Source organism: Empidonax traillii, unplaced genomic scaffold (assembly GCF_003031625.1).
Source record: "Empidonax traillii isolate 1590-97213 ecotype Southwest subspecies unplaced genomic scaffold, ASM303162v1 scaffold451:size1465578, whole genome shotgun sequence".
NCBI classification, from domain to species: Eukaryota; Metazoa; Chordata; class Aves; order Passeriformes; family Tyrannidae; genus Empidonax; species Empidonax traillii.
This window is the reverse complement of record NW_020955644.1, coordinates 962,793-1,032,889: the sequence shown is the minus strand read 5'-3', so window position 1 is coordinate 1,032,889 and position 70,097 is coordinate 962,793. Positions and strand designations below refer to the sequence as shown.

Genomic DNA, 70,097 nt, shown 5'->3' with positions numbered 1-70,097 from the left:
GCGCCCCAAAACGGGCACCAAGAAAGTCCACGAGGCCAGAGACTACGCCCAGTCTGGGTTTGACATCAACACAGCTGTTTGGGTCTGAGTTTGTCCGTGTCCTCTGCCCTGCCCAGCGTTTGTTCCACGCCGGAGAGGAGCTGGAGGCCACACTTGTCTTTTCAGGGGACCCCTGAGCTCACCACGTGGACTGAGGTGAGAGGAGTCCTCTGCAAAACATGCTGTGGGTTCCACTCGCTTGCAGGTGGAATTTGCTGGAAAACTGCATCTTCAGGGGCGGCCTGAGCAGCAGCTGACACAGAGTTTTGGGGACTGGTATTTGCAAAGAGAATCCGAATCTTTAGCAGCTTTAGGGTGAGTGGTGCCATGGATGACCAACTCCTGGGGCCAGGCTGGTGACAGCCGCTCCAGGCCCATTCCATCATCTCCAGCTAAATGCAGCACAAAATCCACTGTGTGCATGTGTGTGTGTGTGTGTGTGTGTGTATGAGTGTGCAAATATATATATAGTTTTTTAAAACAAACAAACAAAAAAAAAATCTATTCCTGCTTGCGTGCACTTGAAACTGGGTTCTAAACCAGGCAGCCCAAGCCTTGTACCCGAAGCACTTGTTATTTAAATGGAAAGGAATAAGTTTGAATTTGTAAGACTTGAACAGTTGCTGAATAGGAGGTGAAACCCCAACTTGGGGGAGTTTTCCCCTTAAACCAGTATGCTCCCAGCACCTCTCCTTCCCCTGCCAGTTAAACCAGCGGGGCACAAAGCTCCTTGCAGGGGAGTTTGTGACCCTGGGGGTGTTGGTGGGGTTTGCCCCTCTCCCCTCCCCTTGTCCCCACAGGTTGCACCGGATACAAAATTGCAAGAGTTAATTGTGGAGTTTTCACATGCAAAGTTAAAAGCTTCGTTTATTGTTGTGTTTCCTGTTGCTGTTGTTGTACAAACCTTGTCTTGACAGAACCAAGTTCTTCAGTGTCCGACTCTCCAAGAGTTTCCAATAAAGTGGAATCAGTTTTGTCTCCAGTGTGGGACACCCTGGGTCCTGCTCCTCTCCTTTTGGGGTGGAATCACACGTGGATCATCTCGGGGGGGGGTTGGCACTGGGAGCCTGTGGTCCGTGTCAGGCTGTTCCCAGCTGGGCTCAGGGAGTCTGGGGAGCAGCCAGCAGAGTTTCCATTCAAGGAGAGGTTGTTAATCACTGCAGGGAGAAGGGCTGCAGGCAGAGAGGTCCCTGCCAGGGTGCCAGCGCTGCTCCAGAGGCACCTCCCACCCCAGCCCAGGCACAACCCTGAGAGCCTTCAGGTGACACTTCAACATCCACCCTTCTCCCCCAGCACTAGGAAAGGCAGAGGGAGAAGAGTTTGGGGGGAGAAACTGCTGCCAAGGAAAGAGCCTCAGAGCCACACAGCCCCCGATTTGTGGAGGGGGACAGGACCTTGGGGGTCCTGCCACAGCCTCCTGACCCTCCCCAGTGTCCAGAAACTAAACCTGAGGTGAATCCCTGAGCCACGAGAGTGTGCAGACAGCACAGAGCCTGCACTGCAGCCCCCCCCCTCCATCAGCCATGAGCCTCAGCAGATGCTTCGTGTGTGCCACAGTGTTATGTTCCAAAAACCTGTTCCACTCACTCCAAGTTTAGGAAGGGCTTTATGTGCGAGCTGTGGCGTTATTTATTTATTTAATTTTTTTTTTAAACGTGCAATTCTATTCCTGTTGTAACTTCCGCAGGCAGAGAGAGGCCAGTGGAGCAAGAGGCACGGAGAGAGAATTTTTTTTTCACCCTTGCAAATTAAATATAGGCACAAGGCAGGCCCTGTTTGTGCCCATACAAGGAGAGGAGCAGGGCAGCATCCGAAGGCCATGCTCAGCACTTTTTCAGGAACCTGAGTTGCAGGCAAGCTTTTTGTTTTTCCTCCTCACAGGCTCTAAGGGCTGTTTTTTTTTTTTCCCCCTTTTCCTAATTTCTCTGAACGCTGAAGGGCTGTTTCTAAAGCGTTTTGTTTTCCTCCCCTTTTATCAGCAGTTCATCCTGTTTGTGACCAACGCGCCCTCCCTGCCCCTTTCCAGAGGGTCAGCGAACAGGAGATCCCAGAAGGAGTTTTCTGGAGGGAGCAGGAGCTTTTCCTGCACCAGCCTCAGTCCCGGGAAGTTTGGCATCACCCCTGGGCATCCCTTCAGCCCGGGCATGACCTGGGGGACCCAGCCCTGGGCACCCCCTGTCCCCAGGAGAACACTCCTGGCTGGCACCCAAGGCTGAGCCCCACAGAGAGGGTGTGAAGGGGGAGATCCTCAGGGAAACATCCCCACCAGGGGCTTTTTTAGCATTGCCCTCAGCTGGGATGGGTGGGGTGGGCACCAGGGGAGGACCAGGCTGAGCAGGGTGGGACAGGGACACACTTGGGGCGAGAGGTGCTGGGGACAACCCTGCAGGTGGCTGCCTCTGCAAGGCTTTTGTGTTACTCAGGGGACAGGATGTGTTTGTGCAGCACACAAGGGACACCTGGAGCTCAAAATGCACGTGGGGAACCTGTTCTCAGGGATCGCCCCCCACCCCTGGGTGCCATCCCACCTCCAGCGCCCTGCAGAGCCTGTACAGTCCCCCCAGGGGCTTCAGAGACTCACAGCCCCTTTCCCAGCACGAATGGCACCTCATGAACGCTGATCCCACACCCCAGCAGCTGCTGTGGGGCCTCTCCCTTATCCACAGGGTCTGGTGAGGAACCAACAGGAGGTTTCTCCAGGGAAAAAAGCCCTCCTGGTCGCCCCCCGTGCTCCCGACAGCTGCCCCACGGAGCGGTGCTGGGTGCTCCTGCTGCTCAGGGATCAGCTGCCAGACCCAGCCCTGCTCTGAGGAGACACTATTGTTTGTAGTCTCACGTGGAAAGGGCAGTTCTCGGCCCCAGCTGCCACCCACGTGTTCCTTTCCCACCCAAAATAGTCGCTCCTGCTGCACTGCCCAGTCCGTGCCTGCTGCCACCCACATCCCTGGGACAGCGACAGAGCCCACCAGCACCCACTGCTGCTCCCTTCAGCTCCAGGGAAAAGGAGGGACACCTGAGGACAGTGGTTTCCTTAATTTCTTCCTTTTCCAAAGGATCAGACCCTATTTGGACAAAACACCCAATATAGTTCCAAATATTTCTGTCCTCTCTGCCTGTTAAGTGTTTCTTCAAAGGATGTTTTGCATCAAAATAGGATTTTCCAGGGGGCGAATTCAGTGGGGTATTGGCTTCACACAGGCACCTGGAAATGGTGAGTAAATGTAGCTGCGTTTCAAAGTTCTTCAGAGAAAAAATATTTAATAAATATTCTTTATAGACATTCAAATAAGAGAGAATAGCAGCCAAGCCAGACATCCTCCCTAATTTAGTCTCCAGAGCTAATAGATCAGAGTTGGATTTGTGAATTACCATTTCACTTCTCCAGGGACTTTTCCTGAAATTATAATGGCTTTTACCTCTCTTTTTTTTTTAATTTTTTTTTTTTCATGTAACTGCCACGAAATTATTAAGTATGAAACCTACCTAATTAGCACAATGGCGGTCTCTAACGAGGCCCTGGCTGTGTTGTGCATCAGTGACAGAAGTGCTTAATCCCAAACACGGGACAATAATTACAGAAACAGGTTCCCCGTGAACTTGTCCCGGGAAATGCAGCTCAGAAATCTCTATCCAATCTCACCCAGGGGCTGGATGAGCAGCACACCCAAAGCCCAGCACGGGTCTGGCACCACTGGAATGGAGAGGAGCTGGATCAGGCCCACATGGCTTAATGCAGGGAGAGGATTTAGCTCTTAACGTTAATCGAGTGCTTTTCCAGGAGCCGCTCCCTGCTCGGCCCTCCCTGGGCTTTCCCTTCCCGGTGTGCCCAGGCTGACACCCTGCTCTCCCAGCCAGATGGCCTCCAGAAGGCTCACAAATGGGCTTGTAATTAAAAAGCCTTAATTTTCAAAACCATTTCGCAGCTTGCTCTCCCGACAGGGAGATGGGGGCTCCTCGGGCACTGCTGGGCGAGAGGGAAGGACATTATGGGATCATCTTTAGGGTCCCTTCCCACCCAAACCATTCTGGGATTTTCCTGCTGAAACTGGGGGGGGTCTCCTGTGCCCTGCAAACCTGCACTGCTGCTGACACCTCCCAGTGCTTCTGTTCCCAAACGATGCTCAGCTCTGGCCCCTTTAATCATCTGTGCTGATGTGCCCAACTGACCTGAAAGGCTTTCTGACCGTGGACTCAGCAAACACAACGATTCCCCCTCCATTCCCCTCGTGCTGGATCCAGCAGGGAAGAAACCAATCGCCACATCCTGGCCGAACTGAGATCCACTCTAATTGAAGTCCAGCACTGGTTTGTTCATTCCCTCCAGGACATTCCCCATCACCTTCCTGGTATTATTAAAGAGCAGCAGAAGCTCTTCCACTTCTTTAAGCAGCGTTTGTGCAGCACATCCCCGCAGAGGAGGCTATGTTTTATTTCTCTTCCCTTTTGTTCAAGTTCATTTGTATCCACGTGGCATTGCTAATCAGGGAATGGTACCCCTTCCAGCTGGCAGGCAATCTCCTGTGCTGGTGTTGGAGCATAAATAAAAACGAGTTGACTGCAACAATTTGCCTCAGCGAGGCTGAGCTGTGGCAGCTTTTGGGGGAGCCCCATCACCCCCTGGCTCAGCAGTGAATGGCTGGACAGGGCTGATGTCCCCAACCTCCTCACTGGCCCTTCTGCAAATGGAGGGGTTGTTTCTGGCCGGGACCAGCGACTCCTCCTCATTTTGGGAGCATGTCCTGCAGGAACAGTACCGAGCAAAGCCTCTGAGCTGGCTCAGATTTCCTGTCTTTGGCTGAACAGGAAAGTGAAAGGGGGGAAAATCAATATCCCAGAAAGAAGAAACGCCTGATCCTGTGTCAATCCTCACCTTGGGCAGGCTGGAGGTTAATTCGGAAATCGCTTCCCAACATGCTATAAATGTTAAACCCCTGGAGCTGGAGGGGCACGAGCTCCAGGATCTGGAGAGGAGGCTGTGGGATCCCAGCTCACGGTCACTCCCTCCTTAGCACCTGGGGAAGGGGCTGGATGTGACCCCAGCCTCGGTGGAGTGGAGGGAGAGTGGGTTTGTGCTGCCCCTGCTCCTCCCCACGTGGGGTCCCCAGGCAGGCAGAGGAGCATCCCTGGCACAGAGGAGGAGCAGAGAGCTGGTGGCACAGAGGAGGAGCAGAGAGCTGGTGGCACAGAGATGCCTCCCTCAGCTTTCCCACATGGACTCTGTGCTGCTCCAGCACCTCCATGGGGCCTCCACTGCCCAGGAAACGAGGGGGGCAGATCCTTTCCCTCATTAACAGCCCACGCAGCAATCCAGGCTGGACCTTCCCAGAGGGCTCCAGAGCATTCCTGGCAGTGGCTGGAGTTGGAGATGTGACATTTCAGGCCCGGAGATAATGAACGTGACGTCCTGTCAGGGTTAATTAGTCCCTTTGCTCTGGCTCCGCAGCCACAAGCCTGTCCAGGGCTGGCAGGGACAGGGCACTGTCACCTCCAAAGGCTCCACGGGCAGAGGAGGAGGCTCTGGGACTGAGATGAGCAGTTGCCTGATGGAGCAGTTGATTTACTCTTAAATGGATGCGCTGAGAGCAACCAGCAACCTCCCTTTGCCTGGTTGGGATAACTGGAGGGTCACTCCAGGCCCCCACATTTTATTTTCTGGACTCTCTTTATTCTCTCTGTCTTCTGGGGCTGAAAGAGTCCCCTCAGAGGACTGGCTGGGTGTTTCCAGAGAGCAGGAATTTGGCCCAGAATATTGTTCAACTCTGGCCCAGACCGAGGGCATTGCAGCACCAGTTCCCTCCAAAGGGCAGCATGAAATGGGGTCCCAGTTTAACTGGGTGGCAGAGGCTGTGACAGGCTATGGGGTAGCACGAGGAACAAACTCTCCAAGCACACCCATGTGTCCAGTGTCTCTGCTCCCAGACGGTGCAGATGGCCACAGCAGCAGGATAAGTGTCCTGGGGACTTGAGGGGCTGGTCTCTGCCTCTCTCCTGCTCAGCCAAGAGAGCTGCAGCTCTCTAGAACTACCTGCTCAGACTTTTTTTCCCCTCCTCCTCCTCCTCCTCTGTTCTTCCTGTTCCAGACCAATTACTGGGAGTTTTGCACCCAAAGGCAGCCAGCCAGGCGTTTATGCTGCAGCTGCCTGATCTGCATGCGCTCATGCTAATGGTGTGGAAACCCATTCAGGGGAGGCTTTGTGCTGAGTTTCCTGTGCCCTGAATTGAGCTCTGCTTGGGGGGAAAAAATAAAAAAAAAAAAAAAAAAAAAGGAGAGACCAGATCCTCTGGATTTGAAATAATTCAAGAAGGGGGGACTTGCTGTTTTCACCCAGTTTTCAAATGTGCCGCTGATGACGGTGATGCTGCCAGCAAGAGGAACTGAGCTTTTCACAGGATTTATGTGTTATTTGCCTTTTTAAGGTAAAGAATTATATATTCCTTAGAAGAATTAGTATTTTTCTCCCAAGAGAAACATTCTATTTGCAGCTACAAGCAGAGCATTGGGCAATTCACTGGAGATAAGATGCACTGCCAGGAAAAGTCGAGCAAAAGTCCTCCTTCCTCAGAGGTTTTATGGCACCTCTAAATCACTCGGAGATGGACAGGATAAGACACCCTGCCCATAAAACAGCAAACCCTGTGGTTTCTTCCCGACACCCAGAGGGCAATTCCTCCTCCTCCTCCCTCCCTCCTCTTCCTCTGCTTAGGAACAGGGGTGCAGCCCTGCCTGCTTCGTTCCAGCACTGGATCATCTCCAGGAGCCCAACCCCGGGGGCAGCACAGCAGGGTGACAGCCTGGCAGCATCCCACCAGAGCCATCCCACCTGGGAGGAGCTCCAGGCTCCGTGTGGGTGTGCTCCTGCCTTTTTTCTTTTTTTGTGGGGGGGTTTAAATCCCTTCTAGAACAGCCTGTCACTCCTGCAGCACTCAAAGGTGGGGTTCCCCCCTATCCCTGCCCGAGGGGATTATGTTCCCCAGCAGGGGCTCGGGTCTTTTGCCATAATATGATTTCACGTGACAAGTGTAATTAGATGTGGCACATCCCTGCAACAATTCGCTGCCTTGGGAAGATCACAACCAAGCTTGAAATCCAGCAGCATGCAGGGACTCACATCTCTCTGTGCGTCGCAGCTGGAAAAAAATAAGCCCCAAGTTAAGGGACCTCTCAGGGCTTCCTTTGGGAGACAGCAAAGTCCTGGACACGATGCTATAAATTAATTATTTAAATTCCAGCCCTGCAATGAGAGCCATCTGGCCAGATGCCTTTACCCTTACCAGAGCCCCCTCGGAGCTGACAGCTCGAGATACCCGCGTGTGTCTCAGCGGAACTTGAGGCTTCTCCCTGCCCTGCAACCAGCAGGAATGGAACAGAAATGACTCTTAGCACTTGGCTACCTCAGCCAGTTAGTTTCCTCGGGAATTAAGGCAACACATCAAACCTTTGTGCCTTAGTGAACACACCCGTGTGTTCATGGAGAGCTGGGGTTTGGCTGCCCCAGCCTGAGCTCCTGCTGCTGCTCATCCCTCCCAGCCCCACAGCCTGGTTCAGGCCATGGAAAAACACCCAGACTGGGACTCTGCCCCCGGGACAGGGACCTGGGGGTGGAAGGCTCAGACAATTCATTCTGCACATCAAGATAATTCCCATTTCCACTCCGTGGGGCCTCGGTTTCCAGCTGGGTTGCAGGAGCTGCGCGAGCCATGTCTGCCTCTGCCACAGAGCGGGTTTAAAGGCAGTTCTGTTTTCTCAGAGCTTCAGATGTTTGTAGCCCTCAGGTTACAGCGCAACATAGGGCTGGAATCTGGGGGATGGAAGGAAAATCCTGGTCTGAAGGAAGCAGCTCTGGGAGGAGTGGAGGGCACAGAGGGGCACGACCCCAAGGAGCCCTCCCTGCCCTTCCCGGGCAAGACACAAGAGGGAAAGAGTTAAAAGCTGTCTCCAGGCAGGAGAACAAAAACGCTATTGCACTCATCTCTGCTCGCTGTGCTCATCTAATTACGTTATTTAACAGGATACCCTCTCATTGATTTTAATTACTCACATAATTTGGGAGGTAATTCACAGCACATCCCTGCAGGGTGCGGGAGTCTGAGCCGGGAACAATGTGCTCGAGTCTTGCCGGCTCCATGAAAGGAGGGGATGGGGAGGATGAGCCCAGACAGGGGGCCGGGGCTGTGGGGTTGTGCCCCCTGGGGAAGGTTTCTCCCCCAGCACCGGAGCCACCAGAGAGCCGGGATCATGCTCAGTAAAATGATGCCACTCGTGGGGTTGGCCCCACATCCCTTCCCACCCCTTCAGTCCCGCTTGTCCAGTGGGGTTTTCCAGGACTCCTCCCTTGCCCGGTGGGATTTCCAGGATTCCTCGTGGCCCTGGCTCCCAGCTGCCGACTCGAGAAGGTCCTTGTCTCCCGCCATCCCCTTCCCTCTGAGCGGAGCAGCTGCGGATTAATTGGCCCTTTGATATCAGTGTGTCCCTGCCAGGGACGATTCGCTCCTGTCACACTGATGGGGGGGGACACTCATCCCTTCCAGTGCCCCCAAAACCCCCCTCGTTGCCCCTCCCAGAGCACTCCTGACCCCCTAGAACCACTAATCAAACACTCCCCAGCGTTGGTGACTATTAAAAGTGATGTTAAACCACAGCCCTGAAATTTTAATTTTGTTTTGGTTTTTTTTTTTAAACCCCAGTCGCACACAGTTTAGCAAAATCGAGTTGTGCACCCCCTGCACACACTTGTTTGGTTTCCTCGCTGCCTTTTGTAAGTTCCCCACTTAATTAGGATGCAAACAATCCCAGAGGAATGTTTAATTAATATTATAAAGCAACAATGGGATGATTAAGCAAGTCTGGGCAGCTGCTATTTATACACAGGACATGTGGCACTTGTTGGGGGCGAGCGTGTCAGGGGAAGAAAAAAAAAATCATTCCACGAACCTCTCTGTGCAATTTTATTGCTTGTTTTAATTGTCTGGTTCAGGCCTTTTCTCCTCTTTGTGTTCGCTCAGGCAGAGCGAGGGAACCAGAGATTTCACTGAGTCTCTTGTTCAGCTTAATTACAGAGTGAAGGCTTTCACTGAGGAGCCTCCCCTGCCACCCTTTCTCCTCTGCCCCGGCCACGAGCTCTCCAGAAACAGACTAGTGGAAGCTTCAGGCAGTGGATGCCCTAAAACTGGGCCAGGAATAGCATCTGGGAGGCCCCTTCAAGCAGAAAAACCTCCCAGAGGACAGAGGCAGGCTGGCAGAGCTGGAGGGGCTTTGCCAGGAGCAGCAGCACCAGCTCAGCTGCCCCGAGCAAGGGGATGGGTTGGATGGGGTCATCGTGGCCAGGGGGATGTGAGGCAGCAGTGGAGTGTCCAGAGCAGGCAGTGGGACCATCTCCCACCCCTTGGAATCACAGAATAGTTTGGGTTAGGAAGGGGCTTTCAAGATCATCTCGTTCCACCCTTCCACTAGGATTGAACGTGGTCCTCAAATGGCTTCATGATGTCCTGATTGCCCAGTGGCTTCGTGGCATTGGGTTTTAGGGCATTTCCCGTTCGGAAAATATTCCTCCTTTGCTTCTCAGAAGCCTGTGCACAACCTGGAGTAATTGTATTTGCCTTGGGTTGAACTCTTTTGGCAGCGTCTAAAAATAAACATTTGATTTCTTCTCCTTCCCATAGAGCTGCCTCTGTTGAGAGCAGCAACCAAACTGATAAAAAATTAAAGCAAGTGGGAAATCCAACAGAAGGGAAGTGAGATGGCAACAGCACAGCCCCGAGCCTGTCAGGACTGTACAACTCACATCAGACAGCGGCAAATAAATTCACATCTTCCAGGGGAAGACACACAGGGATGTGTTTTCTTCCAGGGGTGGGAACAAGACTGGTCCTGAGCTCCAGCTCCACGTGCTGGATGTTGTCCCTCCCTCACTGCACCTTGTCCTGGCCCTGGCACCCCAAACCTCAGCGTGGGTGAGGGAGAAGAGGCAGAATCCCAACACAGGAGCCCAGCCCTGTGGCCAAGCACCCTGAGCTGCAGGACACCAGCACAGCCCTCAGGGAACTCCCTCCCTGGCCTTTCCCCCCAAAAAATCTACTTCTAGCAGCTCGAGCAGCTCTGTCCCACCAGGGGCAGGCGGCAGAGGAGACACCAAGGAGCCTTTTCCCTCCTTCCCAAGGGCAACTTTGGCTCTGACTCATCCCTACGTGTCTCATTCACCACCTCACACTTATTCAATTATTACTTCAGTCCTGGCCCCGCTCTGGGAAGCTTATCTCACACCAAATCCTTCTCAGTCAAGCCCTAAACACTGATTGTTTCAGAAGGAAAGGGCCAAAAGCTGCCTGTTGGCTGCTAATCAGCCCCTGCATCGTGGGTTGAATGGACGGGAACACCCTGAGCTCAGCAGGGCAGCAAATCCAGGCCCTGTTCCTGCAGGAGCCGGTGGGAAATGTGCACCCAGCTGTGACACAGTTAGAAAGCCATTTTTAACACAGCAAAATAGCAGCCTGGCTCGGGCACACAGAGCAAATACCAAGGAGGAGAGACATTTCCTCACTTCCTCCTTCAGCCTGAGCCCATCTGGCCTGAAATCTTGGGCAGGGAGGCAGAAGAGCTCTGAGGTTTCACTGGCAACCAGGAAACCCTTGAAACAACTCCTAACAAACAGCACATTGAGAGTCTCTTGGAGAAAAACTTCCTTTGGGGTAGTTTTCATGTGAGAGAGAGGGCACTGAGTTAACTCCTAAAGTCCCAAATTATACCAAGATTACACTTTCACCACGGTTTCTCTTAAAGCTGAGGTCCCTCTTTCTGTGCATTTATCCTCCCTGTGCACCAGGGATTTTCATGTCAGAACTAAATCAATACATTCAGATGAGAAAACTTCCCTCCAAGGCCAGCAAAAGGTGTGTTACCCTTGGCTCAAACAGAGCCTGACAGGACAAATAAGTGTCTCCCTGTGCTGGAGCCCTGCAGAAAACGGATTCTTTCCTTGTTTCCATTGAAACCCACGTACATTTCCAACGGGATTTCAGAAAACAAGAGGCTTTTGTTTGCATTTGAGGTTTCTGCTGCCAGATTTCTGCTGCTTCTGCACTGAACAACATCGAGAGTGGACCGAGGTGCAGGTTACAGGAGAGGAACGCTCAGGTAGGGAAGTGTCAGCTTCGTCACAGAATCACTGAGGTTGGAAAAGAGCTGCAAGACCACCAAGTCCAACCGTTCCCCCAGCACTGCCAGGCCCACCACTGACCCCTGTCCCCACGTGCCACACCCACGTGGCTTTTGGAGCCCTTCCAGGGACGTGCAACAGGAAGATGAAGCATCCAGAAAGATGCTGTGCCTTTGCTGGGACACACTGATGGTACTGCAGGTTGAGCTGCTGGTTTGTCCACATCCAACCCCTGCCCTTTGCTCCGCTGTGCCTTTCCTTGTTCCTGCAGATTAGCTGTGACTGGAGCCTGAGCCGGCCGGGATTGGGTCTCCCTCATTTCAAACATCATTTATCATAAAGGATTATCCCCCGGGGGCTCCCGTGCAGTCATATTTAATAACGTGAGCGGCTCCAAATCAAATGAGTTCTCCTGTGAATTTAAGCCAAACTGACACAGCAGCTTGACACTGCTTATTTCCAAAGCCAAATGAAAAATGGGAGTAGGATGCTGGATGGCTGAGGGCCTCAAAATGTTGTACCCACGGTTTGACCACAGGGAGGGTGAGTGGAGGTGGAAGGGAGCTGAAGTCAGTTTATCCAGTGATTTGCAACCACCTGGGTAGGAAAAGGACAGCAGAGCTCCAACACTGCTTCCTTTCACTCAGCTCCACCATCCCTCACTCCAAATGGGCGCAAGAAGTTTGATTTATACGTAAAACACCTGCAGGGGGAGAAAAGGCAGGATTATGGTAAACTTCCACGTTGTAGAGGAGCTGGGCTGGCGGTGCCTGCTGCTCTCCACTGGGGTTGCTCTGAAGGAGAGCCAGGGGTTTCTCAGGTTTCTTGGCTGGAAAACAGCCCTCCATGGAAATGAATCCCGGGAGCCTCCGGCAGCATCCTGTGAGCAAAGGTGGTCCCGTGTAGGACACAGGGGTGGTCACCCACTGTGGGGGGGTGAGAGGTTGCCCAGCCCTCGCCCTGCCAGCTCCACAAAGCTCCAAGTGTGCTCAGCCCCACGGGGAGCCACTCCCAGCCCCGTGAATTTGTCCCTTGTTCCCGGATTTTTGGGCTGTGGAAGGAGGAGCAGCTGCCACCACTGCACACCCTGCGCTGCCACCCCCACCCACGTGGGCATGGGGGCACTCCAGCATCGTCCCTCAGCATCCTCCCCGGTGGCACAACGGGCTCCTTGTGCACCCCCAGCCCTGCCAGGAAGGGGAGGGGGTGGCTCCTGGGCTGGCTCTTGGCCTGGAACGGCGGTGCCACCCAAGGAAAATGCTGGGGATGTTTGAACTCCGGGGCCAGCCTGGGGGAAAACGGGCTCGTCTGAGCAATCCCTGTGTCCCCAAAGGCCCTGAGGCAAAAGGGCATCTCCAGCTCCAGCAGGGGCTGCACTTTCAGCTCCACCACGGACTTGTCCAAAATCTCTGCCAAATGATTTCATCTTCCTCTGGTGCTGCTCCCTCTGAAGTGCATCCCGCTGGAGATGAGGGACAGAGGATCCAGCACAGCATGGATAACAGGGAGCCACTCGCTGCTCTGGCCCCTGACACGAGCAATCAGTTTACTTCTGTGCAACTTCCCCCTGCAAAGTGAGGGAGAAAAGGCTTGTTTCGGTCCCAGGGATAATACAGACACTGTTTCCCAACCCTGGGATTAGTAACTGAGCTAAAGAGCCCGGCCCCTGCCAAGGAGCAGCTCTGTGCCAGGGCTGCCCTGAGCTCGCAGCAGGGCTGATTAGCCCTGCCTTGGGGCTACTGAGCTTTGAGCCCCCCCACTCCACGGGCACTCGCTGCCCATCCACAGCTCCCACCACAGGCAGGACTTTCCTGCGTGGCCCAGGAGGAGCAGGAACCCCCCCAAGGCACAGGCAGGAGCAGCCCCTGCTCACAGCAGCCACCCTCCTGCAAGGGAAACTGGTTTTCCAGGTGAGGGGTGGGTGGAACCAGCACAAAACCCCGCACAATACCTTGGCTGCTGGAGGCCTTCACTGGAAACAAACCAAGTTAAAGACCCAGGAGAGGCCCCAGGCACTGTTTTCACTGCTGGGCATGTTCTTTTTTTTGTTCCTGAGGCTGCTGGGGATCCTCCAGGGCAGCTCCTCTCCCTCTTCCCGCGCAGGGTTTGTCTCCCAAATTCGGGGCTTTTCTTTCCAAGGGGAAAGACGAGGCTGTGGCTGAAAGCCAGAGCACTGACCAGCTGCTGCAGGGAAACCAGTGCCAGATCCCAGCTCCAAGCCAGGAGGATGGGAAGGACATTTAGCCCCAGCCAGGGCGGCCAGCACGTGCCAGCAATTCACCAAACGGCACCTGGGCCTCTGGAAAATCCGATTTTGCTTCCTCAGTGCCTAGGCCTGGCAAAATAAATGAAACATTCATTAGTTTGGGTGATCTTGCAAAAGGTTAATGCTGAATTTAACGTGAATTAAGTTTCTCATTAAGTGTCTGCTGGATGTGAGACCTCCCACATCAGCCCCCTGGATTTGAACAACCTGGGAAAGGTGTCCCTGCCCATGGCAGGGGTTGGAATGAGAGGAGCTTTAAGGTCCTTTCCAACCCAAAATACTCCACGATCCTCTGAAACCACAGGAGCACCAGCATCTCCACACTCTCTAAAAACGACATACTTCCCTTCTTTTGCTCGTGCATTTGGGTCAAAACCCAAATTACATCTTCCCAGCGAGGCAGAGCGTGTGGCACTGGGCTGTCACCACCTGATCCAACCCACACTGAGTGGGAAAACTTGACTGAAAACGACCTTTAAAGTAACACACACACAAAAAAAAATAAATGCAGGCTGAGAAGTTTGAGAACAGCGTTATTTGTACAGAGGGCAGGGAATCACTTGGGTGGAATCCGTGCACACTCCAGTGGCTCTCAGAGAGGGGCTGGATGGCTCTGGGGCTTCAGAGGAATCTTAAATGTGCTCCTTTGCTCGCAGCAAAGCCTTGCTTTGCTCGGCTGGACGGTCAAAGGCAGCAGCGTGTGACTCCTCCCGGGAGGTTTTCCTTTTACCCTTTCTTTAGGACGTTCTTCAGTGAAGTCATTCCTAACCCGGTGAAACATTAACCACCCACTGCTCCGGGACATTTCTGTTTGACACGAAACTCCGCAGCGGCTCCAGCGTGTCCAGGGGCAGAATTGGGGGGCTATTGTGCTAAAATCCATTAGAGATTATTATTTTTTTTTTTTTTTAAATCCAGTGAGAAAACGCGTTGTGGGAGGCAGAGGGGAGCGCACCGAGGGTCCCGGGGCTAGGGGAGTGATGGAAATAACCTGAAACTCCCGTGTAATGCCAGTCGGAGCCTCCACCAGCCCTGAGCTTCTCCGACACCACCATCTAGTGGCAAAGCCAAGAGGCTCGGGAAGCGTTCCCACCTCTTCCTCCATCCCTTACACCCCATTTACTACTCATTTCGCACCCCAGGGAGGCAAAGCCTGCCATTCCTGCCTCTCTCCTGGGAAGCCACCACGGACTGCAAACCCCTCCAGGTTTCGCAGGTGATGGAGCAGAAACGTCTCCCCATCACGGGGACCCTCGGACACCCACACCGGGATCGGGGCCTGAGCGCTCCAGGAAGATCCCAGGGCAGGGAAAAAAAAATTAAAGTTAAATTTCTGGGGTTTTTTATAGAAGAGACACGTCTAGAAATCGGCACGTTCGTTAAAATTACTTTATTACTAAAATATTTTTACATTTAGTAAAGGTAACCAACCTGCAGACACCATGCTTCTGCTCCTCCTGAAAAAGGAAGCGCAGAGGAAGGTTGAAGACAACCAGCTAAAGTAACTACGTTTGTCCTAGTAGCTTGTGAGTAGGCAGATGTTTTCACATTATCCAGATGTTCTCATCCAGTCTTGTTTGGGCTGCTTTTAGAAACTGTGGGATCTCCGTATGACTCAACAGCTGCATCAGGAGCACAGTTTTAGAAAAAAAACTATTTATAGAAATTTCTCCCCCCACCTCGGTTTCCAATAAAACTCTACAGCGGGTCCAGGAACAACTGTTACACTTTGATTTCCTGTTTAAACCACGAGGACAAGGCCTGTCCCGAGTTTTCTCCACTGGGAAGATACATTCCTCTTCTCACTTAGAAGCGAAGCAGGAGCAAGTCCTCCAGCCCTGTGGGAATTCCGGCAGGGTGGGATTTGGGTCCCACAGGCGGCTCTTTGACTTGCACACAGACAGGAGGATGGAGCACCCACTGCTCTCTTCATACCCTGCTCTTTGAAGCTTTATGAAACCAACAGGTATTAAAAAAAAAAAAAAATACAAGAAACAAACTCAAAATGAAATAAAAAAACCCCCCCTTCCTTTTAACTGATCAGGGACCGTCAGCCAAAAGAGGGACAAAGATCGTGGTCAAAGTGAGGCCTTGGTACAGCATGGAATTTGTACATATCAAAATAACTGTACAGAGGAAATATCTCCAGCAGAAATACAATCTTTAAACAAGCCAAGAGAACACACAGAGTTAATTCCAAGTTGCCTGCTGTACTTTTTGTACACGTCCAACCCGGAGGGCGCGTGGAGACGTCGTAAGGACACGGTCCTTGGTCTACCAGGATGGGACAGGAACTCACAAAACACGGATTTAAAAAAAAAAAAAAACCAACCCCAAAAGTCTGGAAACCGTAACAAAAACACAGAAACAAAAATGAAAATGTACTAAAATTTAATCATTCATAAAAGCTGTAATTTAATCTGTGACAGGAAAACACAAGAAGCAATATTAGAGTTGGTTTAGTATATTATATATTTTTGCTTTTAAAGCCATAGAAATCAGTTATCCCAGGTTTTGTTTTTTTTTTTTTTCCTATAAAAGACCCATTTTTTTTCCAAAGCATTATGCACAAACATTTTTAATTAGAATATAATGGCAGAATGAAAATAATGATATTCCGTAACCTTTAAATATAAAATGAAGTCAATGACTCAAAAAGTTATTTGTTGTGGTGAGTTCAAAGGGAGACTTCGCATAATATATATATCTATAGTTATAGATATAAAATATAACAGTGGAACATTTTTAGTGCTTGATGGGGAGAAATGATGATAAAATGGTCAATATGAAATTTTAATTATAGTAGCAATCTCTAACATTTGAAATGCATCCATGCTCCTTGGGATAATCATACACTAGAGTCAATTATATTTATTCTCACATCTGATAATTGCTATTGCAAAGGAGGAGGAATATTGGCTTAAATTTCCAAGAGATATACACAGAGCAACTGCCTTTTTTTTTGTTTGTTTTGTTGTGTGTTTTTTTTTTCCAGGGACTGTGTGTGCAAACCATTTTTAAGATCTAAATTCTTCTCATAGTATATAAAAAAAAAAAACCAGGAGAAGCTTCTTCCGATATGTCATTAATTTCCATAAGGTTTTGAAGTCGGGAATGCTGGCACTTTCCATTTAGGCAACAGTTCTTCATTCCTGCAATCTGGAGAAAGAAATTAAAAATAAAAAAACCACAATTAAAAAATATAAAAGATGGCAGAGGGATATTTTTTATTTTATTTTACTGATGAGGTGAATGATCTCAAAGGCCTGGAAGTTTCCTGCACCCAGGCTGGTCAAACACACAAGAACTTCAGCAGAAGAGCTTGTTTTTCCCAGAACTGGGGTTTGTTCCTGGGTAGAGACAGCAAAGAGACTTTGGGAAGTGCCACTCTAAGAAAGATATTCTTGTTTTATCAGGGCCACAAAGCAGCGACAGGCAACTGCCACCCGTCTGTCACTGCTGTGATACCGATGGCTTCTAAAAAGAAGGAAAAGGGACTTTTTATATGGGGACAGGAGGAAGAAGAATGGGTTCAAAACCAGTGAAGTCCATCAGCAGCCAGGTTAACTGCACAGCTCCACTTCTGCTACCCAGGCTGCCCAAAATAACCATCTATACCAGGGATTTCAGAGGAATTCACCCCTGAGATCCTTCTAAGACCACAAGTTTGTCTTAAATGCTGTAGGACAAGGGCAGTCAAGCTGCTTTGCCAGCTCACTGTGCCTTCTGTTCAACTACAGGACAGAGCACAGAGGTTCTGGTGGGTCACAGAACCCTCCTGAGGCGACAGCCTGTGCAGCCCGTGGTGACAAGGACACGTGGCAGAGATGGGCCATCCCCCAGCTCCCTGCTCTGCCTCCAAACAGGGATATTTCTGTCCAAAACCTGGAGCTACAGAGCTGCTGTTTCCTTTCAGGAGCACGACAGAACAGCTGTAAGCACACAGAGTCCCCTGCCAAGATACACAGGAAGATTATTTATAGCTCTGTCCAACCTTGGGGTGTTTTTTTGGGTGGGTTTTTTTTGTGTGTGTTTGGTGTGGGTTTTTTTGTTTTGTTTTGGTTTTTTTTTTTTTGGTGGGCAGCTTTTTATTTCTGTGCCACTGAAACCCATGTCCCACCCAACCCAATTTTAATTGTCCCCAAAGCACCCAGGACTAAGGCAGTAACACAGATGCTACCAAATGCCATCAGAGGATGAAAAGGAAGTAAAACTGAGCCATGGGGGCTCAGAGCTCGGTGTCACAGCCCAGAGGGAGAAGCTGCAGGAGTCAAAAGAAAGCTCCTGCTCTGTCACACTCATCAACCCAAGCCAAAAGGGAAAGGGAGAGAAGCAGTTATTTCCCTGCAGGTCAGTCAGTACAACTGATTTTTTTAATTCCCCATGTGGGAGCAGACAGAAGGAAGGGGGGCAGAGGGAAGGGGAGAGAATCCTTTCTGGTAGGAGCAGCTCACAAATCACCAGAGCCACGGGTAGAAGAATTCAGAGCCCTCTTACCTGGCTCAGAGCTGCTGCATGCTGGGAGTCTAAAGCAGCAGACATGATTTCTTTTTAGGTTTCTTCTTTTCCACTGGTGTTTTTCTATTTATTTGTCTGACCAGGTCATAAAAGATCTGAAAAACGAAAAAAAACACAAGCTGAAAAACCCAAGTGATGAAACACAGAGTGTCACAACTGAGGCAGGCTGGGGAGCTGACACTCTTTCCTGGTGGCTGCAGTTGCATAAATTCAAGTGCTTGAATTTACTAAGACATGTTTCTGCTTTATGGAAGAAGAGACACAGAGCTCACACCACTGTGCAGAACATAAAGGAGCTGTAAACTCAGTTTATCATGAGCAAAGCCTTCAGAAGAGCGTGGCAATGAAATGGCAACAACTGCCCTGCTTTGGGAAAGTGGGAGAAAACTGGGGAGTAACAAAAGGGGTTTTTAAGACTGGCATAAAATCCTTTAAGGATCACCTTCTCACTGGCTCCCTCGGGCTGGGGGGGTGTCTGCAGGGCACTGCTCCACCAGCAGCAGTGTATTCCCACTGCAGGGAAAGGGCAGGCAGCCCTTTTCCTTGGCTTTCCCCCTCAAAACATCTGCCCTGAACTCCGACATTTCCAGAAGGGGAAGATTACAGGGCCCTCTTTCAGCTGCAGAGACGAGTTTCTTGTGAAGGCTGTTGCTGTGAGTTGTTTTCCCAGCAATACTCAACCCATTTATAGCAAAATGAGCTTTGCAAAAATGCTTGGAGCTGGGTCACAGCACTGAGGAGAAATATTTCAACCTTCAGAAGGCTCCACCCTTGTCCTTGTTTACTTTTTTCCCTTCCTGGAGTGGCTGAAAGCTCACAAATTCTTGTTGATTCCAAGGAAATTCAGAAGACAAAGCAACAGTTTACAGCATAATGTAACAACTGCAAATTTAGGATTTTCCTCTGTAATAAATTAGATTATCTAAGTGCTAGTACTGACTGTGAGTACAGGAGTCTGCAACAAGGTTTCAGGAATGCCACCATCCCTAAAAAAGTCAGTGTGGTGCAAGAACATCTCAAGAGGTCACCAGAAGGACACTTGATGTGCTGCTACTGAGACTCTCTCTGGATTAAAAACTTATTGTCTGGATGAAAGGTTTGATTCACATTCAGCAAACGCACATAGAAATTTAGCACCCTTTACCCAGATTTTAACGGAGTCAGAAAGTCCAAAAGTAGCAAGAAAGCAAAAACAAACCCCCAAATAATGCCAACACTCCCTGAGCCCACAAGCCAGCAGGGCAAACAACCAGAGCACCGAGTTGCTTCATTCACACTGTTTACCCTCTTTTGATTTCCTCAGCTTTTACACCTTTCACCACCAGACAATATAAGCTGGCAGCGATCCAGAAAAATTAAGATCACAACGAAACCAGAAACTGATCTTCCAGACAATCGTTTTCTTCTCTGTGATCCGACCTCGCTGGAGGCTGGAGGGGAACAGGGAGACAGAGCCGGGATTCCCACGTTAAGGGATGTAAAGCTGGGACAGCTCAGGGCTCTGCCCACCACAGAACCCCCTTTCCCACACGGGGCTGAAGCACCTTTGGCTAAAAGAGAGGTCGGTCTTACACCACCAGCTGCAGAAATACAAAGCACCCAGAAGGAGCCACGCTCCCTGGGGGTGTCTGAGGGCCGAGCCGCTCAGTCCTTCCTGAACAGCTCAGCTAAATAAACCCCTCCTGGCAGCAGTGTGGCTCAGCCCCGCTTCCTGGGCTGGATCAGTGCTCTCCAGCCAGGCTAATCCCAACCACAGAAGCTGCAATTCACGCAGCCTGGAGCTCCCTTCCCTCCAAACCGGCTTGATGCAGAGCGGGGCTCGTCCCTCTCCGGCTGCCAAACCAGCCCTGGTCCCAAGCCAAGATCCTGCTGCTCCTGCTTATCTCCCGGCCTCCCAAACGGTCCCAGTTATCTGCTGGCACCAAGCCAGCCTCGCTGCACGAGGTCACCTTAGCTTTTGTGCCTGCAAACCTGGCCTCTGTCACAGGCAGATAATTCTGAATAAAAAAAAAAAAACCCGGGGCCCGGCGAGGAGCGGAGGGAGCTCCCTCAGCACAACCCCACGGCCCCAGGCAGCGGGAAAAGGCTCTCCAGGGCAAAAGCCAAGCTCATTTAAGCTCATTTGAAGTCGGGGAACTGCTTAGATCTGTGTTTGGGCACAGTATTAGCAAGTTGGTGGCTTAAGAGAGATGGGGAGTCTCCTCGAGCAGGAATGCGAAATGCAAATAACCCCAAAACCAGCTAGCACCACACAACTGACACAATGGGGCATAACCCACGTTCAGAATAGCACCAGTTATCTTGAAAAAACACACTTTGCAGATAAAGTTTAGCTGAGCTAAGGGTCATCCAGCTCCCTGGGCTTGCTCGGGACCCTCTGCCATTCCCAGGAAGAAAGGTCTTACCTGGAAAGTCCCCCACCCTCGACAGAGAAAAAGGAGCAGATCTCCTTCAAACAAACAGAAAGTAGCTAAATACACTGCATGGCAAACATCTCTCGGGCTGAGAATTCAGAATCACCCTGAATCTTCCCAATTAAGAGACACATGTGCTGGTTTAACGTCACATTCAAGTCGGGAAGGCAAGAGAGCAGGTGGCAGTTACCTCATTTACGTTGATTTTAGACTTTGCAGATGATTCTAGAAAGGCACAGTTACACCACTGTCTTGCTAAGTTCTGGCCCTGCTCTTTGCCAACGACTCGCTCTTCCTCCAGGTCACATTTATTGCCAACCAGAATCATGGGAACCTGCAGAGGGAGAAAGCAAGAAGGAGAGACCCGTCAAGTTCGTGCACAGCGTGGGGCTGCACAACTGGCTCACAGCCTGAGGAAACAAAGCATGAAAAATAAACCATCAAGTATGAAAAACACTGACAATCAGGAGTTCTGCAGAGCTGAGGGACCAGGCTGGAATTCAGGTGCCTGCTGGGACAGGGTTGAACAAAGTCCACACCACAGACACCCCGGTGCTGTAAATTAAACGCACGTAAAACCGAACCATAACGTTTCAGCGCAGTTTTAAGCCAGTAAAGTTTGATTTTCTGCGACACCTTTCTAGTGCAAAACTTAATTTACTCCTGAAACGCATCTCAGAGCTTCCCCGTGGCAGCAGGATGAACTGCTGCCAACAGCAGACAACTTCTGTCCGTGCAACATACGTGTTTCCAGACATATATTCTCTGTTTCAGCCCCTTTGACCTGCCTTGTCAAATCACACAATAATAAATGGAAACACCTTTAAAAAAAACCACTGCCCTGGACGTGGAATAAAAAGGAATAGTCCTATGCAGCCAAGTATTCCCACAGCCCTGAGCACAAGCCCACCTGCCTTTCCCATCCCAATACAATCTCACCCTCCTGACATGTTTTGCACACACACAGAGGATGTTCACTACAAAAGGCACAAACACTGCTTGATATGCATTAGCTTTGAATAATTAAAATGTCCAGCTAGTGACCCCCCACCCGCTCAGTTCCTGAAAGCACATCACTTCCCAAAAATAACCTCGTGCACTATCAAAACAAACACTTTGATATAAGTTCAAAAGACTCATCATGCAAATACAGGCAAATCATTTGTTCAAGCCAATGGTGAAACGGCATCTGCCCCTCTCCTTAAGCCACTGGCTTTCTAAAGCGTCTGGGTGAGTCACCCTCTCGCTCCTTGGTGAGGAAAAAAAGTGCCTTGGGGAAACCATATTCCTGGTGACACATCCTAGAGGAAACCAGATTATTTCATGTCCCTCCAAAGCAGGACCCTGCCCTGAGGGGGTCCCAGCCCCACTCCCCACCTGAGGGGCAGCTCCCCAGAGTTCACCTGAGAACTGTGGCCTCAAATGTAATGCTGAGTTTGCTTTTACAACATCCTGCCCCTCACAGGGGATGAGGCAGCCCCAGCTGAGGTGGGTTTGAAGGCGAGGCCACAGCAGGACGTGCCCTCAGCAGCAGCAGCAGCATCAGCATCCTGTTTCCCTTACACTGGGGTAGGAGCAGACACAAAAAAAAAAAAAAAAAAAAAACCCTAAAGAACTGCTGATAAGGGTGTGCACCCGCTCCATTTCCTCAGACATTTCATTCTTTGAACAGAAAATGAGGACTTTCCAGCTGGAAAATAAATCATTATCCGCTTCCTTTGGTAATTTGCAACACACTGTGTGTGTTTTTAATCGACTTCAGTGTTAGTGTTTGTAGTCTCTTCCCAACACAACTATGCTCAGCATTAATTTTTGTATTTAAAACTCACACCCATTAGAAAATGATCATATTTTTATTTTTGAGAACTAAGTTTTACATACTACAGCAGGAACCTGGAGTCACAGTACAGATGAAAAAATTCAATAAAGCTCATTTCAAATCAGAGATCTACAGGATATTTACATCTATATCTGCTTAATCCCCTCCCTTGCTGTTTTCTATATAATGAAGAGAAATTTTCTCATCCCAAAACATGAAAATGTGTTTGTTCAGCAAAAAAAATAAAGTATATGAAGGCGTGAAATCGTAGGGCAAAAAGTGATGGGTAAGTAGTGTAGCTTTGAAAGACATGAAACTCTGTATAAGGGTATTTCAAAAGGTATTAACTCTTTATCACAGAGCCAAAAATGGACTTTGATTACCAACTGCCTTCTGATCATTTACTATTTCATGTAGAAGATTGGAATTTAAACTTTGCCAGACATAGATAATTTAATAGTTTATGCATCGGGACTTTAAAAAAGACACATTCTGAAACTACTTACAGGAAGGAGTGCAGGCAGTAACTCAGCAGAATGTGGCTTAAACACTCAAAAGGCTCTCAAGCTTGGATTCGACAAGGAACAAGAATTAAATCACTGAAGTAAAAAGGAAAGCCACAGAGTCCACTGTGGGATGAACCTGCCCAGCTTACGGTGCAAATTCCCTCCAGAGAGTGAGGCCAATCCAGGACTCCTGTTACCAGGGATTTACCCCAGAATAATCCCTGCCTAAATGAAAAGCAGTTCTGCATAAATAGAAGTTCAGCTTGTTAAACCAAGGCGGGAACCAAAGCCCTTCAAAGCCAGGTAATCAGGGTACGGGACGATGATGGGGATCCAAGGGGAGCAGCTGCCCTGGGAGCTCGCCCTGGGCCCCCAGAGTTCTGCTCGTGGCTCCAACTGCCTTCTCCTGGATGGAGATTTGAACACAGCACACATGGGTTAGCCAGGATTGGGCCTAAAGAGGTGTCCTTCCCCTGTGGGCAAGAATTCTGGGAGCCCAGCACAGCCAAAACCACCCTGGAGGGATGCACAGCAAAGGCAGGGGACACTTTGAGCTGCTGGTGGAAAAACATGGACCATCTTTATCACATTCCTCGGGGGAAACACTTGGTTACATTATCAGCCTCTCTTGGAGGATGCCCACACAGAGGGAGAGTTCCCACACAGCCTCCACGGCAAAAGCCACCTGGAACCTCACCTACATCCCACCTTTAGGAACTCAAGGCCCACCAAGGAGTTCCAGGAGTTGGGGCCTGAACTGGAAATATGGCACATGGTTTTCTTCTGTCCTACAGCACTGAATGCAAGCTATCTACATGTAATGTTTCCTTATTTTAAAAAGGGCTTAAAGCAACTAAAATTACAACCTTGCATCAGTGGCTAAGACTCTGGGAGAGTTAATTATTTAATTCATGCAGCTCTGTGGCCTCCTTTGAAGAGAACTGTTGAGAGCTGAAAAGCCCCGGGGCTGTGAGGGTGCTCACAGTGCCACTGCCATTGCCAGGGACAGGCACATCTGCAGCGCAGAGCTGGACCATCCCTGCTCACACACAAAGCCCTGAACATTCTCCTGTCCCTCAGGAAGGGACAAGGACATTTTCATACAATAAGTCCCACAAAAGCAGAGCCCGCGCACCAGGAGGACTGCACAGCTGCAGGGAGGGTGGTGAACGTGGTGCTGGTGGTGGTGCTTTGGGTTGACTGGACTTGAGGATCTCAGAGGACTTTTCCACCCTTACCAATTCCAGGATTCTAAGGGAATTTCTGCTTCATGCCACAAGACCCAGGGCCACTTCATCTGCAGAGCTGAGCGCTGGACAGGCTCCCACCCCAGCCCCCTCTGACACTGCCCCTCACGCAGGGACACGAAACCAAAGGAGCCCTCAGTGATTTCCAAAAAAAGGCTATTAATCCTAATGACACTTAAATGACACAGCACGGTCTGGTCACTGAGTTGACCACGCCCTTTCTATTTGCAGTTCATCAGCTCGGCTCATGACACAGGGAACAGCACTGCCCTGCTCCAGGGAATTCCCAGCTGACCTTTGGGAAGTGTCACAGCTTTGCACTTCAATTTTTCCCCCAGACATTTGGGAATAGCAAGGTTAGTCTCCACAGCTGCAGATCTACCAGCAACATCGGCAGCAGAGAGTTCAGCTATTATTTTTCCTTAACTTTGCTAAAGCACAGAGAAGAAAGAAAATGCAACTACTGGAAAGGAGTTAAAAGGAGAAATAAAAGAAATAACGTCGTTTTCAATCAACTCCCACCGATTCCAAAGGCTGTCAGACTTCCAGGACACGGGAAAATCTGTTTTCATTATGCCCCTTAGCAGGTGTGAGGCCTCAGACAACAACACTGAGGGAACTTATTCAGCACACACCAAGAATATTCTCTGAAAGAAACTTTGCTCTCAGATTCCTGTATGTTTACCACAAACACTTTTTAACCATTTGCAAGAGGTACCAAAACATTCCACTTACATCTTCAGTGTCCTTAACCCGTAAAATCTGTTCCCGCAGGTCCTGTAGGTCATTAAACGTGGACTGTGCTGTTATAGAATATACTAGTGCAAACCCTTGCCCATTCTTCATGTAGAGATCCCTCATGGCTGTAAATTGCTCCTGTAATCAAATATTTTTTAAAGTAATTAGCCAGTGAATGCAGCTAATGAACAGTTACAAAGGAATACTTCTATTATACTTGAGGCGAGAACGTAGTGCCACACAACGTGTGGATTTACATATTTTCCCCTCTCAGAAATCCACTGAAGCATGGAAATTTAATAAAAGCATTAACACATCTCTTTCCCTTTGTTTTTTTTTTTTTTTTCCCTAATAGACAAAAGGCCTTCTTGAAAAAAATGGGAAAAGAAGGAGAGTAGCAACAAACATCTCTGCAGATGGACTGTTGTACGTCCCAACCACAAAGTATTTAGATTTGGGTGATATATTTTGCAGTGATCTCTCATTTATTTGCTGATAAGGTGTTAACGAGACGACAGTGGATGGCAGAGAAAAGGTGAGTGGCACAGGAGGCACCAACCTTTGTGTCCCAGCACCGGGGTACCAGCTGGGGAAGGGGCTCACAGTGCCTTTGGAGGGGCTCATTCACCACACTGGGCGTGGGTTATTTAACAAAATCCTTCCACTTAAATTACTGCAGCTGATTAGTTGGTTTTGCTTGGGCAGGATTATCATTCTTAACAAAGAAACTCCACAGCCATCAGAAAAAGAAACCAGACTTACTGTCCCTGCTGTGTCGAGGATCTCAAGCATACACTGTTGACAGTCTACTTCCACTTGCTGGGGAAAAAAAGAGAAGAGACAAACACTTAAAACTAAAATATCCGAAATGGGGCAGGCAGGAGGAACCTCAGCTTCATTTTCACTCCTGCCACAAAGACCTCCCTAAGCAAGCCAGGCACCTGCACTTCCCCAAGGCTGAGCAGCACTGCTATGAGAGGATTAATTACGCCCCAAGCCAGGCATTTGGGTCAGCTCACATGCTCCAGGACTCCCTTCATTACAAAGGCTTAAATGAGCAGCTCACTGTAAACATCTCAACTTAAGTGAGATTGTAAATATCCTGACTTAATCCACTCTTCCAAATCAAGGGACGTCAAAACTTGGGAGTTTTCTTTGCTGCTGGGGGAGAAGGGAGTAAAGGAAGAAAAGAAAAAGCAAAATATTTCAGGGCCCTCACAGTCAGGCTTTGCAAATCTGAGAAGTTTCTCAGATCCAACAACGGTAATTCCAGGAGAGTCAAGAAAATTTAACAGCAGAACTGATCCCACAATTTACACTCGACTGTCACGGGGCACAAACGTTACAAGTTTTTGTTTTATATGTTTTGGTGCCTTTAATGATGGTGACATTTATGCTAATCCCCAAAACAATGGGTCACTTGACATCAGCGCAGGGAAGAAAGCAGCTCTGTGGATGGAATTACGTAAAGACCACAGCTCAGGGGTCCTGACAAGGACTTTTGCTCAGCAATTCCAACCCTGCATCCAGAACAGCCCCAAAGAATTCCACCTCCTTCAAACCACGTTTGAGTTAAGTGGCAAAACAGCAGTTCCTAAAAGGGAACACAGGGCAGGTGCTGTGCTCCAACAACACAACCTGATCCATCAGGGGGATATATCCTGTGTAACAACATCCACAGAGCACACACGGAGCAAGTATTGACATATTTATGTCTTGAAGGAGTAACTATAAATCAAATTACAGCAAACAGAGCTGAGCAACAGCCCGACCCTGCTTTGGCTGAGCTGTTCCTGTTCCCAGGCATCAAGCAGAAGGCTTGGCAGGAGGATGGGCAGTGCCACCAGCACAGCTCATAGCCCAGGGCAGGTGGAAATCAGGGATGGTTCAGGAAAATAACACCAAATTTCTCTCTGGGCAGGTGTAGTAACCTCTAAGGAAGAAAGGGGTAATGGAGGGTTAATCCTCCTTTTAAACAGAACTAACTTAAGAAACAGCCCAATTCACAGCATCATCATTCCCTGATAATTCAGCTTTCCTGTAGCTGACACAATTTGTCTGATTGCATTCAGAGGCCCTAAGCCAAAGGAAACCACCTGCATGAAACCATTTCCAAGACTGATGTTCTTCCATGTATCCCTTTCCTTCTGCTGTTCTAAGCACACACAACATTTCCTTGGGAAAGACCCTTCTCATTCTAAAAGCTTCTGTTGCATTATTAAAAAGAAAGTTCTGTGAGACTAGAAAGAAATAAAAATGATGGTATTTTACCTTTCTGTATGAATCTTCTATTGTTGGGTCATATTTTTCGACAAAAATTCCCTGAACGAACTGTACAGTCTGGGGAGAAGAGGAGAGAAGGGAAAAAAATGAAGTGAACTGAACACAACCAGAAACATTTACCAAGAAGTAACAAAATCTAAATCTAATCTAAATTTACCCTACTTCAGCTTGAAGCCATTCCCTCTTGCCCTATCACACATCTTGCTGCAAACTGAGCAGCTCCTCATGATTTGCTTTCTTTTAACATCAGAAGAAATGACTTCTAGTACTATCTACCCCATTTAAAAATCATTCTATATGACTAAATAAACATATTTTACACCCTAATGATCAAAGCCTCAGCTCCTCCAGTGTTTTCTTGTCACACTGAACAGCTGTCCCCGTCTGCCTGAGATAAGAGATCTCAGCAAAATCATTCCAGTAAGAAACCACTGAACGTGGATGACAGCGTTACATCAACAACAAAACCCAACAGCAGGAATTGTAGGTTACAGATTGTATTTTAGGATTGCTACTGGGTATTTTAGGGTATTTGGGTTAGCCCAGCTGCTGACCAGGAGGCTTTGCCAGGAGGCTCACACATGAGCACTGAAGTTGGTCACATCTGCACCACTTTATTTCGGGAGCTCTGTGAGTGTGAGAATCTGACAAACCACTCACAATACTGAGCCTTTCTTCTACAACACTGACAAGATTTCTTTTATATCTGCAATTACAGCACTACTCTGAAGGAAAATTAACTGAACCCATGTATTCTCTTCTCAAAATATTGCAAATAAATCACAGTCCTAACTTTTGTTCTCTCAACTGTGTTCACACAGACACCAATTACAATCCCAATTATGACTATATTCACCTTAATCCATAACCTATTTTGCTATGTAAGATTCTTAATCTCTGATGAACTCTATTTCTATTGATTATAGCTGAAAAGAGAGGTTCAAGGGAGAAGACACAAATTCTGGGGTGGTTTTAGGTTATGTGTAGCTCCAAGAATTACATAAATTTCCCTTAGTTTGGGGTTCTGCATCCAAACTTTAGTTTCCAGTTCTGTGTAAGACTCTGGACGCTCTTTATGAAAATACTGTCACCCACTGCCACTCCAGAGCATTTTTAGCCTCAGAAATGGGGAGAAAACTGCTGAACAGGAAACCAAAGCTGCAAAATAACTGTGCCTGTGAAGGCTTTCTGCTATTCCAAAAGCACAATCAGCATCGTACTGGCACAGAAGAGTTAAAACAACAAGGAGGATCTGCAGTAAAACAACATCATATTGTCAGCCCCACTCTAATGAAAACACAGAGCTGAAAATCAACACCAACCTCTTTGTTGGACAGTTCAGTTTGTACATTTGGAAGAACGAAATTTAAAGCGACCTCCGTATTATTTTAAATCCCACCTTGTCACTTCTCCTTGTAAATAAGTACACAGTTAACTTGAAAGCTAAATATTATCCACTCTCAGCTGCTAACTGGCACTTATTGTGTGCTGTTAGAAACATAATGGATCTTATGTGGCACATGAGTTACAAAATATGCTGACTTAGCACTCAGACTGTCAAAAAGAATTCGACTTTTGTTTACCAGACCGAGTATTTGCATTTCAGCTGTTAAAAAAGGTAGTGGTGGTGCTGACTCAGACTTCAAGTGGCAAATAAGGAAATTCAGGTATGTCAGATGCTGAGTAATTCTTATGTACAGCATACTAATAAGTGCCCTGTTTTACCTAGTGAGTCTATCATAACAAAAGTAAGATAATCGAGGAGGTGCTGGTGGAAAAAAGTAACATGGATTGCTTAAGTTGCTGTGGAAGAAGAGAGCTTATAAAAAAATTGCGCCTGCACCTTGAGGGACCTCTGAGACACTACCACAAATTTGATACACCACTGAATAACCTTTCCTCCTGCTCATCTGGATTCTGCAGGTGATTTACCAGGATTATTACCTGGTTATATCAGCAGAACAAACAAGGGTGCACGACATGGAAGGCTGCTCAGCCATTATCACCCCCTGTGACAAGGAACACAAGGGCAGTTCCTTGTTGTAGATAACTTTACACTTGACCAGTTCTTTGCCTTTCTTTTTGCAGGGAGCTGTGGGGCTGATTGGTGATAAATGGGTGACAGGAATTCCTCTTGCAATGCTTGACTATCGACTCTGCTATGTAAACCTCTTCTTAGAAACAACACAAGCACTTAAGGAGGGCAAAGTGTCATCACTCTGCTTCTCCCTCTGCGCTGCACACACACTGGAGGTGAATTCTCATTCCACCCTGTGTTTTCAGCCCAGGCTGCTCATTCAGGATGGAAAACACGCAGCCTTCAAGGTGTGCAGGGCTGAAACCACCCCTAATTCCATTATTCTAATTCACTGCACAGCCAGATTCCACTTGTTGTTCCAGTGTAGGTTGGGTTTTTAATATTTAGACACAGATATTCAGTCTTTTACAACACAACACCCATGCAGGAAGCACACATGAAATACCATTGCAACAGCGATTAATCACCTCCCCAAAATCATGACACACCTCCACAGCTCCCTCAGCTGTGCAACAGTGAAGCCATGGCACGTACTTAAAGTCACACAAATATCCCAATGCATTAAGAACGTGGCCTGCAACGAGACAGTTGGAAGTTGGTGTCTCAGTTTCAGAACTTTTGCTCCCCAGAACTCACCAAAGCGGACTTGCCCACACCTCCTGAACCAAGGACCACCAGCTTGTACTCACGCATGGTGTGGCCTGTTCAGACAGCAACAATCTGTAAAGTAGGATTAAAAAAAAAAAAAAAAAACAGTTAAAAACACAGGCAGGCTCATGGCCCTGTGTCTTGAAAGCAGCAACACGCTCCCTTCACCAAGCAGTCCTGAGAGCAAGGATGTCTTTATGAACAGTTACGGTTTTTAATTTTCCACCTGGACACTCAGGTGGCCACCTCTGGCAGCCCAGTTTACATGAGATGCCCAAAGCTGGACCCTCAGCCTGATGGTGCTCAGAGAGGAAGAGGATGGACACACATGGTACAAACAGGGCACAGCCACACGTGCCCACTGCAGCTCCCGCTGCGTGTCCTCTGCTGCCTCAGCATTTCACAGCACAATCCACTGAGCGCTGCACGGGAAAATTAGATCAGAAGGATGCAACTGAGAGGTTTCTTCTCTCCTCCACCCCCAGCAGGGAAGGATTTAGGTCAGTGTTTTCTCTCTGGAAAAGGTCAGGCCCAACACAGGGCTGCCAAGGCAGAACCTCTCTGCTCGCCCAAGCACCGACTCTGCCTTTTTATGGAAATCTTGCGACTCCCTCGACTCCCCGCGCGCGCAGCACCAGAAAACTCCTCGTTCTCCTCCAGAGCCCCCGACAAATAAGGCAAATGACAAAGCTGGTGATAAACACTTTACACTATGTTTACATTAGAAGCCAGGCTGGGCTGTCCCGAGCCACGGAGCTCGAGCAAACAATGACCTCAGCGGCGAATTCCCCCTTCCCAGCGAGACAGAGCTTCCTTCCCAAGTAAGGCTTCAGAGCCACGAGTGCAGTGAGCCTGGGCAAGCTCCACTCCTCAAAGGCATTTCAAACTAGCAGGATTGATGGGATCACTGGCTACAGCCTTTGAAAAAGAAAAACATGTTCCGAGGAGTTTGATAATGTATCACCTTGTCGACTGCCGTTAGGGAGGCTGCGAAGAGCAGGGATTGTATTTTTAGCTTTGCAGAGTGGAGAACTCCCTGACAATCTGTGTCTCAGGTTTATATAATCATTAAATCGGGACAGGTTCTATCAGTTCAATTCCCAAGGGAAGCTGGAAAACAGAGGGTGAAGAGGAAAACCCAACGAGCTGCTGCTCACCCATCTCCAGTCCCTGCCCGAGCTGCATCAGGACCAGCTGCTGAACAGGGCACTGGAGACCTTCCCTAAACATCCCAATTTATCCCTCACCCCTCAACCACAGCCTGTTTTATGGTTTAAATGTGACACAAGTACAGGTTGAAACAAAAGTAAAAAATCCCACGTGCAGCTGGGGAGAGACACACAAATTCTGTGTTCGGTTTTGCTCAACTTTAAGCTCATTTTTTAAGTCAGAATAACAGAAATAAAGGACTTGCCCGTGCTGAGTCACGTAGCCAAGCTGCCCTTCACTCACCTAAGCCTCAGAGAGGGAACAAAGCTGAAGTTATCAGCGCAGCCCATCATTTTAAGCACCTTGAGGACGTTTTTCCTCAACTCTTGAAGCCCACGTGAGCTGCAGTTGCTTAACTTCGTGAAAGTTGTGAAATCAAGTCAAACTGAAAGGGGTTTTCCAGAAACTGCCTGAAAGCAGAGCCAGCGAGGTCTATGCACTCTAGGACATTTACAGTGGGTTTGGCTAAAATTCCGGGAACTGAGAGCTCTTCTGCTTCAGCATTTCCCTGAGAAGTAACACTCGCTTCCTTTCTTTCAAAAATCACGATTTCGGATGGGGAGGAGAGGGAAACTCCAATTAGCATTTATCTTCCCCTTGATAATCCCTAGGAATTAAAAGGCAATGCATTTTTTATAAAGCACCAGTGCATCTTATTGATCCAGTTTATCTTCCTCCTCCTACAGCTCCACAGTCAGTCCCAGCAAGGAAAACCCAGAAAGCAACCAAGCTAAGGGTTAAATTTAGCTGTGAACTCTTTCACTTCTTATTTATAGTAAAAAATACTTGTGGGAAAGTTTCAGCTGGGAGCAGTACAAGACTAACTTCTCATTTCTTGTCTACAGTATTTGCTGACTTTTTTTTTTTTTTCTTTTTTCAGGTGCAACAGGAAACCAAGATCCTGAACCACACGAGCCTCATTACTGTAAACCCCACACATCTTAATTATCTTGTAGCTCTTTCACAAGTATGTTAATGTTATCTGTTTATACAACATGAATAGAGTGCTCAAGAAATTACTATGCTGCATCCCAGCCAACTTTTCACTTGGCAACTGCTGAAGCCCACCTAAATACAGTCACACACAGCAGCATTCATTTCCCTCCAGAGCTCCCTGGAGTGGAGTCACATGCCGTGAAGCAACGGCCCCATTTCAAAATGGAATTAAATTATGGGTGCTAAGCCTTTCTTTGGAGTCAAAAAACAACAACAAAAAAAGAGAGCACGATCGCTGAGGAGCGTGGAAAAAAATAAACTGTAAATGTTGTGAAACTGCTCTCATTAGTTTGGAAAAAGCAAGAGCTGAGCGTGTCTCCTTGCTCCTTTTCCCTTTTCCCTTTTCCCAGGCACACAGAGCCACCAAGATAAAGCAGGACAACCACGGGGCACAGAGCTCGTGTCACACAACCCACCACTGCCCTGAGCAGCAGCAGCTCCCTCCTGCCTTCTCTGACCCTCCAGAACACCCAGCACCTGCATCACCTGCAGGGTAATAAATTACTAAGGTTCTTTTCAACTCTAATCGTGAAAAAACTTTGCTTCTACACTGGGGAACAGCTGATACATCAGAAGTAATCTCTTTTCTTTGTTCTTTAACAGGAGCATCTCTTCTCTGCTGCTGTCACCAACCCTGCCAAGGGAGCAACAGAAATGGATGTTTATCTATTCACAGCATCAGCCCCAAGATGCCCAGCTCCTTCCTGAGGGAAAAGTGATATTCTGGATAAAGAAAAGGTGCAGGATATTTGGTTTAATATGCAAAACTGAAAGGCAGAGGGTCTCTGGGAAGGACCAGAGGATGGAAACAAACACAAACGGGGCTGTAACCTGAAATGGGGCTCTGAGCACCCACACACCTGCATCTTCACTCAGCCAAAGCTTTGTGCACCCTCCTAAATGCACAAATCATCCTTCACCCTCCTGCAACCCAGGGGCTGAATCAGGGTAGGGAGAAGCAAAACTTTCAGGGTATTTCCCAAGCAGCGGAAGGAGCTGGGGGAGGGTGGTGGGGCCCTTCAGGACACAAACCTGATGCAAAAACTTGCTGCTTCTCTTACAAAAGTTTCAGCAGCTCATCCAGAAGTTTACAATTTGGGTGGTGAGGAGAGGGAAGCATAAACAAAGATAAGTGAACACAGCACTGAAAGAGAGTGGGTGCAGCAACTTTACTTATCAGCTGTCAACTCCAAAGTTCACAGAAATTTCATTTAAAATATTTTGTGAACACTAAAAAACTCCTACCTTGGCATAAAAGATCTCTCATCAGTGTTAGCAGCTCTACTGAAGGTCCTCCAGGCTCCCCACAAGGGACTGAAAAAAACCCAGAAAACATCAAAATAATTAATAATCTTTCAAAGACAGAGTTTGCAGTTCATCATTGAAGGGCTTAAGTCAACCTACCATGTTCCTGTGGACTTTTCCTTCCTAATATACTCTATGGAAGACTTCACTTAAAAAAGACAGGCTGAGGTCAAACCAACCCTGTCTGAGGTTCTATCAAGTGTGCAGTGTGTTTACAGAAAGTGCTATCAGAAACAAAGGAAAAAGATGTTTAAAGCAGCCCAACAACCTGAGTGATGCTAAAGGGGGAAAAACCATCACTTATCCGCTCCTGACTGACACTGCTGGGGGAAAATCCAATACAACACCTAAAAAATAGTGCAATTGCAGGGATCCACCAGGTTTGTTTCTTGTAAGGCGCACACAAAGCCCGTGTGTCTCCCCTGCAGCCGGGGAGCTGCACCACACGCCAGTGCCAGGCACAGGAAGCACAAGGCATCAGGTTCTGATGGTATCAGGGCCCCTCTGAAACGGCCAAACATCCTGTCCCACATCCCCCAGCCCTGCTGTGCCCTCGATGTCCCCCCCTCAGCCACCTGGCAGTGGCAGGATGGAGGGGACAGGCAGGTGTCACAGCGGGGACAGGACTCAAAGAGAAGCCACAAGCGGTGGGAAAAGCTGAGGGCAGAGGGGAGGGCACAGAGGGGAACCCAGACTCGACAACAGAAGCATCTTGGCAGGATTTAAACTGCCAGAGGGCAGGGGAAGATTAGAGACTGGGAAGAAATTCTTTACTATAAAGGCTGGGCAGGCCCTGGCACAGGTTGTTCGGAGAAGCTGTGGCTGCCCCATCCATCCCTGGGAGTCTCCAAGGCCAGGCTGGACAGAGCTTGGAGCAATCTGGGATAGAGGAAGGTGTCCCTGTCCATGGCAGCGGGTGGAACTGGATGATCTTTAAGGTCCTTCCCAACCCAAACCACTCTGGGATTCTGTGACAGTCCTTGAGAGCAGGACAACTCTCAGCACCACCATCCTCCTCCCCCAGGAACCCTCTGGCTCCTGCCCAATTTTTAGGAGGCTGTGACACCTGCAGCATCCCAGTCCTTTGTTCAGTAACACTGACACTGAACTGCTGCACCACTGGTACTTCAGTCATCACAGCACTGCCTCCAACAGGTCCTCTGTCTTTTTATAGGTTCAGCACTTCATCCTTTCTTTTCAAGGGATAAAAGAATCAGTTGTTCCTCTGGAATCATAGGAAGTTTAAATGAAAAGCTGCTAAGTTGCTTTTTTGAAAATATTTCCTTTTAACAGCTCTGTATCCAGCAATCCAGAGCCACCTTGGAGCCACAGGAATCAAAACTGTTTATAAACTGATAATGAATGTCATAAGCCTTGTCAAGCATTTTTCCAAATATAATAAGAAGTGAGTCTCCAGCAAAGCAGAGTTCATTCAGTCAGCTCTTGCTGTAGGTATTTGCTTGGATCCAATTTGGACACACCTGAAAACAGGGATTTCTCCTACAGAGACAGGCTCAGAGAGCTGGGGGTGTTCAGCCTGGAGGAGAGAAGACTCCAGAGAGATTTTAGAGCCCCTTTCAGTGACTAAAGGGGCTCCAAGAGAGTGGAAAGGGACTTGGGACAAGGGCCAGGAGGGACAGAAAAGGGTCAGGAGAGACAGGACAAGGGGGAATGGCTTCCCACTGCCAGAGGGCAGGGTTAGATGGGATACTGGGAAGAAATCCTTCCCTGTGAGGGTGGTGAAGCCCTGGCACAGGTTGCCCAGAGAAGCTGTGGCTGCCCCATCCCTGGAAGTGTCCAAGGCCAGGTTGGATGGGGCTTGGAGCAACCTGGGCTGGTGGAAGGTGTCCCTGCCCATGGCAAAGGGGTGGGATGAGATGGACTTTAAGGTTCCTTCCAACCCAAACCAGTCTGGGACTCCCTGATTTTGAGTGAAAGCACTGCCAGTCCCAGCTACAGGACTGGGGATGGACAAGGGCACTGACTGCCCTCAAAAAGCACAAGGCACAGCCTGAGTTTAAAAAAGGGTGAGAGAAAAGGAACAGAAAGGAGTGAGGCACAGAACGAAGCACAGAAACCACATCACCAGTTCCTAGAGACAACAAGAAACAGCCGCTCAAGGTGCAGCTTCCACAGCCACGGGCACCGTTCCACTGAGCTGCACTTTGCTCTTCCCCAGGAAGAGAGAAAGACAGGGAAAGGTGTCCCTGGGATAGAGGAGAGAGGGGCAGGGAGCAAGGACCACTCACCTGGCTTTAAGGAAGAGAGAAGAGAGCGACTCCTTGCTTGCTCATCGCCCCCACCTCCCTTTTTCTGATTTTCACCGGCGGAAAGCAAAAATTTGGGCATTTTCAAGAGGAAACGTGGCACCAGGATTTGGCGGATTTGGGAGAGGAGCGCAGATTGTCTGTGTGAACTCCAGCACCCCAGGGCTGGCTGTGCCACCCCTGTGGCCATGCCCTTCCCATTTCCCAGCTGAGAGGCAGATTCTTGGGATGTTGCAGCCACATGTCCCGGTTATTTTTATCCTGGCAGTTAAATACTGGATCGTGGCTACTATAAACAAACCTGTTTAATTTTGAACTTGGAAATGTGCTCCGTGCCAGGTTTTTTTTTGTTTTTTTTTTGTTGTTTTTTTTTTTCAGTCACTATAAACTAGGCCACGGAAAGGGCTGGATTTTCTTTTTTTAAAAGTGTCAACTAAACATTGCTCAATCCTCCACCAAAATCCCTTCATTACTCAGAGCCGTGTTGGCAAAACAAACCCAAATCCAGCACTTCTGCAAAGGGAAGATTTACAGCCATCAAAATCACACTTCAGCTGACAGATTCCCTCCACAATAAAGGAAAATCCAAACAAACAAAGAGAATGATCCAGCAGAGAAGGCTGGAAACACAAGATGAGGGGCTTTCCCCTTGGCTTCAACCAGTTCCAGCACTGCCCAGCGACAGCTCCACTCACCACCTGCTCCCTGATTTGTTCTACACCCTGTTCTTAGATATTAAATTACTCAATGAAGTCAAAAGCACATTAAATACTTCCCCAATGTTCATCAAAGCTGTCAGCAATTACACAATCGTTACACGGGAGCGACGGAAACACACCGGGAACAGGGATGGTGGATCCCAAATGAAAGGGTGCTCGGCTGGAAATCCCACAATTAATTAGCAGACACCTCCCCTAAAAAGCAGCAAGGCAAGCACTGCCATACATGACCCTGTTAATTAGCAGGGAATTTAGTCAATTGATAAAAATCACTGCCGTGGACTCACTTCCCCAAGGCAGTCAAACTCCCTGGCTTTGGGGAACAAGGAAAACCTCCTCCAGCTTTCCTGAGATCACCAACACCAGAAAAACGAGAGGGAAGAGGAAAAGAAACAGACAAAAAGACCAGACTAAGCAGAAAGCAGGACTTCAATGTGACTTTAAAGCACAATTTGACAAACTTCCACTCCCAGACACTGCATTTATTTTATTACTCATTATCACTGCGGTATCTGACACCAAAGTAATTGTGTTTTATATATTAATGTTACATAAGAGGAAACATATTTTATACATCGTGGCAGGAATCTCAGCCTCAGTTTTTTTAATTTCAACAGGAAAATCACTGTCATTTCCACTGACTGCTTTCAGGATCAAATCAAATACCAATCAAGGCAACAAATGTGTAATTAACTGTATCCACAAGGCTGGTGTAGGATGAGTCATGACCCCACTGCACAGCATTCCTGATGCTGGGACACATATCCCATCCCTCTTGGTTTAAAAGCTTTTATTCTCCTGAAGTCAATGCAGGACAAAACCTGAGTTATTTCTTGTAAAAACAAAGAAAACATTTTGTTTCCAGGCAGGAATTCATATTGCCTAATCAAACTATTTTATACCTCAGCAGCTTCAGCATTAGAAAACACGTATTTGGGATCAGGGACTTTTCTTGGGGGAAGCAAAAGAACACTGAAGAACTAAAGGAAAAGTTTAAGTTCCAATTCCTACAATAAGTGTTGGGAATTGCATTGAATCCTGAACCACTACTGTGCTAACAAGCACTATGAATCCACCATGATTGTGAAAAGTATAACAATATTTTTGTATTTGTAAAAGAGAAATTTCACCAATAATCAATAAACTTACAACAAGGAGGAAACCACATTTGTGTCTCCAGGCTGTGCATTCCCCATCCCTGGAAGTGTCCAAGGCCAGGTTGGATGGAGCTTGGAGCAACCTGGAACAGGGGAAGGTGTCCCTGGTGTGGAGTGAGATGAGCTTAAAGATTCCTTCCAATCCAAATCACTCTGGGATTCTGTTATCCCGTGTTTTTTATGACATACTTTGCCCAACTAATCAGTAATTTCAGTAAATCGATTTGGTTTGGTTTTGAGGGAGCCAATAAACCCAGAAAGACACAGCAAGAAGTGCACACCCACACAAAATAAAGCTGGTGACCAGCCAAATAAACAAACAGGTGAACAATGACATTGGTCAGGGGTGTCATTTGAAGTGTTAAACCAGAAAAGGCAAGAGACCGGCCTACAAACCTTGCATCCCTTCCCAAAAACTCAAGCCCCTGCCATGTGCTCCTCTGAGCCACATCCAAAGCATCATTCCCATGTTCTGTGCTGGGTTGGGAAGGTTCCTGATCCAGGGCCAAGGCCATAAAAAGCCTGGGCGAAGAGTAAAGTCCTCCAGCAACAGAGTCCTTCCGACTGCACTGTTGTGCTGAGCTGGAGCTTTGAGCAAATTAACTGCAGCCCACACAAACAAGGCAGAGGAACAAACTTCTTGGAAAACAGCAATAATTCTGTCATTCGAAATAGTCATTTCAGGCACAAACACACTGAGATGGGTCCTCCTCAGCCTGTAATCTTTTGTGCAATCAGCCTCACGCTGAACCTGCAATTTTAAACAACATAATGTTCACTTCCATGGAAGTGACTGCCTAATTATTCATTGGGAATTGCTCTGCTATTAGAAGCTCTCCAGGCAGGGAACAAGGGCTCTGGGCAGCCAAACCTTGCCGTGCTGAAACGGCTAATTTATGTTTTGTCCTATTGGTCTGCACTTGCAGAAAGTTGCTAGGGACATGTGCCAGGCAGACAAAGAGAGGGGAAAGGAAGCCAGCAGCAAAACTCAAAGGCCAACACACACTGCATCCCCAAATTAGAACAGCCCTCCACGTCACTGGTGGAGTTGGCAGCCGCCCCTCCGGACCGACTGCGGCACTGCTGCAAATTTCATACTAATGAGCACTGAGCTGCAAACAGGACAGCCAGCCATAAAGTGTGCAGACTGAGGGGAAAACAGACTCCTCTCAATTACTTATATACATATGTGCACACAGATATATAAATCAAACAGCTTATAGGAAGCATTGTGTGGCCGCAGGTCCTCCCGAGCGACACCGTGATCGCACTCTACCATTTCTCTCCTCCTCATCCAGACCTACTTGAGTATCTCCGAACTCCATTCAGGAGCTCTCAACAGCTTTTTTTGGGAAGAAAAAGAAAGGGAAAAAATACTTCCTTTCCCTCTTCCTCATCAGCCAAACAAGCAAATGTTAAAAGGCATCACCATTAAAAACAGCAGCCGTTTATGGGACTTCCTCCATCTGTTGTTTACTCCACCCCCAACTCGCCACTGACTTTTAAGTCCCATAAAGTCGCTGGGTTTTTTTTTTCATCTCTCCATTTTCTTTAGTGTGAAAAAAATATTTTAACCTTTCATAATACAGTTTAAATTCCAGACAGGCTCAAGGAGGCTCAATCATAGCAAAAGCCGAACTCCATTATACTTGCTAAGACCAATTTGTTGTGCTGATAGTAGCTTGGCAACGTTCTTCAGTATTCTTCCTGGTTTATATAATTAGAGTAAATAAGTGACATGAGGTAGGGTAGATTGTCACTGCCAGTCCAGCTTGGCACTTGAATTATTTTATTTCTGCAGTAACAGTACCCAGACACTCGTCATAAAGACCGGTTTGCCCTTATTTGGTCTCCAGCATCGAATCTTTGATGGAGAGAACGAGACAAGCTTCCCCCTGAGTAAAGGGTTCTTTGAAACTTCTCAGGTTGTAGAGGTTTAAACTGCTCTTCCAATGTATTTCAAACTGAAAAAGAGCAGGTTTAGACTGACAGAAATTCGACAGAATATTTGAAGTTGGAAGGGGCCCAAAAGGATAATCAAGTCCGACTCGTAAGTGAATGGGCCATGCAGGGAGGGAACCCACAACGTTGATGTTATTAGCACTGTGCTCTAAATAACTGAGCAAATTGGATACTGGGAAGAAATCCTTCCCTGTCAGGGTGGTGAAGCTCAGAGAAGCTGTGGCTGCCCCATCCCTGGAAGTGTCCAAGGCCAGGTTGGATGGGGCTTGGAGCAACCTGGGATAGTGGAAGGTGTCCCTGCCCATGGCAGGGGGTGGAACAAGAGCTTTAAGATCCTTCCAACCCAAACCATTCTAAGATTTCTACCCACCAGTGACAAATTCTAAGACTAACATTAAGCCTCTAAACCCACACTGTCTGTCAGCGTGGGCCACTTCCCAGCTTTCCAGGAGAAATTTACAGACTAATTTACAAATTCCCGAAAATATTAGGATTCCTTAAATCTTCCTGGCAAAGCTGCCACAATCAGTGTGTAGACACCGGATTTGGCCACGGGGACTGATCTAAAGGTCAGGTTTTCATCTGCAGCCCTGAGGTTTCCCAGTGCCTGGTTGGTGAGTGTGTGTGAGAGCCACAAGCAACCAAAGCCCGACCGTTCCCACGCAACCGCCGCTAATTAAACGCCTCTTTTAACAACCAATTTTTTTTTTTTTTGTTTTTGAATGAAAAGCCCCACTGACCATATGGCCACTTATTAATACTACATTTGTTTATCAGTTTAAATAAAACCCCTACAGCAACGAGTATCCATGTAATGAGGGCTTAAACACAGTTAACAACGGATGTGTGAAGTAGAACTGCACCTCTTGAAAGGGTTTCGTGGCAGATTTTAAGGCTTGATAGGAGCCTGAATAGCAGTAAAAGCACAGAATTGGCTTAAAATAGAGGCAAAAGTAACAGTTTCATTACCTTTCATAAAGCAATTAAGTTGTTTAATATGGTGCTTGGTCCTCCAGTATTTAGCTCAGCCTTTTAATGCCACTTCCTGGGGGGGGAAAGGGAGATGGAAACTGAGTTTTCTTTCATAAGAAAAGTGAAACTTTCTTCTCTGTGAAGGTTTTAACTGAAGGAATATTTAAATATGTGATTAACACTCCAGTGCTGGAGTGAGAACTATGAGGCCAGGAGTGTTACAACCAAACACTGAGCAGATCTGGCCTCTGCACTGGGGAGTGGGGGGGGGGTTCTCTGAAGTTTTTTTAATCCTCCTGAACCTGCTCAAAAGGGCAAACCCACTTTGACAATTCATCCTGGAATTTCCTCTGTGGAAAACAAAAGGTGGCACTAAAGGAAATAGCTCTGAGGGTTTAATCAGTTTTATATGAGCCATTTCAGTATTTATAGGTCAGGCTTGATTACAAGCAAAATAGATTGTTGCAGAGCTGGCTTTAAACATCAACAAAACCAAAACCCAGTTGGGCTCCTGCTCCCACGGAAGGGAGGACACATCCTACAAGATGAGCACCACTGGCATCAGCCAGTCCTTCCCCTCCACCTCACCAGCAGCATCCAAACAGGAACAACAAAAAAAAGTCTTATTTTTAGAATGTGCCTTTGAAACGACAAGATGCAGGGCAATAGGAAAAACAAAAATCTCTCCCGCATTAGTGTGTCCATTTGTTAAACACATGGCCTGGGGACAGCTGGTTCTGCACTCTGAGCCACAGACCTGGGAACACACCACACTTAATCTGAGTGTTAATTGCCATCACCCACCATTTCTGTGCTTTCCCTCTTGGGGAGGACACCTTCCCACCCAAAACTTCCAGTGAGACGCCTTTTCTCCAGCAAATCTAACAAATGCAACATCAGCCAAACCCCTGAGCTCATCAGGGGAACCATCACCGCTGGTTTAAAAAAGTTCCTAAATATATTTTAACTCCTGCCCATAAAAATGCAGTGGATATGGGCTTGGCATGAAAAAAAAAAAACCAACAAAAGCAGCTCCAGCATCTCGGCTCTAGAGACATAACTTAATTCTTCTGACACTTGCTGAGCCACCCCATCACCCAGCTCAAGTGTGTTTGAGTGCTAAATGGATTTGGACTCGACACTGTGTTTATGACAAGGGTTTAGAGCAAACAGTTCATTTAACAGAGGCTACAAAGTACTGAAAATACAGAACAAAGAACACTTTCTCGGAATCACACCACTGAGGAAAGTGCCCTGGAGCATTAAAACATCTGTTTGATCGGTTCAAATGAGATTCCTGAAAAAAGCTTTACTCTAAATTTGACTTTGTCCTAGTGTTCAATATGCCAATGCAGTGCCTTCACAAAACAAGGCAAAGCCATAATAGTACTGTAATCTCTATGACTTTATAAGTGATCTGATGAGTTAAAAGCCCTAAATGCATAAATATTTCATGACAAAGGCTGTCTGGAACCGCTTCAGTCGGTATCTTTAATCTTAATGTTATTTTCAACTACAATTACTGTTCTAATCCAAAGCAGAAAGCAACAATTGGCTGAATTTATTTTATCTTCAGCTGTATTTATTTGATAAATCCATCAAGATTTCTGCTCTTCAGGCCTGATACCCAATCTCTGTTACCCAGCACAGGACTAACATCAAATCCCAGGGTAAAGCAAGATGTGCTGGAATGAGACTCTTACCCAAAAACCCGAGAACTGCACCAGAAATAGCCTTACCCAGTGAACTGTGAGTTACTTCCAACTATCACGTGGTGAGTGGCACATAAAAAGATATTATTCTGCATGTCAGCTGTCTGTAATGAAAGTTTTCCTCTTCTCAGCAGCCCCTCCCTACAACTTCGAGTTTATTTGCATGAGAGAAAAGAATATTACATAAAAATACAACATTAAAGGCACTGCAACCAACACATCCAGCTCAACTGCTCCTCCCACATTCCCCGTGCTTTCCAGAGGTCTTATTTCCCAATAAAAATGTGAGAATTCCACACAGATTTTTTTTCCACTGGGATCAAAAATAATGCCAGTTTTCCTTCCAGAAGCAGCAGAGCCCCAGCTGCAGCCAGAGATGCTCAGATCCCTCACAGAGCAGATTTCCCTGCCATGACTTCACACGCAAGACCCCGATTTAAACATGACGAGTTCAAATTTTTTCGGTGTTAGAACACTGCGGAACACAACATCATCAAACCCAACAAATATTCCAACTTTAAAAAAAAAACAAAACAAAACAAAAAAACCCCAACCCCTCAAACATTCCAGCCAGCCCTGAATTTGCAGTTGTAGCCACTGACAAGTGAAATGCAAGTGTCTGTTTTCCTGTAACGCTCCAGCAAGCAGCAGTTATGCAACCCAACCCATTGACAAACACGGTGCTAGCAGCAGTGTTGTTTCCAAAAAAGCAGGTTTTCTGCAGTAATTTCTGAACAGGGCAGCAATCACCTCTCACAGAAACGCTCGTCCTGCTCGTCACCAGCGTGTTTTCGATTGCCTCACTTAATTATTAATAAAGATCTGTTTCAGCCGCTGCTGTGGGCATAGCCAGACCTCTCGCTTCAGTGCCCCAGCTGGATTTAAATGTTTTCCAGCTTATCAATATTCAAAATAAATAACAGAACGCAATGACTCAGGCCACCTGCTCCACAGGACTACTGGCTATTGCCTGGCTCCCCCAGATTTTAAGTCAAACAAAGTGAAATGGGTGAGAAAGTCAAGGCACTACCTGCAGCCATGTACTCCTTTTTTTTTTTTTTTCCTGTTTGTCTTGTTACCTGTTTCTTCCCTGTTAGAAAAGCCCTGTGGAGAGTCAGACTTCCCCCTCAGACAGATCATTTTGTTCATCAAAAGCAAACAACCAGCAGTTTTCAGAACACACCGAGTCTGGTTTTGTCAGCAGTTGGATTTCTCAATCCAAAAATAAAAAATAAATAAATAAAAAAAAAAATCCAATCCCTGGGTTCAGGTCAAGCCACTGCAGCTGCACTGGGGAAGTGCCTGTTCAGGTATAGCAGGTCTTTCCCAACAGCCAGCACCCAATACCTGCTGGACCACTCACACAGCAGGGGCAGGAACACACATCAAAACATCAAAACACCGTCTTCATGTGGCCACATTGAGATTCAGGCAGGGCCACCCGACCTGCTCCAGCAGCTGGCACGGTGAGAAAGAGCCCTGTGGCTCTGCTGCCATGGGAGAGACAGAAACACAAGAGTTTTAAAGCTCTCCTTTTTCACTTGAAGCACTGGCTGCTACAGGGGTGTGAGTGCAACCTGCCAGTGTAGAAGTTATAAACCCCAAAATGATTGGTGATCCAAACGAGGTTCTGAGGTGGTTTCTGGTGTCCTGTTCCTTCCCCCTCACACATACACATCTCAAAGGATATTCCCACAGCACATCAATGCAATTTAAGTTCAAATACACCATTTCTAACCAGGAATGTAACACCCAGTGGCTCCTCCCTCCTTCCCACAGCCTCCTCATCTTAATATCGTTAAATGGATTACTTGAGACATCCTTAATTATTGCAGTATTTGCAAGGGAAGAAGCCATCTCTCAGTAACCAGTTTCTGTCCCTTTGCAGATCAGAACTTGTTTCGCAGCAAACCTGGGAGTGAAACGGCATCAGAGGTTCAGCCCCAAAGTGCTTCAGCATAAATACCAAGAGCTGAACGTGTGTGTCCTGATGATGCTCTGCTGTCACTGGGTCTGTACAGCTCCCCCTGCACCCCCCCCCCCTTTCTTCAGTAAGGAGCTCAGAAAATAGGCATTAATTAACAAAATTATGCTATCACAGGAAAGAACAGGAAGCTTCTAGTAATGAGCCATTTAGCTCTGAAGGGTTTCAGTCAGACATGTCAAACCAGCTCACAGAGCACGTCAACAGCCACCAACAACATGCAGAGCCAGCTGAAAAACAAGCAGTGAAGACCCTCAATTTGTTGCAACAGAGTAGGCAGCTTGATGTAACTCCCATAAATGCGGGCTGGTTCTTGCCAATAACAACCTGTTACCACTGAGGACACAGAGCAAACAGTCACCTATTTATCCACCACCCTGAACAAGCCACAGGTCATGTCCTCTCCAGCTGTCACAGTCCAAGCTGAGCCACCACGTTGCCCCTGCTCTACACAGGAGCAAAGGACACTGCCCTGAGTCAGATGGGCTCAGGAACTGCAGTTTCTTGTTCTCAGCTCCTTCCCTCCATCAGCTGTGGTACCTCCACAACCGCGCAATGAGTCAGAGCAAGAGCTGGGCTGGCTGAAAATTACGTCTACATTTTTGGGATTAGCTCAGTTCTCAGCTTGCTGAGCTGCCTCAGCATCTACAGAGCAAGTAGGAGAGCAAAGGGGACACTGGTGGGTGTGACCATGAAACCACAGCCTGCAGCTCTGGCTTCGCTGAGCTTCCACCGCATCCCACCCACTCTCCCACACGGGACAACCATTCCACGCAAATCCCAGGAAACAGAGAGTCATCCAGACTGAGATGGAACTCCAAAGGCCTCTGCTACCACTCCCTGCTCCAAATGGGGCTTCGAAGTCAGACCAGTCACTCAAGACCTTGCCCAGTCCAGTTCTGTGTCTCTGCAATGACACAGGTCCCTGGGCAGCCACATCTCACCACGTATCATTTGGGAAAAATATCCTTTTTTTTTTTTTTTGCTCATGGAAAAACCCAAGTTATTACCTGCTCTGCCCTCCCAGGACTGTCACCCACAGCAAACCCCCTCTGGCCTGGGAGGATGCTCTGGCACCTGAGCAAAAGCAAATCAACTCAAAGCACACCGAGCTGGAGCCTCAGAGCTCACAATAAAGCCATTTAACCTTGTAGATGCTTTCAATCCTGGTGATGGCTCCATAAAATACAACCAAAACGTTATTTTTTATGTACTATAACAAGGTTTCTCCTAAAAATCTTATGTTATTGGAATAAATGCTGTTGTTGAATACCAGGTCCACTTGCTAAACAGCAACCTTAGAAAGCCAGATACGGCTAAAAAAGCCAGCATTTAAAATTTTGTATATTTTATAAATCAAAAGCAGCCATACATTCTGGAGAGCTTGTTTAGATATAAATCAAGAAATCTTAAGGAGAGAGTTGGACATAAATACAGGCAGTGAAACAACAGAGAAGGAGCCACTTCAGAGCAAAATTGGTCATCAAACTGAATCCAGGCCACAACATCCTCAGTTATTTAGAGCACAGACTTGTCTCAAACACAAATTTAAACTCCATTTGGGTTGAGCTATCAAAGAACATAAATATAAGTTCTCCTTCCTGCAATAACTTTCCTAGGCAGTGCAGGACTTTTAGGGAAGACAGCTAGAAGCCCCACTGAAATACAGAATTCCTGTCCTATGCCTGGATGCTATTTTTTTTCAACATGAGGTGTATATTCAGGCTAATCAAGGTTATTTCTATTTCAACATATTTATATAAAAAGCGCATTAGGTAATTTTTTTTTTTAAATATCCTTCTTACACAGAACCCATTAATGAAAGTGTATCATCCTCACACTTGTTTTAAGCCCTTCTCCTCTGCTATAATAGTTCAACAGCTCTTGATTTAGCCAACACAGCTGGTTTTTTGATTCTAATATTAGAGTTGGAGACACCAAACTGGATCACTTGGGCTCCTACTGGGTTCTTATTGAATAAAAATTCAACAGTGGGAAAGCAAAGGAGTTCAATCTATGACCTGCCTTAACTCATCTCACTGTGAGGCTGCAGAAGGTGAGTGATTGACTACCACTTCTAACAGCAGAGCCCAACCACTCTGGGACATGTTTTCCCCATAAAAATGGTGCCTCTCTCCTTGGCCTGACTAACCCCACCTCTCACCTGTGTATGGAGGATTGGAATAAACTCATTTTCATAACTCTGAGCTCTATTTCACCGTTTGCATTACATGGAACACACTGAAGTGGATTCCAGCTTCAGGACCTGAAGGGGTCCTACAGAAAGGTGGAGAGAGACTATTTACAGGGGCCTGGAGTGACAGGACAAGGGGGAATGGCTTCAAGCTGACAGGGAGAAGGTTTAGATTGGATATTAGGGAGAAATTCTTCCCTGTGAGGGTGGGGAGGCCCTGGCACAGGTTGCCCAGAGAAGCTGGGGCTGCCCCATCCCTAGAAGTGTCCAAGGTCAGGCTGGAAGGGGCTTAGAGCAACCTGGGATAGTGGTCTGGGATCCTCTAACAATATTCCATGACATCTGCAATCCCAGCAGGAGGAATTTGTATTTTGAGTCTGCTGAGTAACAGCCATGAGGTGACACAGCTCAAGTGTTGATCCAACCTGTGCTTTAGGAACAAAAAGCCAAGTCCTCCTTTATCCTTTGTGTGCTTCCAATGAAGGATATAATCCAAGGAGAAACCTGTTTGGGAGGTGAACTTTTCAGGACATTAACTTCTTACCCAGAGAGCAGTCTAGGAACACAAATAAATCCTGCCTGCCACCAGACTCCAGTCCTGCAGTAAATAAACCAAAACACCTCACCTAAGCTTTAGCACCTGAACAAAGACAAAATAGTTCAGCAAGATTGACTTGTCTTTCAGAAAACTTTTGGGCATCCTTACTTATCTCTGCCATTAGGTGTCATGTTTCCAGCAGCAGAAGTTTTTGCAAAATGCAGACACAAACGTGTAAGTGGAAATTTGTCGCTGGGATTTATGAGCACCCTTTTAAGAAGATGCTTCCATTACAATTCTGTTTAATTTCCCATGAACTATTGAATGAAAGAGTAAAAGCAAATCAATAACTATTTCAGAGCACAGGATAAAATGAATTCAGGCTGTACTTTAACCACCATCCTCACTACCTCTTTAAAAAACTAACACCAAACCCATCCCAGATAAAGGCCAAAAAAAATCCAAATCTAACCCCAGGACTTGACTGAGTTTTAAAAGTTGTGTCTCCCTTGAACCTGCTTCTGCAGAATTAAATGCACAAAGTTACAATTTGACTGACATTTAACATTAATGTGGCTCATCAGAAATTAAAAAACAAAGTGATAAAAAAGGAACTCTCCCATATTATCCTAAAAAACAAAAGACTTCATCAGGATCCAGAGCCAGCTGAGTTGATTTCTGGAGGCTTGAAAGTAACACCAGGCCAAGGACAATTCTGAATTTCAAACAACTACAAGTAAAAACCATCTCAAATATAAAGACTAAAGATTAGAACTTGTGTTATGTTCAGAAGAGTCACTTCCTTTTTTTCTAGGAAAACAGATAACACGCTCCTGTTCTCGGAATATTAACATTCCTCTTCAGGATGATTTTTTTGAAGCCTGTGAAGCTGCACAGAAGCAATCTGTTCCCTAAATAATACTAAGCCCAAGTTCAAAGTGCCACCGAGTACGCTGTGCACGTGCACAGCACAAGAAGAGACACTGCAATATATAGCACAAACAAAGTTTAGAGTTGTTTATGCCCAAGACGATGATTCAATACACAATTAAAACTTTCATGTTTCGAGTACGTCCACACGCTACACTCCAGCTATTTAATTACCCTTCAGGTTTTTTTGTTTTAAGAACAGCCCTCAGACTGGATGAACAGCCACGAAACGCATCACTAATAACCTATGTCTGTATATTTGCAGCTTATGCTTTCAAATATAAACTTTGTTTTTGCTGCGCTGGGTAAACACCGAGTCTCCAAATAAAAGCATTACCGTGTCACCAGACTTAACGCTGCGCTGGTAATTCAGCCCTTTTGGCACACAGATCCTCTCAGAACCTCCAGCAAAGCTACTTACCCTAAAAACGGCCACGCCAGAGCCAGGACACGTGACGGCAGACACTGCTCAGCTCCCTGTGAGCCCTCAGAGTGACAACTCCGCGCTCTGACACCGCTGGGCCTCGAAATGTCACCACGTGGCCCCTTCACCAGACCCCAGTGCCCTGCTGGGGGCCTCATAACCTCCCCAAAGGCCCTAAGAAATACCTGCTTTTAAGGATAACTCGGTCTCTGTGGATGATCTGGTGGCACACAGACACTGCGCGGCAAACGCTGCGCACGAAAACAGTTTATTTTTAGCAGCGAGCGCAGCGCTTCCTGCCGGCTCCACCTTGGAGAACGACGCACACACGCTGTCACCCTCCGCTCCAAAACTAGGATTTCACAACTTCTGCTACCTGCCACAACAGAGGGAGGGAAGGGACAATCTGCCGAGAGCTCCAAGTGACGATTTCCCAGTTTCTAACTTGGCACGAAGAACTTCTGTTGGAATATGCTGTCAGTCTTCGCCCGCGTCAATAAATCGATGCCTTTTTTCCTGCCACGGCGATGAACAGAACATTAAATGTTTTTATTTATCCCACTGATTTTTTTTTTTTCCATAGCAACAGGATGTGAACATGGCATTCCCAGCGTAATGAAGTCCCTATAGCAACGTGATAATGATGTCAGAATAATCAGACAGCAGTTCATACTTGGCAAAATACATCGCTTCCACGAATTCAAAAAGTTGCAGGGAGCACAAAAGTTGGGATGTTCCACCTGAAACTTCCCCCTAAGCTGGCTGATTTTGGATAACTTCTCATCGAAGGCACAGACCTTTGCTAATGCACCACTTTCGGTTTCTCCGAGCTCCATCCGTTACTTCCTGAAAGTCTCCCAAATTCCCACACGAAAACCCTGTTTTAATGCTGCTACACCAGTGGGAGTTTCTGACACACCACTCCAGCAAGAAAAAAGCAACGACACGAATCCCAACAGTGACACATTTCACGGCAGACAGGCACTGTCAACTGAGCAGCCGCTTCCCTTAACTCAACTCTTCAAATAGTCTGGTGTCTCTTTACGTGGAGCAACACAGCTACTCAGAGAGAATCACAACAGCCACAGGAATGACAGAGTGCTGATACAATACTCCAAAGGCAGACAGGCGTTTTCAAGTCAAACAACTATTTTAAGAAATATTATCTCCCCTGTTAAGCTACCGAAAGGAAAAAAAAAAAAATAGAACAGAGTATTCATGATTTGCCCTTCCTGTTTGCAGCTCTTTCCAACCAGTGAGCAAAGCAAAAGCCAGGCGCCGATTCCAGCTCTGTGTCAAAATTGGTTTGTCCAAACCCCAACACTCCTGCTGAGAAAGCTTCACAGGAATCCTCGCACCAAAAGCACACTCACTGCACCTCAAATATCGCAAGCGAAGGCGCCGATTAACGAGAAGTCTCTGAAACACCAAAGTTTCCCTACGCAGAGAACAGTTTCTCTTTAAAGTGACCGAAGGAAGTGCAAAGAAACCTTTCTGGAGCTGATGTGGTCTGAGACAGCTGGTCCTTGGGCTGGGAGGACGAGGGTGGGTCAGGATGACGAGGGTGTGCCAGGAGGATGAGGATGGACCCAGAGGATGAGGATGGGCCAGCGCATCGCTCCACATGGCCCACGAGGGGCTGGCCCCCTTGGCTTGTCCCACCTGCCCAAACCTCCTGCCGCCCAGCCGGCGTGGAGAAGCGAGGGTGCTGGTGAAGCCTGTCCCTTGTCCTGCCATCCCCCTGTCCCAGCCCACCCTGGGTACCCTCCATCCTCTCTCCCCCTTTACCTCCGGTGGTCCCGGGGGCCGGCACCGCACAGCCCCCCGGACACCCCGGGGTGCAGCGAGCCCGGGACGCCCCGCAACACACCTGACTGCCCCGAACACCGCCCGAACCCCGGTCATTCCTCCCGAGGCTCGCCCAGGGCCAGCCACCCCCGCCTGGCTGCACAAGATGGATGTCCAGCCGCGGCTGGGACAGGACGGGGCAGGACGGGGCCGGACGCTGGAGCCGCAGCCGGGGCCGGGGCCGGAGCGAAGCCGCCTCCCCCTCGCTGCCCGCCCGTGCTCGGGAGCGCCCGGCTCTTCCCCTCCCGGACCCCGCCGGACCCCGCGCCGGCCCCTGCCCCGCTCCGCCCGCCCCGCCGCGGCCTCGCCAGGCCCGAAGCGGGGACACCCCGCGGCCGGAGTCGTCGCCCGCCCCGCTCCCGCCGCCTCCCCCCTCGCCGCCCCCGCACCCCGCTCACCGCCGCCTCCCTCCCCCGGGGCCGCCTCCCGCCGCCGTCGCCGCTCGGCGCTCCGGGGCTCCGGGGCTCGGCGCTCCGGGCTCGGTCGCTGCTCTGCGCGGCGGCGGCGCCGCGTCCGCTCCGCCCTCCGCGGCCGCGGCCCCGGGGAGGAGCCAGCGGGGCGGGCGGGGGTGGCGGGGCCGGAGCGGCTCCGGCGGCCGGGCAGAGTCCGGGGAGCCCCGGGAGAAGTTCCGGGGAAGGGCCCGGGGCGGCTGCGGGGCAGACGCGTCTTTCCCCCACCCCGTGTTGCGGTTTCTGCGGCGGCAGGAGCGGGGTTGTCCCCCCGGTGCCGGGCACCGCCAGGGCTCTGCCCGGGGCTGGGCCCTTCACAAGGACACGGAGGGGCTGGAGCGTGTCCAGGGAAGGGGACGGAGCTGGGGAAGGGGCTGGAGCGGCTGATGGAGCTGGGGGGAAGCTCAGCCTGGAGAAAAGGAGGCTCAGGGGGGACCTTCTGGCTCTCTGCCACTCCTTGAAATTGGGCTGTGGGCTTCCACCTCTGCTCCCAGGGAACAAGCGACAGGACGAGAGGACACAGGCTTAAGCTGCAGCAAGGAAGGTTTAGGTTGGACATCGGGAAGAATTTCTTCACGGAGAGGGTGATTAGACATTGGAAGGGGCTGCCCAGGGAGGTTTGGAGTCCCCATCCCTGGAGGTGTCCAAGGAAGGACTGGACGCGGCTCTCAGTGCATTGGGCTGGGGAACAAGGTGGGGATGGGGCACAGGGTGGACTCGATAATCTCAGAGGTCTTTTCCTAAATGGTTCTGCAAACAGAGCAGGGACCGAGCGGATCACTGGGCTGAGAGTGTTCCCATAGGGAGGGGATGATGCTGCACAGGGCACAGAGGGGACAGGACAAGAGCAACAGCAGCTTTGAGGTCACCAAGCACCAACACGTCACTGCTGCAGAGCTCAGGACCAGCATCACATCCCCTTCAAAAAGTGTTTCTTGGAACACAGCATTTCATAGTGTGATTTGTTTTTTGTTTATTTTTTTTAAAAAGGCAAAAATAATAAAGAACTGTGACATTGACATGAAATAAATCCGTGACCAAAAAGAAACAGGCAAAACGCAGGAGGAAGAAATAGCACATGTCTGTCCTGGTGGTGGGTTTGTGTGGCTGAGGGTTTGTGAGTGACAGCAGCCACACAGAGAGGATCAGGTCAGAAGTTCAGTGCACGGGGTCTCGTGATCTGTTAGATGGCTTCCTCAGCCCCAGCTCCAACCATAACTCAGCTGTAAAATACACACTCAAGAAAAGCGAATGTCAACAGTTAATAAATTTCAGGGCTTGTGTTTTTTTTTTTTTTTTCTTTTTTCTGGTGAAAAGCGTATAAATACCCCAGGAAGAGCTGTAGTTGTGTCCGTGACTTCAATGCCCAGCTCTCCATGAACGTTACCTGGAATGCAGAGGGATCTCTGGTGTTCCCAAGCAGTGTCACCTCCTTACATAACCAGGGACAGGATGAGGACTGCAGCCACCATCCCCAGGGATTCTCCTGCAGATCACTGTGCCAGAGGCAGCAGCAATGCACCCGCCGCCCTCCCCACACTCCTCCATCATCACTTGCAAAACTTCAGGGACACGAGCAGATTTGTTGAAGTCTGAGGCAAAAAAAAAAAAACAAAAAGCAACAATATTGTAGCTGTCACACCGCCCTCCATCAGGAACAAAATGCTAAGTATTACTTGTGTGGCTGTACAGATGGGAAAACCAAGGCGAAGATTAAATGGCTTACCCAAAATCTCCAGCAAGTGAGCAGCCAGGAGACACACACACAGCTGAGTCCTCACTCATCCTCTCTAACTGAGATCAAACTGCTCTAGTTCTCCCTCTCACAGCTCTGTGTGTGCAGCAGGAATAAATAGCAGAGAATTTTGCTTCCAGGTACGACTCGTGGCTGCTGATACTGATCTGTAAATCCCTGTTTTTATGGCTTAAGTCCTAGCAAGGTGTCTCCTTCCCCGGGGACCACCGTGCTGGGAGTGAGCAGGTGAATCACTGTGTAATTTGTGTTGCTGGAGGCACGGCGGTGTCAGCAGAGGGATTTCCACATTTTCTGTCTCTGCAGGACTTGGCAGCCTCAGCAGAGGCTCAGTTGCTCCTCTCACAGAGGGACAGTCGGTGTGGCAAAATCATCTGCCTTGAAGGATGCTCAGCACTGGTGGTGGAGTGACTTGTTTCCTCCGAGTACAAACCTTATCGTGAAATCTGTGAACTTAGGAAGTTACAAGCTCGATGTTTAAAAACATGAGGTTGTTGCTGGAAAACATGCAGAGACAAAACATCAGCAGTAACTTGTGTTTTAAAAGCTGTGAATCAGTAAAAACCTTTCTACTGACAGAAACTGCACAAGGACACTCAGTTCCTTTAAGGGGCTCGCAGTAAATGGAAATATCTGAGCATTCTGCAAGGCTTTTACTTTAAATTTCCTTTGAAAATAAACCTTTAATAAACTTTGTCCCAAATATCAACACATTTGCAGTTTTTCCCACTCAGCACTGACTGAAGAGTTTTATTGTATCCAGTGAACCACACACTTATCTACTGCATGGCTCTTGGACCTTCTTCTAAGTTTCAAAACAATGAGGGTCCAGGCACACTCAGGGCCTGACTCAGCAAGACAGAGCTCCCAGATGATGTCTGTTGTGGGAAGGTTGACTATTTTCTCCATTTTCTGCAGGTTTGAGTGGAAGCTGATAACATTTAATGCTGAGTCAGACTTTGCAAGTACATGAAATTGGATCTGGATGAGCCTGAACCCAGTTATGAAATGATTAGGAGGGAAGGAGAAAGAGGTCCAAGTTCAGCTGCAATCCAAGGCACTTTTCCTAATGAGTCCTACAGGGAATAAAGCTGGATCTTCATTTCTCCCAGCCCCAAACTCTGCCCTCTTTCAGCAGGACGATGCAGCCCCACAGACAGAGCCTGTTTCACTCCTGAGCTGCTGCACTTTTATCTCTTGTACAACAGCTGATTGCTCGTCAGCAAATCCAGGCTGTCAACAGGGTGTTAAATCCTGTGTCCACACCTTGTCTCTCCCTGGGTGCATTTCCCAATTTATAACAAATCCCATCATTTCAGGGACATCGACAGTGTTACTGACATCAACTTACACCTGCTTGGAGCGTGTAAAACCTGCTGACATCCCCAGAGCGTGGATTTCTGCTCCACGCCATCCCAACACCAACACAAGGTTATAAGGCAAAGAGAATTGATTCTCTGCATCCTGTCACAGGCAGGATACAACCTGTAACGTCCCGGACACAGCCCGAGAAATCCAGTGTGACCCTTCCCACTGCAGTTTTATAAAAAAAAAAAAAAAATTGTAATTTATCACAACCCTTCTATTTGTATAAAACATGAGTTGCCACAATAATGTCTTTTCTAAGCTTTCCAATTCAAACCCACTGATATTAAATTATACCAGCATTTCACTCCCCTTTTCCTGCTATGTTGCACCAGTGAAAGACTGAAGGAAAAACGTTGTTATTTATCCCCAAAACCTGCAGCAGGATTGCAGGTTTTCACCTGATTTTGCAGCCAAGTTGCAGGGGTTGCACTGAGGCTTCTGCAGACAAATTAAAATGAAGCATAATCCCTCAGGACTTCTTTGATTCCAAAATAATAATTGCCCAATTGGATAAATTATCACAAGTTCAGCTGATGTAAATATCTAGCTAAGGCCCATTTGCTGATTTAATGAAATTCAGAAACAATTTGTGATTGCATAATGACCTTGGATTCCTGGCTGATAGAATCAGAGGGCTGGAGAGTAAATGAAAGTGTATTTGACACCGTGCAGGCTAATAACCCATTATTTTATTGCTGTAGCTGTTAGAATAAAGGTGATGACTGTACAATGGTTCTGTCCTGAGTGCCTGAACTTAAACTGCAGGAAAAAAAGGGAACTGGTCCTCTCTAAACTTACAATAATAGTTTTTTAAACCATAATTATGGAAGAATCGGGGGGGAAGGAGGGGGGGAACACGCTCATTATAAAGACCTCAACGCAATCTTTTGAAGTGCAAACATAATATTTTCTTTACAGATGAGATTGCAGCGTCTCATTAGGAGTAATGACTTAATGGTGTAATTAACAGTGAGCACCCACACCACTGCCAGCACCTCCCTTGGCTGGGGCAAGGTTTGTGCAGGGTCACCGAGCACACCCCTCGTGTCCCACCTCCAGCCCCCATCCCACATTCCAGAGGGTGCCGTGTCCTTGCCGGGGATCTGACCGTGAAGGATCACTTACCACCCACCAGCGTCCCAGTTCTGTGGAGGCAGGGGAGCTCCAGAGCCTGTTCCCAGAGCAGATGGGGCCACGTCTCCCCTGCTGGAAGCCCCATCCCTCCCCAGACTGCAGCACGCCCGGGTCTTTTCCATACCCACTGTCTGCTGGGTGAAGCTACCAGGTAATTAGGCAGATGAGGTGGGAGGTGTGGGATCTGGGGAGGGATGGCTGGTCCCAAGGCACTTCTCCACAGAAAGGTCCAACAGGTTTCCAAAGGGAAAGCCTGGACTGGCTTTTCCATGAGCCCCAGCCCTGGGGCTGTTCCTCTCTCCCACCTCAGCCAGGATTGGTAAAGTTGCCTGAAAACGTAGGAAAGGCTGAATTCCAACTGGGAGCTACACAGGGACAGCAGAAAGGGTGAGGAGGCAGGAACAGGGCTCCCTTTATCAAAACCACCAGCAAACCTGGGCTTTCCTCCTTTGTGACTGTCACTCTGGAAGGGACGTAGGGTGGAGGCTTCTTGTGCAGCTTCCCAAACACTTCCCTACCCTGCAAGGAGGCCAGAAAAGCCCGGAGTCAGTCTGGTGTCTGCAATCCTGCAGAGTCAGGAGAAAGGCAGGCCCTGATTGGGGTTTCTGGTTCAAGGATTTTATAAATATCATAGGAGGCTGTGAAACTCTCTGGGGAAGGAAGTGCAAATCCCACTTCCCGCTGCTCAGCTCTGGCAGGGAACTGCTTATTATCATACACAGGGATTCCCATTTTTCAGTCTAACAACAACATAATGGGCTGCCTTTAATATTGGCTTTCTGCAAGCAAGAATTAACTTGTCCAAAGCTGTAGCAGCCTGGCATTTGCTACCAGAGGAGCCTTTTGGCAAGGAAATGACCCTTGGAGAGCTAAACCAGGAGCAGAGACAGGAGCCTGTGCACCTCTCCTGGCTTTAATCACAGGTGCTGGTGCTGGAATTATATGTGAATTAGCCTTCCCAGCAATCTGTTATCCCTGCATCTCCTCACTACAATGGGAGTGGGATCTGCAGCAGGAGCTCATACCTGCAGGAAGCATCTGACCAAGGGGAAATGCAGGGGGAACTGGAGAGGGTGATGAGGAGGGTCTGTGCCATTTTTAAGGCAGCAGCCTGGAGGCCCAGAAGGAAATAGTCCTCCTTACATCCCACTTTCAGTTGGAAACTGGGCTTTTCTCTGGTGAGGAAGCTGGGGAATGAATTCCCTGCAGACCCTTTGCCCTGGGATCTTCTCCAGCTACTGATCATAGAATGTTTCGGGTGGAATGAGACCTTAAAGCTCATCTGCTATGGGCAAGGACACCTTCCACTATCCCAGATTGCTCTAAGCCCCATCCAACCTGGCCTTGGACACTTCCCGAGTGTTTTATTCCTCCTCCCAGCCCAATTGGGAACATGCAAAAGGAAAACACCCGAGCAGAACCAGCCCACGGCCAAGCAGAAAGTCACCTGCCTCTTGCCTGCGCCAGCCAAAGGGAAAAGAACAACAACAGCAAAATATTTTACTCATCCATGAAAAGGAAAGGGAGTTACCCCAGGCAAGGGCCCTACAAGGCCGTGCAGAACAAGCCAAGATTCACTCACAGCACCCGAACTGATGGGAATGGAGCGTACTGGGGCAGGTTTTTGTAGGATACTTGGCAAATCCTCCAACAAAGGTAGGCATGGGTAGGTCACATAACACAGCCCAGCCCAGGGCCACAATTTGCAGAGTGACTTAAACAAAGCTGCTGGATTTGCAGGAGACAAAGAGACGTGAGAGGGGGCTGGAGTTCCCTTTATCCCCGCACAGCCCCTGCCAGGAGAGGCACAGTCTCAAGCAGGAAAAACTGGGACAGCAGAGCTCAACACGAACAATAACAAGTGTTATTCTTTCAGCTGACAAACTGTGCTCTCTGCTCAAAGGCAGCTGCAACCACATATTTTCTGCTCTTACCCAACTTCTTCCTGTGCAGCTCTGGGGAGCCAGGCACTCGCTCACCCCGTGGCTGGGTGGTGCCTCAGTGTGTCACCCGGGGACCAAGCCTTGTCCTGCCAGCTGGGCTCACCCAGGGGTAATTTTTGATTAGCAGGTAAAAGCAGCAATCCAGGTATTTGTCTGCCAGCTGCTGGAAGCCCTTTAAGATCCATGGAATTCCTTCATTACCTGTTCCTGACCTCTCCCAGGGGCATAGCTTGCCCCATGCAGGGTCAGATCTAGTGACTGCCAGTATCCAGGGATTAGACATGGCAGGAACCACAAGTCTCCAGATATTCCTTCTGCCCTCAGCCAAGCCCCAGGCCAGCAGCACACCCAGGCCTAGGGCTGCAGGACAGGCTTTGTAGAGGCATCAGTGAGGTAATAATGAACTCACCTGGACCTGGATAAGAGGTGTGTGTTTCCAGTTAGTGCTGCTGTGTTGTCCTAAGTGAATTTAATCATCCCATGGCCTTGGAGACCCTCCAGCAGCTCCAGCATCTCTTACTCCTCCTGCTGTCAGGTGTTAGTGGGAGCTTGTCTTAAACCAGCTGTTTCAGGAGAGGCTGCTCCTCAGCTCTTTTATTAGTTGCTCCACTATAATTACAATTGCAATAACACTTAGACTTTTGAAAGCACTCTTTGTTTTCTGATTGCTTCCTGAACACCAGCGAATAATCCCGGCTTTACGCTGCTTCCTGAGGAAGAACAGGAATTCTTCCTACAAGAAAGGCTGTTACTTCGTGGTAACAGTAAAGCAGATGGTGAATGGGAGGGAACACGAGGCACCTGTGTCTCCTCAGAGCCTGTGCTGAGATGTTCTCCCAGCACTCCTGGGTCCTTTTGGGCAGAGACAGAGTGTCACTGTCCCCATCCGAGCGGCGATGCCACCCTGAATCCTTCCCTGGAGTCAGCTGTTGCCTCCTCAGCGGATCGTGAGTCATTTCCACTCCAGTTATGACTCAGTTGACTGGAAACTTTGCCTGAGTAAGGGCTGAATGTCTTGCTCATGTTTCTCCTGAGGTTTCTCCCCGTGGAGCCCCCTGGGCGGGGGGTCAGCCCTGCCCCTGCCACCGAGGGCCAGGCAGGTCACCCAGCAGTGCTCAGACACCCACAGCAGCACACTTATCTTCCAAAGACCGTGGGAAGGGGTAAGCTCATGGTGTCTGCAGCTCACGAGCAGCATCCCCAGCGGAAAAATCCCAATTACATCCTCAAAACATTTGGGGGTGCTTTGCTTTTCAGCACTTTCCCTCTGCCACCCTTCGGAAGGAAAGTGTTTGCGTAAATAACAGCAGATGCGTTTGAAAATAGCTCGGTCTCCCAGCCCGTGTTTAGCCACAGAAATGAACAGGGATGGAGCAGTTGCATCTGAAGTGAGAAAGCCGGCAGATGGTTTGCAGGAGCCGCAGCCCAGTGCTGGTGTTCTCTGCCTACACGGATTGAGGCACCCGGGGCAGCCCCAGCTCCCTCCCGGGGCTCAGCACCGGCAGGAACATCCTCAAAGCGCTGCTTGGGGTTTTTTTGTCAGCTCGTTCCAGGCATTAGAGTGTCTGTGCTTGGAGGTGCTGGCTCTATCCAGCCCCTTCGCTGCCTCCCCCGGGCCAGCCCCTCTTTGTCCCACTGCCCAGTGGGTGCTGTTCTCCATCCTCAGCTCTCTGAGCAAAGCACAGCCAGGCCAGGGAGCTGCAGCCTCCCCCCCTTTCCCTTCACTAAGCCCTGAAGGTGGGAAATGGGTTATTGCCTACAAGCAGCTTGGTAACAATTTCCACATTGCGAGGAATGGCTCTGAGCTCCCACTGCAGCACGACTGGCTCAGTGTCTGTCTCTGAGAAGGAAGCTTTACCCTGGGACAGGCTACAGCTGGCACTGCTTTGTGACCAACTGCACTGAACAGCAGCTCCTCTCCTTCCTTCCATCCCAAACCTTCAAGATCTTCTCCTTCAGCTCACAAACCTTCCAAACACGTGCAGTTCTCACCCATGGCGCTTTCTTTTCCGTCTCCATGGGCCACCAAAACCTCCAGCCTTCCAAAGGCGTGTCCACTTGGGAATGACAAACTCCTGTACGTGACTGATGAGGGTGTGGGCGTAGCCCTGACAGTGGGGAAGATTAAGATGTCATGGGCTAAAGTTGTGTCAGCGTTTAGCCAGCTATTGGGAAAAAAACTGAACCACTGACCCCACAGCACACAGCCCAGCAATGACCTGAGCAGTGTGGGGGCAGGCAGCAGGGGTGTGGGTCACCTGCTCTCTTGGCTTTAACACTAAAATTGATGGGTGGATGTTGGATTGAGCCCTGCTCCAGCCATCAGGCAGAGCCAGCGAGGAGCAAGTCCCCATCATTGTACCTGCTTGGTGGGGAGGGTCGGGACGAAGCTGCGCTCCCAGGGCTGTTTTCTCAAGGAACAAACATGCCAGGGATGAGGGTATTTATCTGCCACATCTCACTTGTACTCAAAACAGCCAAAAAGTCTGCCAGGACCTGCCTGCCCCGTGTGATACAGCAGGATGCGTGCTGAGCTCGTGGGGTGACGGGGGCAGTTCCTAAGGTTACCTTAACAACAGAAAACCGTGCACTTGCATTTCCAGAGCTGCAGAAACCGCAGAGATATCAGGGCACTTAATCACTGGTTTGACTGCCTGTGCCGTGTGTTGTGGTGAGGTGCTGCATTCCAGGCTGACGGCTCCTGTCACCACTGGTTGCTGATGCCGGGGCACGTCCCCGGGAGGGACCGGGGCTCCCCAGCCCTGACAGCACCTCCTTTGCTCATCCTCTCCTCTCCATCCGGTGATTCTGTGACTCTCGACATGAGCTGTTGAATCGTAGAGTCATAAAACATCCTGAGCTGGAAGGGACACCCGAGGGTCATTGAGTGCAGCTCCTGTTCCACCCGGGGAAACGGCCCCGTCTGGACAAGGGGGTGGCACAGCAGGGTGGCCATAAATATCCCATTTGTCGGTGGCCTGGCTGTTCTGAGAGCTGATTACAGTGTTTGCCCTGGGTAAGGAGGGAACCTGCAGCGCTGGGGTTTATCTGCCAGGGCCCCTTGGCCAGGGCCAGGCTGGTGGTAACGGGGCTGCCCTGGAGATCCTTCCTGCCCCAATGACTGGGGAGCGGGGCAGGAGGCCGTGCCTGGGCCAGGCGGGCACGGGGGGGACAGGATTTCCTCCACAGACTGAGCTCCCAGGAGATAAGGAAAGCAAACACACGTTGGTGTGCCAGGGCAGGGCTTGGAGCTGGGTCTGTCTGCTCTGGGTGCTGCCCTCCTGCTCGGCCCCACAGCCCAGCACTGGGGTCTGGGGGTGAGGAGCTGCCTGGGAGAAGGGCAGCTGTCCCTGCTGGAGCTGGCACAGGATCTGGGGCTGGAGTGCTGACAAATCTCATGGGCAAACTCCTGATACATCATTATGAGGCTCCCAAACTTAAAGCAAGTGTTTAGGAATGATTTATTTCCCCCAGATTGAGGCAGGAGCCTTGGCAGTGTCACGAACAAAACTGACTTTTCTCCTGCAACAAGAGATGGGTGAGTTTTGCTGTAAAGAAAAAGAAATCCTTTTTTTTTTTTTTTTTTTTTTTTTTTTTTAACTAAAGAACTCAATAACACCTCTGAGTTAATTGTAGAACAAAGGAGGCCTCGGTTTCTGCCATCCATCATGGAAAAGGTTGGATCCAAATATACATACATTAAAAATAAAAAGGTATAAACAAAGCTTCCTTCCTTAAGAGCTTCCCTGGTAAACCTGGACCCTGCCAGAGCCTGGCTGCCTCCAGCTCATCTTCCTGTTGGTGGAGGCTGCTCTGGCGTGGAGCTGAGCCCCCAGGGAGACTCCAGGCACCTCTCAGGACCATTTCCTTGGAAAATGGTTTGTTTTCAGCAGGATCTTTGATCACATGAAGGCCCAAAGTCTTTCCTTCGCTCTGTGTCCTGGGAGGCTGTTGCTGTGGGAGGGTGTGAGATGGGCACTGAGCCTCCCTCGTTCCTTCTCTGCCCTCCAGAAGGGCCTGTGGGGTTTCATTTGTTCATCTGGAATTCCTGTTCCTCAGGGGAAAGCCTCGGCTTCCACCTCCAAGAGGATTACTGGGGCCACAGGACCAAATCCCTCTGTTCCTTACACCCCTGTAAATCTGGAGTAAATAAATCCTGTTAAGCCATTGGGGCCACTCTGGGCTTACCCAGACAGAAATGGCAGGACTATAAATAAGATCTTGGTTTGATTGGGGAAATAAAGGCAGGAAAAAAGCACTTGTAAGATGTCCAGAGGAAATATAAGCTCCCCCCTCTACAAGTAGTTATGCTGACAATGATGAATTTGTCCACGAATGCCAGTCAGAGAGTGAGTCATGTTTCATAAATAAATTAGAGCAAGATATTCATAGAATCATAGAATATCCTGAGCTGGAAGGGACCCACAAGGATCCTCAAGGTCCAGCTCCTGGCTCTGCACAGGACAACCCCAAATGTTCTTAGGAATCTTGGGAAATACCTTGGTAATATTCATTTAATCCGTGAAATCTGTAGCCTGAGATGCCACTAAACATCCAAAATTAGGAGTAATTCAGTGGCTCCATATCAAGCACATACAGTTATTGTAGCTGATGTTAGAGCCACCCATTTCTGGCAGTGTCCACTCATCCCTTGGTGGAGCCAAACTTGTATGGAGAAGCTGCTAAATGGGGTTTGTACCCCGTGTCCTCAACCCCTGGGGTCAGGGGGGCAGTCACAGCAGTGGGTGCTGCCTGTGCCAGGTGACTTGTCCCCTCCCATGGCTGCTCTCCACAGCAGCTCTTCCCTCCCTCTCTTCTTTTCAGAGAAAGGCTGCTTTTGCAGCCCACTGTAGTTAAATGACTTGCTGGGGATCAAAAACAAGAGCTGGGAAGAGAGAGATCAGGGCCTTGGCTTTGGTGTTTCACCCTGTCCTGCCTCCCCCAGCCTTGCCATACTTAGAGGCAGAATTATCAGCAGGAGAGTTTATAAAACGTCAGAACGGTTTCTCTCCTGTCAGCCAGAGAATTTGTGTAAATAGGGCCTCTTTAAAGAACCTCTTGCCAGCTCAGAACTCCCTTTCATCTCCCCAGGATTTATTTTATGCTGGTTTTGAGAGATTTTAAAACAATCTCTAAGGAAGAGCGAGGATGGAAAGTTTTGAGTCCTTGGAGGTGGTGGGTGTGGGGCACCACGGAGCTCCAGTGGGATCCTGGGTCTGTTGTCACCTGCCAGGGGTGACAAAGCCAGGCAGCAAGGCTGTGAAACAGAAACTGAGGGGTGATTTCCTCTCGTGATTCACGGGAGGTGGCTGCTCAAAACTGCCCTAGCCTGCTGGGTAACAGCTCTGCGTGCTCTGCAGCAAGTTGGAAAGGCAGCTCTGGGGACAGAATATTCCAAAAAGCTGCGTTTCCCAAGCCAGCAGAGAAAACACGGCGTGAACACGGTTCATTCCCAGCCCCGGGTGCTTTGAGAGAGAGAGAGGAAGAGTGCGGGTCAAGGAGAGCTGGGGGAATCGCTGCTCCCACGGGCTGGGGAAGGTCATTGCCACGCGCGGGAGCGCAGTTGGCATCGCACGGGGTCAGCTGCTCTGCCCCGGCTGCAGCTTCGCCCACTCCACAGCCACACCCACGGAAAGCTGCGAAAAACTCCCGTTGAGTTTTGAGACACACAAAAATATCGTCCGTCCAAGCCCCTCTCCCTGCGTTCCCGCCCTGTCAGTGCTCGGAATTCCAGGGGCTGACGAGCAGGAGCTGTTTCAAAGCTGCGTCCCAGCCTGTCCCAGCAAACCCACCGAGCCATACTGGTTTGACAGCCCCATCTCCCTCCTACACCGGCGCTGCGCTCCCTAACGAGCCGAGCAAGACGAGCAAACACATAACACTCACTCCCAGGTTTCGGGAGGTTTAAAATCCGAAGCCGCCTAATCCAGCCGAGCAAAAAGCAGCACATCGGGAGCGCGAGTGGTCCTTGCTGTTTGCTGAGCGCAGGTTTCGGCTCTGGAGCAGCGTCTCAGGGCACTGTAAATGCCTGGCTGTGCCCACGGAGAGCAGCCTCCCGGGAAGGGATGCCAATCCCGGGGAGGGATGCCATCCCCATACATGGAGACAGCTGCTGCAGGGAGCTTCACCGGGGCCCTGCACTTAAAAGGAGCAAAGCTCTTCCAAAGGCAGCTGGGAGCCTGCTTGAGGGAGGTGAAACCCACTGCTGGCAGTGCCCCTGCTCAGCCAGAACAGAGTTTGGGGCCATTGTTTCCTGCCATCCTCAGGCTGGCGGTGTGTGCTCAGTGCCCCGTGGAGCCCTAGGTTGTTCCACTCCCCGTGTGGGGCAGCCGGGAGGAGGGATGGGCTGTCCCCACACGTGCTGCTTGAGAAACCAGGCAAGGCCACAGACTGCTGTCTGGCAGGGATTAAAATCCCCAGGGAATGCCAGCCATGCAGGTTATCCCTGCTCCTCGTGGCATTAACACTTTATTTCCATCCCGATCTCATCCGCTGTGAGACCCGGAGCTCAGGCTGTGGTCACACGTGTCGTGGGCTGGGTGTGCTGGTGATGCAGGGGTTGGAGCAGGGATGCAGGAGGTCAGGGGTCTGCGGGAGCAGAGCTTGGGGCTCCATCCACCAGCAGACACCGTCACATCTCACAGCACCATCTGCCAGCTCCGGCCCCCGCGGTGCTGACCCAGCTCGGCCTCCACACACTCCCTGAACTGCTTTAAATAACATTCAGGACCAGCCAAGGCTGAGACTCTGCCCCAGAGTCTGTCAGCAGACCAGCAGCAAATAGGCATCTGCACCTTTTCTGGCTGTTCCAAACACAGCAGTGAGTCACTGGGAGAATCCGATTTCCAGCACAGTTCAAGCTCAGGGAACGGGATGTGGAAGGGAAGAAGAGCTTTCCAGATCTGATCCTCCGCTGACAATTTGCTCTTGACAGTGGTTGAAATCATCTTTGGAACCAGATCTGCATTCTGAGGGCAGTGAACTTTGCCTTTCAGCACAGCTGTGTGTGTGCCAGGGGAGAGGTTTCTTCAGGTTTTCCCATCGGTGAGAAGCACCGACAGTGGTTTTCAAACATCCCTGTGCCTCCACATGCAGGGGCAGGTGAAACCATCCCAAATTGTTGGGAGTTTCAGAGGGGAAACCAAAAGGGCCCTGCTCCTGTCCAGCCCTTCCCAGCTCTGTCAAGACCAGACTGACCCTCCTCTTACCACAGATGGGGAAACTGAGACAGAGTGAAACGACATCAGTCACCCACACCAGGCTCCAGCCTCTCACTCTGGCTGGTTGTTCAGCAGGCCACAATCCCTCTCTGTCACACCAGATGTGATCCTGTTCCACATTCACATCCTCTCTCTGCTTTGCTTTCACTTCCTTCCCAGTGCAGGGAAGAGCCAGGACAGTCCTCGCCACTCGCAGCCTCTTGGTTTATGAGTTGCCTTCCCCCCCCCCCATAAAGTTAAGACTAAATTTTAAAATTTAATCCCAGAAAAATCCCTCCTCCACAGCTCCTGGCACAAGAGCAGAAGCTGCTGGGATGTAAGGAAAGAGGAATGAGGTGTGGGATGTTCATGTCTTCCCAGCACTGTGTGAGCACAGGTTTGGGGAGCAACCAGGACCCAACTGGGGTCCCAGGCAGGGCATTCCAAGCAAGTTGCCTTCAAGGAGGCTGCCTTCTCCTCCCTGCAAGTGTTTTACAGCCCCACCAGAACAAAGGCAGCCGTGGCTGTTGTTGACTCACACGATAAGATCATTGTTGTGGGATTTATTTTTTTATTGTGTGTCACTTAGAAATAATTTTTTTTCCGAGTAAATTCGTTCTCCTCCCCTCCGCCCCCAAAGTGAAAAGGGAATCTGTGCTCAAAGCCACAGCTGAGATTGCAGAGAGACCTTCCCTTCCTGATCCTTATCTCACCAGGATGTAGGAGGATCCTTGGGGAATAGCTGGAAGCCTTTCGCTGGAGCCATCCAAGAATCCAGCAAGCTGAGCACGGCCTTTAAATGGCAAAACCATCAAGTGCTCAGGGATCAGGATCTGAAATGCTGTTTAACCCCATCTCACTGTGACATCCCTGGGTTCCATCACATGGGAATCACCCGGCTCTCACCCCAACCTGGAGCCTCCTTCTCCACAGGCTCAGCTAAATAATGTGAGCTAAAAACACACCTCTGAATCCTAATCTAAACCAAAGCCTTAAACTGCTGGCTCACCACGTTCCTCCAGCTGCAGCCCCGCTCACAGCCGGGCAGGTTTGGGTGGCAGCAAAGCCAGGGCTGAGTTTCTCTTGGGCTGCAACCTGGGCAGGCAGAGCAGGGGGACAGGAGAGCTGGGTGGGTGCCACACAGCAGGAATGGGAGTGAGAGGTGGTGGGGAATGAAGTTCCTTCCATCTGATCCTTTCTTCCACCTCGGGGTGGGCCACACCTGGACACAGCTCTGAACTACAGCTCTCGGCAGCAGCAGAGCCCTGGGGAAGGACTGAGCTGTCCTGGGTGACAGGGGCAGGTTCCAGTCATAGCCAGGAGCTCAGGGGCTGGTGAAGAATTGCATCATCCACCCCAGCATCATCCTCCCACTTATCCAGAGTAGACTGTGCCTTTGCTCGATGGCTGATGCCCCACTGGTACCACGGAGGAATAGAGAAGTGAATCCTGGACCCTCATCCAGCTGAGCCTGATCCTCCTCACTCCCAGTCCCTCCTGCTGCCAGCTTTACTGGCATGTGCCTCCCTAAGCCTCCTGGCAGGAGCACAGTGCGTGCTTATGGGGAGAGAAGTAGAGGAGAGAGCCCTCCAGTCGGGATCTGGGGTTGGATGCCGGTAAAAAAGCAGCCAGAAGAGGGGGCAGAGCTGATTTCCACAGCAAAACGCTCCCCGATCCCACGCTCCGGCCCCATTTGGCTCCTCTGTGCAGGGAGTGTTTAATCACTTTGCAAGCTGCAAAAACCTCCAGCCCAGTGTTTCCTGAGAGTGGGGCTGCAGGAAGGCAGTGGGAGAAGAGCTGAGTGCCCACGGAAGGAGGATGCAGCACCCACAGAGCACCCCAGGGCTGAGGGACGGCCGTGCTCATGTGGGGCAGGGACGGGAGAAGGACACAGGCTCATCCTCCTTTGGTGACAGAGGAGTCATGGCCACCCAGCACCCTGATTCTGTCATATTTAGGACAGGAAACAGATGCTGCCTGACGGAGGAAACATCTGAAGTGTATCAGTGCACCTTGTGCTGTCCCCAGCAGGAACCTGTGGGAACAGGAACGGGGGGTGCCCACTCCAGCCCCAGCTCTGCTGGGCTTGGTGGCACCTCCCTCAGAGACAGTGTCCCCGTGGGCAAGCACCTGCCTGTGAAGGAAAAGGGAGGGGCAGATCCAGGGCTATGAAACCTCCTGCAAACACCACCTCGCCCAGAGGCTGCTCGATTCCTGCCATCCCCAAGCACCTTTTCACCAGTGGGTGCTGCTGCCCCGTCGAGCCCAGTCAGAGCATTCTCAGATGGTGAACACTCTGCTGCCAGCAGCCAGTTTGGTTTTTCTCATTATCCTGCTCTGATCTGTTTGGTAATTAATTTTTCCACAAGTTTTTTCCCGTCCTGGCAAAGGCCAAGTGACCTCTCCCTGTCCTCACTTTAACACACAAGGTTTTCCTTATTTTTGATCTCCCCTGTCCAGCACTCAACCCCTTTGTCTGCCATCGATGAAGGCATTAAATGACACTGGTCCCAGAACCATCACCCTCTGGATGTCACCACCCAACCAGTTCCTCAGGCACCACAATCACAGACTCTGTCCTGATATAGATCTGATCCAGGCTGCCCACTGACATTTTGGATATCAGAGGCTGTTTATGTCCCAAATTAAGAAATACTGTGCTGAATTCTACCTTCTAGAAACCTCATCTGCCTGAAGTTCCTCCACCTGATTTTTGCCAGCACAGCCAAGTTTAGTAGCAGGCTGGGACTGTCCATACACAGCTCCCTATGTTCCCAGCAGTTATTCCACCCAAACACCCTCCAGTCAGGGAGCAAGAAGCTTTAAGGTTGATTTCAAGCAATCAGAATTTGTCCAGCTCTTTGGATAGCAGGAAAGAAAGCAGTCTCATTTATTTCTGGCTCTGTCTGCTCTCAGACTGATTTCACTTCCCCATCCCTCAGCGTTTCCAGAAAGTTGGGTGGCAGAGATGGAGGACTCGGTGTCTGGGAAACCAAGGACCACCCTGGTCGCTTAAGGATTCGTTATGCTAATGAGGCACCATCCTCCTAATCATTTCCTTGCTTCTACTTGCCCAAGAGCCAGGTCACTCCACAGCTCATGCCAGTGAGCTCCTGCTTGCCTCTCTCCTCAGTTCCAGTCAGGATGGGAGCAGCTCTTTCACTGCAGACTGACGTCTCAGCTTTTACACCTCCTCCCCATTACTTCCCATCACTTCCCACACCTTCCCTCACTTTTTCCATCTTCCACAAACCAGGCACAGGAAAAGATGGCACCCTCCGAACATGTCAAGCTTGGTTGTCGTTCTGATTTCCAGCAGAAACAAGGGCTCTCCCTGACAACATCACCCACCTTGTCAGGCTGAGAAAGGCCCAAGTAAAAAGTGTTCTTCAGCCATCTCAGGGCTTTAACTGGAATGGTACAACCCGAGCTAAATCGCATGTTGGAATTTAGTGCAATGCTCTTCAACATCCCCTGAGCTGCCTCATTTGTCACAGTGACTGCAGGGTGATTATCTCGAGTGATAAGTGGCAGCTTCGCACAGTCGACTGTGGTTGATGTTCTCGGACTTGTAAAACTGTGGCTCGAAAGAGGAAGCAGTTCAAGTCTTTATTTATGAGTTGCTGGCAAGCAGGAGTGTGGAAGCTTTTCCATTTTTTTTTCCCTTCAAAATAGCCCTTCCAGAGCACTTCACTGCCACGATGCTGCTGAAGGGAAGCTGTGAGCCTCGGGAGATGCCTCCAGAGATGGAAACAGCTCCTGGGTGCTGAGGGGTTTGCAGCTCTCTGGGAAGGCAACACCTGATTTGCTGCCTGAGTGGGGAGGACGTGAAATACTGACAGAAGTTTGCACCTTGAAGTCCCTGGAACAACTGAGCACCAGACACTGAAGACAAATCCCACACAGGGGCATCGATGCCTGTGTCTCCTCCTGCAGCTCAGGCTGGGGTGGGAGCACCATCATGCTAAACGACAGCCTGGCACTGAGCAGCCTGGACGGGATTTACATCGGCACCGAGTGCCTGGTGGCTTTGTTTGCCACTCTGGGCAACGTGCTGGTGATCTGGGTGGTGAAGCTGAGCTCCACCTTCCAGAACACGACGCTGTACTTCATCGCGTCCCTGGCGCTGGCCGACATCGCCGTGGGGACCCTGGTGGTGCCCCTGGCCATCGTGGTGAGCCTGGGCATCACCGTGCACTTCTACACCTGCCTCTTCATGTGCTGCCTCATGGTGGTTTTCACCAACGCCTCCGTCCTCTCCCTCCTGGCCATCGCCATCGACAGGTACCTGCGAGTGAAGCTGCCGACCAGGTGAGTGCTGTGCCTCCACGGGCCCCTCTGCCCCTGCCCAGCCCGTGCCCCACCTCCCCTGTCCTCCTTAACTTGGCCCTTCTCCAGCAAACAAGTACTTGCAGTGGATGCTTGTGCCTCAAAGCCCCCCTGAGACGAGGTCTGGAGAGCAGGACCCCTCTCTGCAGTGGGTGCAGCACAGAGAGACCTTGGAGGAGCTCACGAAGCTCGGGGTTGTCCCTGATCCGAACCATTTAGTTCTTCAGCTCTTTTAATTGTGCAGGATGCTGAGTGTACCATCAGTTTCTTTGGGTTTCTGAGGCAGGTCATTTAAATAAAATTCCATTGAGTGTTTGCTGAAAACACAGAAGTGGTAACAGAGGTACTAAGGGTTAACTTCAGTCATTCGCTGTTTATATTTGAGTGGAAAAGCACATAAGCTAAAAATGCAAAGCATAACCTCAAGCATCAAAGAAATCATCATTTCAAGGGAAAGGGCCTATGAAATTGAAGAGCAAAAGAGCATTTCAGTCCTTCAAGTGGCATAAAAAATATAAAGATGAAGGTATACCCAAAGAAGGTGAGAAATAAGATAGAACTGCTCGTAGCAGCAAAGCAGTTTATTGGCAAGAGAAGCACTAAGATCATGGTAAAACAAAAAATAATATGGATGAAAATATCCAACTGTAAACAGGGGAAGTTAAGCCCAATTCTTACTGGCACTAAAAAGTAAGTGTTACAAATGCCTCAAGATAGGATTTGGTTCCCCACCCCCCCCCAAAAAAAAAACACCCAATAAACCAATGCTCCATTTTCTGATAATGAACCTTTAGTACCTGACCGTGTGAGTGCTTGAAACCATCCTCGACTAATTTAAACACTCCTGTTTAACACAGCCTGGGTTTTCTTCCCCCCACAGGTACAAGAGAATCACTACAGAGAGAAGAGTTTGGTGGGCACTGGGGCTGTGCTGGGCTGTGTCCCTGCTGGCCGCGCTTGTCCCCATGTTTGGCTGGAACAAGCCAAGGGACTCCAACTTCCTCAGGTGCCGATTCATGTCTGTGATGAGCATGGAGTACATGATGTATTTTGGCTTCCTCACGTGGATCCTTGTCCCCCTGCTCGTCATGTGTGCTCTGTATGCTGAAATCTTCCACATCATCAGGACAAAGCTGAGTCAAGGCACGACCAGTGCGAGAGGGGCCGGAGCTTTTTACGGGCAGGAGTTCAAGATGGCCAAGTCTCTTGCACTTGTTCTTTTCCTGTTTGCAATATCCTGGTTGCCTCTGTGCATTATAAACTGCATTTCCTATTTTTACCCCGAGTCTCAGATCCCCCAGTTCTGGATGTACTTGGGAATCCTGTTAACCCACATCAATTCTGCCATGAACCCCATTGTCTACGCCTTCAAGATAAAGAAGTTCAAAAGCACGTACTTTTTGATTTTGAGGACCTATATCCTGTGCAAAAAACCAGACCCAGCTCTTACAGAGCAAGCAAGAGACCCACAGTTATAAATAAAGACTGAACCTGCCGGTATAGACCAGACAACTGATAAACCACGTGGCTTTCCTAAGGAACTCATGGGAAGACGAAGCAACGCGTAGATCTGAAGGTTACCCTAAAGCTGTATGTGAATGTATGTCTTTGTATTCTATCAGTTCAAAATACAGAAGGAAATACTGTCCAGTGTTGAGGTTTTTTTGGGGTTTTTTAACATAAGGGTTAGATGAGTTGACTGAAAACCAGGATAAATACGTTCCTTGCTGCTTGTAATCCAGCAGCTCACCACCTCACTGACTGCTCTCACACCCTTTTTCTTCTCTATCCATTTAGACTAAACTTGAGTCTGGTCAACTTGTGCTGCAGCCAGGGTTGTCACGTTGTCATGAACAATAATAACTATTAGATGGATTTTACACTGATTCAGCCTGCAGAATTTTAGTTGCCTAGGACGGCATAAAAATTGTACTAATTATTACACCCCAGCTCACACAGCCCCTTTTTAATGAACGTGGATCAAACTGAAAATAGCTCATTAAAGGCCAGGCTACTTTTTCCTCCATCTTTAAATA

At 49.0% G+C, this 70,097-nt stretch overlaps 3 protein-coding genes across 6 annotated transcripts in view; 2 read left to right on the top strand and 1 right to left on the bottom strand.

Annotated features, from left to right (window-relative positions):
- Window positions 1–1,016, top strand: part of INKA2 (inka box actin regulator 2) — an 11,753-nt gene extending 10,737 nt beyond the window's left edge. For all 3 annotated transcript variants that reach the window (XM_027895228.1, XM_027895230.1, XM_027895229.1), the window contains exon 2: window positions 1–1,016. This exon is cut by the window's left edge and continues 872 nt beyond it. In XM_027895228.1, coding sequence (XP_027751029.1) covers window positions 1–88 — 88 coding nt within the window. In that variant the 3' untranslated portion in view covers window positions 89–1,016.
- A 14,819-nt stretch (window positions 1,017–15,835) lies between these two features.
- On the bottom strand, window positions 15,836–48,536 carry RAP1A (RAP1A, member of RAS oncogene family). 2 transcript variants are annotated; one of them, XM_027895159.1, is made up of 9 exons: window positions 48,415–48,536; window positions 33,120–33,188; window positions 29,658–29,741; window positions 26,972–27,040; window positions 25,463–25,519; window positions 24,698–24,838; window positions 20,581–20,724; window positions 17,956–18,071; window positions 15,836–16,617 (listed from the first exon to the last, which is right to left on the bottom strand). In XM_027895159.1, the coding sequence occupies exons 3-8, from the start codon at window positions 29,712–29,714 to the stop codon at window positions 17,985–17,987; spliced, it is 555 nt and encodes a 184-aa protein (XP_027750960.1). In that variant the 5' UTR covers window positions 29,715–29,741; window positions 33,120–33,188; window positions 48,415–48,536; the 3' UTR covers window positions 15,836–16,617; window positions 17,956–17,984. The 2 variants fall into 2 exon arrangements, with proteins under 2 accessions (XP_027750960.1, XP_027750961.1); XM_027895160.1 differs by lacking the exon at window positions 48,415–48,536 and adding an exon at window positions 37,137–37,147 and having other exon boundaries at window positions 33,120–33,153.
- Window positions 48,537–67,357: 18,821 nt separating this feature from the next.
- On the top strand, window positions 67,358–69,685 carry LOC114063137 (adenosine receptor A3-like). Its single transcript, XM_027895207.1, has 2 exons — window positions 67,358–68,043; window positions 68,942–69,685. Exons 1-2 carry the CDS (start codon window positions 67,694–67,696, stop codon window positions 69,537–69,539), a joined length of 948 nt encoding a protein of 315 aa, XP_027751008.1. The 5' UTR covers window positions 67,358–67,693; the 3' UTR covers window positions 69,540–69,685.
- The last annotated feature ends 412 nt before the right edge of the window (window positions 69,686–70,097 follow it).

Excerpts from the sequence above, each read along its gene's own strand:
- RAP1A (XM_027895159.1), bottom strand. The coding sequence starts at position 29,714 with ATGCGTGAGTACAAGCTGGTGGTCCTTGGTTCAGGAGGTGTGGGCAAG. Across the intron at positions 25,520-26,971 it reads TAGAAGATTCATACAGAAAG|CAAGTGGAAGTAGACTGTCA; the intron begins GTAAAATACCAT and ends TTTTTTCCCCAG. Across the intron at positions 24,839-25,462 it reads TCCTCGACACAGCAGGGACA|GAGCAATTTACAGCCATGAG; the intron begins GTAAGTCTGGTT and ends ATTTGATTACAG.
- LOC114063137 (XM_027895207.1), top strand. The coding sequence starts at position 67,694 with ATGCTAAACGACAGCCTGGCACTGAGCAGCCTGGACGGGATTTACATC. Across the intron at positions 68,044-68,941 it reads CGAGTGAAGCTGCCGACCAG|GTACAAGAGAATCACTACAG; the intron begins GTGAGTGCTGTG and ends TTCCCCCCACAG.